This window comes from Setaria italica, chromosome VIII (genome assembly GCF_000263155.2).
Source record: "Setaria italica strain Yugu1 chromosome VIII, Setaria_italica_v2.0, whole genome shotgun sequence".
Lineage (NCBI taxonomy): Eukaryota > Viridiplantae > Streptophyta > Magnoliopsida > Poales > Poaceae > Setaria > Setaria italica.
Genome location: NC_028457.1, coordinates 21678442 through 21750530, shown reverse-complemented (window position 1 = coordinate 21750530; position 72089 = coordinate 21678442). Strand labels below are relative to the sequence as shown.

Genomic DNA, 72089 nt, shown 5'->3' with positions numbered 1-72089 from the left:
AGATCTCCCGACTGTTCGTCAATTTTCGCAAAATGCATGGTACGTACTAAACGGGTCACCAGTATTAAAAGGTCGATTCTCCGGCTCTCAAGTCATCAGCCGTGGTGGAGCTACAATGGAATTCACGGCATATCCGGAAAACAATTACTGGCCCCATGCCAAAATGTCAAATCCTACGATAAAAATCAATCGCGGAATCGCAGTGTCAAAAGGATGTGCAGTGGACGCAATCAAAGCCGCCGGGCTGCTGCTGACGGAGAGCAGCAAATGAATCAATGAACGGGAGGCCATCAAGGGTGCCCGCTATAAATGGGCAGCCAGGCAGGCAGGCCAGGCCGGGCCTCGGCGATGGTCCCCTGCATCCATGGATGATTGATGTGCCCAGCCCTGCCCTGCCCTGCGCGAGCAAGCAAGCAAGCAAGGAGCATCAATGGCGTGCTTCAATGCAGTGGGACGCCGCCCACCCCCATCGGATGCAATGCACAACCCCCAACCACCCTCCGCCCTCCCGCTCCCAGGTTTCTGGTTGGCGAGACAACGACGACCCGCCAGAATTATCACCTGAGTGCCTTGGCTCCGCGCTCGGCTGCCTGCCCCCAAACTGCGTTCCCACGTACTAGTAGAAGTAGCACTAGCACGGTCGCGTTTGGTAGGGCTTTAGCCCCTTTGGCTCGCGAGAGCCGGCGAACGAAACCAGTTCTTTTAGCTTTATCGGCTTCTACGGTTCACTTCAGGGATGATCTGAAATCACAAAAATGTCCAACGTTTTATGCTGACGGTCCATTAATTGATCTACAAATTAACTAGGCGTTTTTTTTAAAAAAAAAGCATCCCCTTGCTCGTTGATGGACGAATGACGCCAGGGACATCATTTATAGGCATCGTCTCAGGCCGGCCACGAGTTTTTGGCATGTGGCGGACCTTTGGCGTCTGGACAAAACAACACCAGATGGCCATGGTCTCCACCGAGGAGTCCTACGCCTGCGGGAGCCATGTGGGTGAGCTACTAGCGGCCCTTTCCGCATGCATGCCGAGCTGGTCGTGGCCGTGCAGGAGGACGACGCTGCGCCAAAAGGACAGTGCCATGGCGCTGTTGTTGACCTGGACGGGAATGGCCGATGGTGGATTCAGCTGCAGTCGTCGTGTCGTGTATCAAAAGATTGCCACTCGGATCGTCGTGTAAGATCAACGGCATTGGCTGATTGGCATGCCATTTGTACGTAAAAAGGAAAAAAAAAGTGAAAGAGATCAACATGCCGTGTACATAAGCAGGGCTGGCCGGTTTTCCTTCGTTTCCATCCAACACAATTTCCTTTGGTGACGGTGAACTTTCCTAGCTAGGTCCAAACTCGAAAGTGGTTGTGGTCCTAAGGCTAGTCCTAGTGCAAGGTTTCATTACACTGTTTCCAAGGATGCCACATCATCTCATGAGGTATATTCTCATGAATGAAACAGGGAATCCCAATGCACAGTTTCATTTCACGATTTCATAGGATGCCCATGACATTTAAGTGTGAGGCATGTGATTGGATATGGTTAGATGAAATGAAACTCTATAGCCCCCAATGCAAGTTTCAATAGGTTTCATAGTCTTGGAAACAGTGTATGCACAGTTTCATCCTGATGAAACTCCTTCCCTCTCTCACTTCATAATTACCATGCCATGTCATCACATATGCTGATGTGTCACCGTATTTAATGTGCATAAAACCTTTATGAAACTCCCACTGGGATTAGTCTAATAACGTGCATTCGGTAAAAAAGCCTTGAATCTTTGACCAATAATGATTCACGTGAGCGTGATGTAATTCGTCACATGAATGGTGGTTCTTAATTAGTTTATCATCCAAGTGAAAATGAGAAAAAACAATCCCTCTTAAAAGTGTCAATCACCCATGCTTCTCAACTGAAGTTAAAGATATGTTTGCCGGAGCCGTTCGAAAGCTGCTCATAGGTTGACTAGTGGGGGATCTCTGGCAAATGATATTCTACAAATAACCACTCCTAACCGATTCTATAAAGTTATTTTCTAAAATGAACAACCAAGATAGAGCTGAAATGACTATCTACTAATTTAATTCCAAGAACAAGATCGCTTTTTTTTATAGAGTTTATCCATAAGATCACTTTCAGCCAATAATCACCAAGTCACTTTTTGCTAATAATGAAAAAGCAAACATGCCAACTGTAGCCATGAAACCGCTATATGGAGAGGTGTGAGGTGAAAATTACTTCTCGATTTTTTAATATGTCATATTAGGTTTGTCTTAAGCCATGCATGTTCAATTTTAACCAAGTTTATAGAAAAATACAATAACATCTACAATACCTAATTTGTTTCGTTGAAGGCACCAAGGAATATATTTTGACAGTGTATATGTTTGGTAGTAAAATTGTTGTTATATTTTTCTATAAATCTGGTTAAGGTTGGATAGGTTTGACTTAGGACAAACCTAATGTGACATGTAAAAAGAACCGGAGCGAGTACATGGTTGTAGAGAGTAGTTCCCTCTGTCTAAAACAAATGCATTCAGGTCTAACCTAAGTAAAACATTGTAAATGTTAACAATTAATAATTTAAAAATATATCAATGTAAGGCGGATGTATCTGGATTCACTCTAAAAAAATGTTCACAATGCAATTCTCTATAAGATAATACAATTTAAATATTATTTTATTACAATAAAATTGGAGACCATCTCAATGTCCTAATAAACTTATATTTGGGATTAGAAGGGGTAGGCATGTAGCGAACGATGCAATGAAAAGACTACGAATCTGCGATTTGAAGGAGTAACATGGAGAGAAAAATGCTTTGGAAAGACATTGACTGATATGTACCTCCATCCTTCAATCAAGGCACACACATGCAGCAACTGGCAAGCGAAAATGGAAGAGACGAATAGGACAGAAACCGAGTTTAGGACGTGTGTCAACTGTCAACGACAATGCCATGAAAGCATGAACGTATCGTCAACAGAGACAAGGGCTTGGGACGGAAACAGGAGTGTAAAACAGACAGTGCGCAACCACACCATTGACTTCCGCTGAAGAAGAGATCCGGCTTATAGGTACAGGAATTTAAGGACAACAGGAACAGAGGCATGTTATGCCATTTCTATGCAACATGGCAGTCAGGCCAAACTTTCTTTTCTATGATATATCAGGTCTCAAGTTCAAAATAAAGGCAACGAAAAGGATCTAAAAATGCAAGTAGTGCTCTTCAACATTCATTTGTTATTGGTTATTAAAACTGGTGAGATAAAATTCAGGAAATTCTCATTATAACTGTGATAATGAAAATTAATGGCCATCACTAAAACAAGAAACTGCAACTGCACAACAACTACATGATACTGCCTGCTGCTCCTCTGCATCAGTAACGTTCAATTCCAAACAATTAAAACCATGGCCAGAGGAAAGAGCGTAACAATTGGTAATTCATGATGCGAAACAATTATCGAATCTACCATATCATCATCTAGATACCAGAAGAAATCATTTTATAAACTCTAATAACCCACAGATGCCACAAGATTTCTTACTTTAATAAGTTATATAGTAAGTACTTAGTTCCTCCTAATATTAATTCACTCGAAATTGGCACCACAAATGTAGTCCTACATCTACTAGTTCCGACAAATTCCAAAAACAAAGGTCATCACTACCTAGAGGCAAAACATTCAATAAAAGTTACTGCAAAGAAAGATACTACTGACTTGATTTATATCCACAGTTCAATTCAAGAGGACGAACAAATCGCACAAAAAAGCTGAATTAATCCAACCATCGCCATACCGCTACTTTACGAGTCATGGCTACTACAATGTAGGAGTATATATACTACTGGTACTGCTACCACTATATGAGTTCTTCCAACCTGAGACCCCAAACAAACAAATCCCTCACCATGAATCGATCGATCTCTTCGTCGCCAGGAACCGAGCAAGGAGGAGATCCTGCCTAGAGGTGGCAGTTGAGGCAGTTGCAGGTGCGCGGGGTGAAGGAGCAGACGCCGAAGGGGCGGTTGGGGATGTTGCAGTTGATGGCGTAGCAGCAGGGCGCCGGGATGCACATCCCGTGCGGGCCCCCGCAGCAGGTGCACACCGCGCACACCTGGAACCGCCCCACCAGCCGCCGCCCGCGCCACCGCTCCACGCCGCCGTCCAGGAAAGTCTTCCGCAGCCGCGGCGTCCACGCCGCCGTCTCCGTTCCCTGCGCCGCCGTTGCCGTCGCATTGCCGCCGCTCTCAGCCTGCAGGTCGCACGCAGAGCAAGAAAATGATGGTGCTGCCAACCAACCACACGGAGCAAGAAAGGGAGGGAGACGTCATGTACCTGTCGGGAGGAGGCTTGTGCTGCTGATGCGGTGAGGACGGAGAAGGAGAAGAAGGAGGAGAGGAGGAAGAAGAGCAGGAGGAGGAGAGGGATGGGTGGCCATGGTGGTGAGGAGCAGGAAGCCATCTTGTGGCAGGGTGTGCAGGCAGAGGAAGGAGGGGTTTTGTGTGGGGTGTGGTGAGGCGTGGCATTTATTCTCGCAGGGCGGAGCAGAGCAGAGGCAGAGGAGGGGAAGCCACGCGATGCGGTGCAGTGCAGTGCAGTGCAGTGCAGTGAGGCGGCAGTACAAGGTGCGTTCTTTGATGCTTTATTCATTTTATCTAGGGAGATATAGTAGTACTAGGTTATGAAATTAAGTTTCATAAAGTTTTGATTTGAGGCATATACTATATGTTTTTCTTAAAAAATTATTTTCTATTCAATGAAATAGGTACCCTACCTCTTCTATTTGTTCGGTAATTAAAGGAATCAAGGTTTCAGTGTAAGAGACAGTGTAGGTTCTTCTCTGTTTTTTTCCTCCAATGGTGGTAGATTTTGGCCAGGGGTGAAAATTGTGTGAGGTTATTACGATATTACGAAAAGATGGCCATCGTTCTCTGTACCGATTGCTAGAAATGATGTGCAGTTGTGAAAGAAATTGTCTTCAAGTGGTATTATTTAGTATTATCATGTATAATCTATCCAGTGAATGAAAAGGAAGCAAAAACGCAGCATATGCAAAACATTCTAGAATTGAGGCAATGCTTGCAACCGCATTGACCTAGTGGCACCAGGCAACTTATGCTAGCTCCTTGTACCACATGTTAACAAATGCTAAAAATAAAAGCCAGGCAATGAATTGGATCACCATTCTTTGCATGCTTATTAATTGTGTACTTATTTTTGATAGTGCTAGTATAGTACTAACATCAGGAAATAAAATGTCCACACGGCAAAAAAATAATTACCTTACATATGTCTAATATATATGTGTTTGGAAGATTAAGGGACTTTGCAAATCAACAATTATTTAGATAATCAAACACTGTATATATGTATTACATTGCTTATGACCCAGATAACTTCTGATGCAGGGCATATTTGAGCTCACAATCATTTAGGTTGTGTCCATTAGTTACAAGACACCACATGATAGAGATATCTATCGGAATGAACATATTTGTTTGGGGCAGAAAACAATTTCTGAAAAGACATCATAATTTTCAGACATTGTCTCTTTACCCTGTATAAATATCTATCGTTCGAACCAAAACGAGAAGTCATCTTTATCGAGTTCAATATCTACGCTACTGTTTACTTGCAATAAGTACCATTATGGGCCACTAAGATGTAACAAAATACTAGTAGCAGCTTTGGTCTCTATTTCGTAAAATTACACTACCGTGGAATCAATCCTCGAGCAATTTGTTAACCTGAATACCTGATACATCCTGTTCATCGTCCAAGCAATCCGAAAAACCATTATCCAGCGAATCCGAAAAACTGGAGTTTTGAAGGACATATGCCAGAAGGCGCTTCGTTTTTACACTAGACAAGATGGGTCCGGGCACCCTGCTGTGTAAATGTAGTACGGCACGTCCCGGCCAGCGCAGCTTCATTACAGAAGATCTCCACGCTTCCGTCCGTGTACCGTGTAGATGGGGATGACGGGCGGACGGTTGGCGCGCCGGCGTTGGCCATTAACTCCGGCCACGTTTGCAATTGCATTATGCAGCGGCCGGCCGTGTGCGTGATGGCTGGCTGCTGGCTGCTGTGCATCGTGGGTGGCGAGTTGGGTGCGCGCAATTAAGTGCCGTCCACCCCCCTCATCAACCCCACGAGTGATGTGCGAAGCCGAAAAGTAAATAGGAAGCTTGATGATGTCTCCGGTTAATCCTTCTCTCTAGGAGGTAACAAGATCCTAATCCCCTTCAATCCATTTTAATACGGGATTCAACTGAACAAGGCCTGAATTGCCTAATTTTTGCACGTGGCAATGGAACTCGACACGGGCGACGTGCGGTCACTGCTTGTGGAATAGGGTAAAAGTTGTAGGAAATGTCCTTAACCACTCCGACATTCATAGTCTGCCTCCAAATTTGAATTGGAAATGATGCGTGTAGAAAACAAATATGAAGCTGAAACTAGTAAACATACCGGAAAAGAAGCCACTGCAACAGGAAAGAAGCCATTGCAATGGAAACATGTTGGTGCAATACCTTCAAGCATTCGTGTGCAGTATGACTAGACAATATGAGTTTGTAGGTGGTAGTTTGAGCGGATGTCAAAAGATTACTGATGAAACTACCATTGAAATGCAAGGCACGATCTAGTCCAGTGTATTATACAAAGCTGTATATTAATCGTCAATGTGATTTATATTACATTCCTCATGAGTAAAATAGTAGTGGGTTTATAGTAATTCCTTATAATATAGTAATACAGGTCTTTCAGATACGAATTTCATGGTACTAAATTTATGTTTAGCGATTCCTTACATTTGGGTCCCATGGTTCGTAAATTCAGAGCATCCACACTTCACGACCCCACATTGCTTTTTTTCCCTGGGTCCTCATCCTTTCTATGAAAATCTTTTACTCACCACTTCCACAAATATTAAACTAAGACGGTTTGAGATATATGCTCAATGGGAAAAGAAAAAAAAGAAGTGGCCTAAGATGTGCGTTGGCAAAATAGGAAAAAAAACGTTAAGATGTTGTGTACATGAAAGATTTGAAAAGTATAATCTTTGAGAGCTCCTCATTCAATGCACTCAATTCCAAATAAAATAAAATACACAATCTCATACAAAAGATAAGCTGAACTTGTTCTAAAACTAATAATTTGTGAATCACATGTCAAATTCCTTGCTAATTACATTCAAATTCCTTGAGTTGTTTACCACTCTGCGTAGAGTGGTAGGAGTGCTTCGAAGACAGAAAGTTGAAACATGCTAATATCATCAGGATATCCATAATTTGGATATGAATTAGGAAAACCTTATTTAGTAGACACAACTACGAGCACGGCTAGACAGTTAGAATTTGTGGATGCCTTTGTTAAGAAAAAACATTTTTCAAACTGAAATAAGAAAAGAAAACAAAAAGCATAGGGAATGGCAAAAAAAAAAAACCCATGTCTAACCCCCGTGTTCCCGGCCCATGTGATGATCTTAGATTTATTTGCAGTAGGGTTTGGTTTTTTTACTCTACCAGCCACAAACACTTGTGGTGGGGTGCTTCTGGCCTCGCGGCTTGACAAATGGTCGGTTTCAAACCCTCTTGTTCGTGATTTTTCAAGACAAAGTGAGATTCCTGGAGAACGGTGAATGATGTGTGTGTATGGCCCTCAATCTGATGAAGACAAAGTGAGATTTCTGGAGGAGCTGCGTGAGGTACGTGCAGGATGCTCAGGACAATGGCTTGTGTGCGGAGATTTTAATCTCATATACAAAGCTGAAGATAAGAATAATTCCTGTCTCAACCACGGCATGATGAACTGCTTTAGGCGTTTTCTTGATGACACTGAGTCTGCTCGAACTCTATCTTCACGATCGCTTGTACACTTGGAGCAATGAGCGGGCTGACCCCACCCTTGAGCGCATTGACGCGTCTTCGTCACAGAAGAATGGACCGAATCCTTTTCTGACCACAACCTCACTGCACTCTCTTCGGAAGGATCAAACCACGCGCCGCTGCTCCTCCAAACAAGCTGTGCACTTCGGTCGTTCAGGCGTTTCAGGTTCGAGAATATCTGGCCAAAGTACGATGGGTACTTGAAGACGGTGGCACAAGCATGGCACTGCCCGTGGCTGGAGGCAGATGCGTTCCGGGTGCTAGACTACAAGCTGCGCAACATGGCCGTTGCACTCAAGAGGTGGAGTGCAAAACATGTAGGAAGCGTTCGCCTTCAGCTTGCGATCGCCAAGGAGCTGGTATACAGGTTCAATTCTGCTCAAGACCACAGGCAGCTAGCGGATCACAAGCGTGCACTGAGGAATAAGATGAAGCTCAGATGTCTAGGTTTGTCATTGTTGCTACGAACGATAATACGGCAACGGTCTCGTGAACACAAAATTTTTCCACCTACAAGCTTGCCATCGTAGTCGGAAAAACAACATTGCATCCTTGCGGGTTGATGACATGGTGGTTGTCCAAGACGAAAGAAACGAATCGGGTTTTCATTCCCGAAAACTCGACTCCCTGTATCCTCATGATAGTTCCTGGATCAGTAGCTATCACATACATAACTCATTTCAACATAAATATCAAATCCATACCACGATAATAGTACATATTTAATTATTACATCCCAGAATATGAGAGTACGGTCTGGTACAAGCCCCTTGAGCTAAACGACATAAAGAAAACCAATGCAGTGGAAACTAGCTTTCGGTGATGCCTCCATCTTCACGGTCATCTCCAAAGGCTTCCTTGAGTGTAGCACTCAGCCCTCAATCGTACCATCCATCGAAGTTGTTGTCGAAGTCGGACTCGCGTAACTTGCAAACTCACGAGCTGTCTCCAGGGAATGGGATAGGTCCACGTCACCATCCGTATGCAAGCTTTAAGTGCCCTATTGCTAAGGGTCAAGAAATAGACAAGGGAAAGGCTCATGTTTCCTATGTAGCAGCAAGCATAAAGATAACATCAAAACCACCATCCCAATCTCTCAACACATCAGGCCCACCTATCTCGACAGGGTCCCTATCACCAACACCTCAACTCCAAACTAGGGTCGAGGTGAAGACTCCCTCTCTTCGCCTCTTAACAACCATAGCCGGATCCTAAAGGCAGAAGGGAGCAACTTCTCCTCTTCCCGACTGCAGTTGTGGCTCACATCTCACACAAGTAGGTAAAAGGAGAGGTAGAGAATCCCAAAACAATGGATAGTCGTGATGTCATAGGGTTGTCCTTGACCGAGGACGCGGCTATACGTATAGTTTTAACTCTGCAGAGCATGTACACCAGGACCCATCTCGGGGTGAGCGCAGCCGGTAGCTAGTCGACTGAACCACACCCTACCAAGTGAAGAACCTAGGAGTTACGATACCATCCCACAACTAGGCTAGGATGCGATCCCCGTAGTGGAACACCCCGGTATTGTGAAGCACTCCCACTAGGGCCAATCAGGGGCAAAAGCAAATCAGGGGGCTATAGGTCAACACCTCTCCCTCCTACACTGATACTCTATCCTACAGCAGGCATGGTACCGCACTTGCCAGTCTCAACCCAGGCCTAAACCCCATAATTCAGCGAGTGGCGTGCACATTTAACATATTCCTGTGAAGCATGACCACCCACTCCATTTCAGACTGAGGCGAGCTCCTAATCTCCCACAAAGCAACTCCACCACATGGATCGCAACGGTACCCATAATAGGCATCACCACCAACTCCTATGCTCCTCAACCATGTACTCACAACAAGTACCAAATAGGGAATATCCAAGAATGAACCCCAAGCCCCCAATCTAATGATTGGGTTGTGTAAAGCTCACCCCTGTCAAGTATCCCCCAAAAACACCTTCTCCTGCTAATTTTAACCCCACTCACGCCAAGAATCCTATTCATGATATCCCATACACATGCAAGCATCGCACATAGCATATATAAGCAATATGGTAATAGATCACACAAGGATTCAAGGCATAAAAATAGGCTATGCAGGCTTCATCATCATAATACGAGAAAATAATGCACTAGCTTTCTAATAGTAATGCCTAATGGGTATTCAAATCGAATGGGTGTGAACCTAAGTAGTCTTCCTCCTTGTAGTGGTCCTCGTACGGCTCCAGCTCCAGGTTCAGCTCCGTGTCTTTGGCAGCTCCTAATTGTGCAATTAACATAATTACTAGGGGTCTATTTGCAAAGAAGAAACAAAATAGATACAAAGAAGACCCAAACAAGAGCAAGGACTATTCTATCATGTTATTCATGATTTTAGAAAAACTATGAAACTAGTTTCATAATTTTTGGAGTTAAAATGAATTAGTTATGAATTTTTGAAGTTTAGATCAATTTCTGGATTTTTAAATAATTTGCGAAAATAAGAAAAATCACGGGCATGACACGTGGCAGCACCAGAGCGTGCCACACATCTTGCTGACATCATCAATGGGGCCTCATGATGTTAGCGTTAACCCGGTCAACGGGTCAGCGTTCAGTGAGCCTCACGTGTTGACGTGGCACCCTGCTAGCTATAGGGTAGCTATATGTTAACTTTAGGCCTGCTATAGGCTAGCTGTTAGTCCTAGGTGGCAATTAAGGCTAGCTATACAGATGCCTGAGTCAGCATCCTTATGGAGGCTATAAGCCGGCTTTAAGTGACTACAGGCTGGCGTTAACGGTTATGTGGCAAGCCAGGTGGTGTGTGATGTGGCCGGCTATACTCCTCCGGCTCGCAGGATCATTTGTGGCCCGTGCGGCTTCACCTTCGTGTGGCCCCTGGTGCGGCTCTTCTCCTATTGGCTGGAACGCGTCCCTCACTAGGTGCTCAATGAATTGCCTCAGTGGCAGTTCGCGGTGACGGCGCACGCCCGGGCGGTGCTCTCTCCGGCGGCCGGCGGCGAAGGGCGGCGGCACTGCTCGGGTGGCACGGTGGCGACTACTAGCAACCTAAAGGTCCGGCCTTTTGGGCCCTAAAGGTAGTGAAGCTTTCCCACGGGCCAAGGCTGAGCCTTGATCGTGGCAGCGATGGCGGCGGCGCGGCAGTGTGTGGTGACAAGACGGCAGTGGCACCTGTGGAAGAAGGAGAACGGCTCGAAGGCCGACGCATAGACAACGCGTAGCAGCAGCAAGCAGTGGCACGCAGACTCGGGGTCTTGCCCCAACCGCGGCTTGGCGTGCGCGTGTGCGGTGACTACGTCCGTGGTGCGTGTCTCCCCGGTGGCGGCGGCGTCTAGGCTACGGTGTAGGACTTCAAGGGTGAGGAGAAGGGCAGGGGCGGCTCACCAGCGTGGCGTGGTGAGGCGAAGCGGTCCGGAGCGTGGCATCCTCCTCCTTCCCGAGGCCTCCTCCTTCCTCTTTATCCCTCCTTTTCTCCTGCTCCGGCACCCTTCCTCCCTCTCTTCCCTTCCAAGACCGACGGCAGGGGAAAACCCGAATTTGTGGTGGCTTGGACAGGGAGGTGGCTGGGGCGGGGGGCAGGGGGGTTTGGTTTATAGGCGGCTGCTAGGGCACGGGTGCGGAATGGACGGCGGCGGATGTGGAGGTGGCATGGGGTTGATCCGGGCGAGCTGGCGCAAAAGGGGGCGGTGGCGAGGCTCATGCGTCACTATCCCAGCTCACGCGTGGCATGCATGCGGCGCTCGGGGAAGAAGCACAGTGCCCTCCGGGGCAGCTGACGTGCGGGCTGAGCATGGCAGTGGCAGCAGCGGCAGCGTGGTGGACGAGTGAAGTGAGCTGGTGCGCGATGTCCTGGGCTGTCGCTTGGGCTGGCCTGGTGCGGGGTGGAGCGAAGTCGGCAGAGTAGGTCGGCGGGCTGGGCCAGTGTGGAGGTGGGCCGACGGCCTGGTGGCTTTGGCGGTTGGGATGGGCCGACAGTGAGGTTTCGGCCCAAGGCCTGTTGGGGTAGTTAGAATTGTTAGTTTTAATTCAAATTTGAATTTGGAGTTCAAATTTGAATCCACTCAAATTAAAATCCTAATGGCATACTATCATTTAATCATTCTAGGTTTTCAAATTTAATTCAAATTATTCTAGGAATTTAGGAAAGGTTTAAATGAAGACACTCTTAGGATTTGGAAATTTCACACCACCACTATAAAGAATAATTTTTTTTAAATTCACATTTGTGCAACACTAACATCTCGTAAAAGTATGGTATGTTACAATGAAGCCAAGCCGGAGGCAGTGTTCAACCACTTTAATGAGGTCTTGGGCAATAGGACTGTAAGCACGGTATCACTGGACTTTCACTGCCTGGGCATCCCAATTGCTGACCTAGGGGGCACAGATTTCTGTTTCACTGAGGAGGAATTTTGGCAAACCATTCAGGACATGCCACTAGACAAAGCGCCGGGACCGGACAGTTTCATAGGCCTATTCTACCGCACGGCATGGCCTATCATCAAAACATAACATCATGAGGACCTTTCATGCTCTTTGGTCACTCAATAGTAGAAGCCTGCATTTGGTCAATCAAGCTTACATGATCTTGTTGTGCAAGAAACCAGACGCCTTGAGCATTGCTGACTATTGCCCTATTAGCCTTATCCATAGCTTCTCCAAGCTGTTTGCAAAGGTTTTGGAAACAAGGCTTGCACCTAAGCTGCATCATTTAATGAGATATAACCAGAGCGCCTTCGTCAAAGGCCAGCTAATTCATGGCAATTTCAAGGCTGTGCAGCTATCAGTCAAACTGCTTCACCACTCCAAGACACCATGTGCACTAATTTAGGTCGACATTGCAAAGACGTTTGACTCAGTGAATTAGGTGTTCCTCCTTGCCATCCTGAAGCACATGGGTTTCTCCTGGTGTTGGCTTAATTGGATCAGCTTCCTGCTCTTCACCGCTAGCACCAAGGTCATTGTCAATGGCTCCCCAGGAAGGAGAATTTGTCATCCAAGAGGCCTTCGGCAGGGTGATCCTCTCTCTTCGATGCTATTTGTGCTGGTTATGGAGGCCCTAAATGCCATGCTCCAGATTGCTGATAGGGAAGGGCTGTTCCGAAGCCTAGGATAGAGCCGAATCAGGGAGCGTGCTTTCTTCTACGCGGATGATGTTGTACTCTTTTTGTCTCCATCACAACAAGACTTGGTCCTCGCCATATGATTCTGGACATCTTTGGTAGCGTCACCGGATTGTGCACTAACCTAGGAAAATGCAGCATCTCACCTATACAATGTGGGCTTGAGGAATCGGTAACACTACTGCGTTTTTTCCTGGGCACCCTCACATCCTTCCCATGCAAGTACCTTGGCATTCCCTTGTCCATCCAAACATTAAGAAAGGACGAACTTCAACCTTTGGTGGATCGGGTCTCACAGGGGTGGCCAACTTGGAAGGCAGGCTTGATGAGCCGGGCCGGACGTGCAGTGTTAGTAAAGGTGAAAATGTTTGCAGTCCCAATCCACATGGCTATTGCTGCAGCTATCTCCCCATGGGCAATTAGTTGCATTAACAAGGGTAGGCGAGCTTTCCTATGGCGTGGAACAGAGATGGTGTCCGGCGTCCGTTGCATGCTTGCATGGCCCAAGGTTTGCTAGCCACTGGAGCTTGGTGGACTTAGAGTGACAAACCTGCAGATCATGGGTTATGCCCTACGCATGCGCTGGCTATGGATCAAGAAGACAGAAGCTGACATACCATGGACGCTACCCCTCGATGATGTGGAACATCCAGTCGCTTCGATGTTTCACTATTGTACCTTGATGATCATAGGGGATGGCAAGAGAACCTTGTTCTGGATAGATAGGTGGATAAATGGACACTAAGTTGCTGAATTAGCCCCCTACCTAATTCAGGCAGTTGGCACGAGAATCCAGAAGAAGAGTTTAGTTTTTGAGGGGCTCCAGGACCGACGTTGGGTGAAGGACATTACTGGAGCACTCACGGTGCAGGTCATCCTGAACTACCTTAATATTTGGGAAGCAATTGCCGAAATCACTCTTGATCCCTTGGTAGAGGATACTATCCGATGGCATTGGACTTCAGACCACAAATTCTCAACAGCATCGGTATACCAGGCATTCTTCATTGGTGAGACTGCGGTACAAGGAGCTAAGGTTGTGCACAAGACAAGAGCTCCTAGGAAATGTAAGTTCTTTGTCTGGCTCTCCTTCCATGGTCGTTGCTAGGAGGAAATGACACAACCTACAAAATGATGATAGTTGTATTCTCTGCAGCCAAGAACCTAAAACAATCTCGCACCTCCTGGTTGGATGATCTTATAGTTGATCGGTTTGGCACTCCTTGTTGGTCAAAATTGGCTGGCAACATTTGACACCAAACTCTTTAGAATACTCCCTCACAAATTGGTGGACAAGGGAAAGGAAGAGGCTGGACAAAATAGCAAGAAAAATCTTTGATTCACTTGTGGTCCTGGTGGTGTGGTCCTTTTGGCTTGAACGTAACACTCAGACTTTCAATCAGTGCCAAAGGACTGATGATTCATTGGTAAGGGACATAATGGAGGAGGCCTCGGGTTGGGCTCAAGCGCGTTTCTCCCCAATGGCAACGATTGCCCTAGCTTTAGATCTTCCGTCAGCTCGCGACCATGTTGTTGTGTAATTAAACCAAGATTTTTAAACTTCTCGAGTGAGTCATCACTTCTGATGACTATACTCTCTAGAATGTAACAACTCTTCTCTTCCCCTTAATGAAATACGTGCTAAGGCACGGTCACTAATAAAAAAAAGTTAGTGAAGGCGATGGCAATGGAGCTACTGTGATGCACAAAGTTGGGTGTGAAAGCAATGAGATTGCGTGGAATAGTAGATTGGATTGATACAGGGATAGGTGTACATATATATAGGGGAGAGGAGATCTCGAGGTTTATAGAAACAACACCAATCAAGATCTCCTCATGTCCCTCTAACCAACTAGGGAAAGCCGGCGCTAGACGCCTGGGCTTAGGCCCAATACACACATGCATACACAACATATATATCTATCTAACACGCCCCCACAGTCGAATCGTTGATGGGTCAAACATTAAGACTGGACCTGAACTTCATGAGCACTGAAGATGGCACTCCTTTGGTGAAGACATTGGCAAACTGCGAAGTTGTGGGAACATGAAGGACAGGGATGTCACCAAGACCGACATGCTCCCAGACGAAGTGAAGATCGATCTCCACATGCTTGGTGCGCTGATGTTGGATGGGATTCGAAGACATGTAGATAGCACTAATGTTATTGCAATACACCAGGGTGGCACACCGTAGTGGTGAGTGCAGCTCAAACAGAAGCTGGCGCAGCCAGGTAGCCTCAGCAATGGCATTAGCAACCGCGTGGTGCTTGGCCTCACCACTTGATATGGAGATTGTGTTCTGGCACTTGGATGACCAAGAGATAAGATTGTCCCCAAGGAACACTGCATAGCCCGAAGTGGACTTGTGTGTATCAGGACAACCACTCCAGTCAGCGTTGGAATAAACCACCAATTCAGACTGCGAGGAAGGGTGCACCATCAAACTGAGATCCAAAGTGCCTTGAACATACCAAAGAATATGATTTAGAGCTGCAAGGTGAGGCTCTCTAGGATCATGCATATGAAGACACACCTACTGAACAACGTAAGTGATATCTGGCCTTGTGAAAGTGAGATACTGCAAGGCTCCGGCAAGGCTGTGGTAGTTTGTAGGACCATTCAACGGAGGACCATCGGCGGAGAGCTTAGGATTTAGATCGACAGGTGTGGTGCATGGCTTGCAATCAGTCATCCTGTTGTAGTCAAGGATATCAAGCATAAACTACTGCTGAGAGAGAAGAAGACCAGAACCATGTCGCTCAACATGCATACCCAAAAAATGATGGAGCTCGCCAAGATCCTTCATAGAGAACTCCTGATAGAGAGCACTAATGGTGCGACGCAAGAGGGCCGTAGAGGAAGCAGTAAGCACGATGTCGTCCACATAAAGGAGGAGGTAGGCCATATTAGATCCATGGTGGTAGATAAACAGTGAGGTGTCAGACTTAGCTTCCAGAAAACCTAGCTGGAGCAAATGGGAGGCAAACTTACTGTACCAAGCACGCGGCACCTGCTTTAGTCCATACAAGTACTTGTTGAGGTGACAGACATAATCTGGATGAGCAAGGTCCTCAAAACTAGTAGGTTGAACACAGTATACCGTCTCTCACAGAGTGCTATGAAGAAAAGTGTTCTTCGCATCGAGCGGTGAACACACCAATGGCGAGGAAGAGCGAGCGACAGAGCTGTCCGAACGGTAGCTGGCTTCACAACTGGGGTAAAAGTTTGTGCAAAATCAACACCAAGCCACTGTGTAAAACCATGGTGTACCCAACGAGCCTTGTAGCGCTCGAGAGAGCCATCAACCTTGTACTTATGCTTGAAAACCCACTTTCCAGTCACCATGGTTGATCGAGGTGGATGAGGAATCAAATCCCATGTGTTATTGGCTAATAGAGTCGAGTGCTCCTCCTTCATTGTGGCTCACCAATTGGGATCAACCAAGGCAGCACAGTATGTTCGAGGAACAAGAGACAACTGGGAGGCCTAAAACAGTGCTGGTAGGAGAAAACCAACCTTACCACGAGTGGTCATGGCGTGGCGATTAGCCACTGGGCAAACAGGGATAGACCTAGTAGGGAGGCGGGCAGGCGGCAAGGGGGATGCCTGTGCAAGAGCAAGCATTGCCCATCGGGGGTAGACATAGCTGCGGAACTGCTGCTGCAGGGCAAAAGGGGTAGCCTCGGTCGGAGGCGTCGTGGAGGAACCTAGCGGGACGCTGAGATCCTCGGGGCTGATCGCGTAGCAGCTGGAGAGTGTTGCGGTCGGGGCAGAGGTGGTGGTGTGGAGGCCGCGGGCAGCTGCATCAGTTGCAGGCTGGCCGTTGGTAGCTATAGCGGCCGGTGGATGGCCACGAGCGGCTATAGGACAGGTGGAGCAGCGTCAAGCACTACTGAAGCAGCAGCCGGGGCAACAGCCAGTGGTGGCAGCCCGGAAGAGGCAGCACCAGGAAAAACTGCATGTGGCTATGTAGGCACCATCGGGGAAGTACCTGCAGGCACAGAAGGCAGTGACGATGCTAGAGGCATCGGCACAATGTTAGGACAATCCACCAAAAACTCGAAGTCCTCCTGGATAGGAGAAGAGGTGCCTTCATAGAAGGGAAAAGAAATCTCCTCGAAGATGACATGGCATGAGATGATGATGAAGTTTGAGTGGCGGTCAAGATAGCGGTATTCCTTGTGGTTAGGGGAATAGCCAAAAAAAGTGCACAAGGTCAATCGAGGATCAAGTTTTGAGGGGTAGTGGCTGAGAGGTTGAGATAGCACTTGCAACCAAATAGCAACCAAAGACCCGAAGATGCTCATACGAAGGCAGGGACCCAAAAAGGGCGAAGTGCGGCATGGCAAAGTTGAGCGTCTTGGTGGGAAGGATGTTCAGCAAATAGGTAGCTATGCCGAGGGCCTAAACCCAATGAGGGTGGGACACTAGCTTGAAACAATAGGGAGCGAATGACATTGTTAGTGGAACGAATGATGCGTTCAGCTTTTCTGTTCTGCGGTGAGGTGTATGGGCATGACATGCAGAGATGAATGCCATAGGACAGGAGAACGTGTAGGCGCTGAAGTTATTGAACTTGCGGCTATTGTCGCACTAGACTCCCTTCATAGTTACGCCAAACTGTGTACCAACGTAAGCAAAAAAGTTGGAGAGGGTGGTGAAGGTGTTAGATTTAAGCTGTAGAGGAAACATCCAAAGGTAATGTGAGAAGTTATCCAAAATAACCAGATAATATTTATGACCAGAAACACTGACGATAGGTGATGTCCAAAGATCATAATGAATTAAATGAAAAATACGAGTAAATCTAGATGACGACACATGAAAAGGCAAACGAATGTGGCGACCTAGATGGCAAGCATGACAAAGAGTATCGCTAGCACTTTTATTACAAGAGATTGCAACCGATTGTGCTAACTTAGACAAAACTTCATGACCCAGATGATGATGGTGACAGTGCCAGAGCGAGGATGAGGTAGCAGCATGGAAGGAGGATGCCGGAAGATGCAGCGAGTAGAGTGGACTGGAGCTATCACATCTGATTATCTCTTTCTGAGTGGGAAAATCCTTCGCAAAATAGCTAAGAGGGTGAAACACCACAGAACAATTATTGTTGGAAGTAAACTGGGGAACATAAATAAGGTTCTTAATGAGGTTTGGAGAAACCAGAACATTATTAAGATAAAGCTTATGTGAAAGAGAATCAAAGCCAGTAGGTGATGGGCAAAAGATAGCCGTCCCCAACAACAATGGATGATGGAGATGATGAATGTGAGATGAAGGATCGGGAAAGAGTACCAGCATCAGATGTCATGTTGTTAGTAGCACCGTAGTTGAAGTACCACTCGTGCTGCTGCGGCTGCTGTAGAGACATGGTGCTGAAGTTCGCCACGAGGGTGTGCTAATCGCATCCGGGCAGACCGACCATAGGGTTATAGTAACCAGGCGGTGGGACGGCCCATTGGCCTTGGGACCTAGCCAGCAGGGCGTGAGGCTGCTGATTGGTGAGTAGAGCCTGCTACTGGGCCGCCAGGACCTGCTGTTACTGCTGGAATGCCAAGGCCTGCTACTGTTGCTGAACGAGCAGGTCCTGGTGCTGAGCTAGAGGTGGAGGCTTGTGGGCGGAGCCTGGGGAACCCCTGGGTCCAGGCCACATCTGGATGGCCCCGGACTAGGGGTGGTAGTAGCTGGGGAAGGGGCCGTTCTAGGCTGCCCGAGAAGTGGGAGCACCCATGGAGTTGGTGCCGCCATCGCCACCAGCGCTGCCTTGGCCGCCGTTGCCGCCTGGCTTGCCTCCGTGCTTGCTACGCATGCCGCCCCTCAGAGCCAGAGGAAGGCTGCTACAGCTTGGGGGCTGTTGTAGGCCGGGAGAAGCCCCGGACCTAGAGTCGTCACCAGCGGAGGACGTGGTGAAGGTGCCAGCGAGCACTGTCTTGGCCATGTGAAGCTCCTCCAGCTGCAGTTCGCTACGCACTTGGAGGAAGGTGGAGAAGGGGCAACTGCGATGGAGGTTGGTGCCGATGTCCTTGAAGTGTCCGTTGAGGTCGCGGATCATGTTTAGGACTAGTGTCCGGTCGGTGATGTGTTCGCCGAGGTCAAGGAGGGAGTCTGCCATAGACTTGAAGCTGCAATAGTAGTCGGTGATGGAGAGGTCCCCTTGGGAGAAGTTGTGAAATTCCATGTTGAGGAAGAGGGCGCGCATCTCCCAGTTCCCAAGGAACTGGGACTCCAGAGCGATCAACATGGAACGGGCGGTGGCATCACGCTCCATGACGACATCGGCCATTTCGGGGGAGAGAGTGCCCATGATCCAGGAGCGCACAATGCAGTCCATGTGCACCCAATCAGAGGACCCAAATGCGGCAGTGTTGGAGAGGACATGACTCTGCAAGGAATACTTGCCAAGAGTCAGGAGGAAGGGAAGAAGGTGGAGGTGGTGTCGAGGACGAGCAGCACGAGGGCGAGGATGTTTTGGACTGCCACGGCCTGCGCATGAAGGTTGATTAGTGCAGCGGCCTTGTGGTGGAGGACATCATGGGGGATGTCATCGATGGTGGAGGCAGCGTCAATGTTAGGCACCTCAGGTTGAGGAGTGTTCGCCGTGGCGCGCTCCTGGGCGGCACGCGCGTGGGCCTCGGCCGTGTCGTGTTTCTTGAGGGTGGTAGCTGCCTCGCGTGATATAAACCCACTAGAGTTTGTTCCTGATCTTTTGTTGAGTGGGTAATAACTCGATTTGGGGTGGATCCGATGTTGTGCTACCCAACTACAATGACCAACAGGGGTGCTGCACCTTAGCGACAGTTACACCGGCTCCAATTTGTTGCTGCTCTTGCCGTGTCAAAAACAACCTTGAACCTGCAAGCAAATCGAAGAACAAGAAAGAACAAGTGGATAAGCAAATAGTGCATAGACTTTGCCCAAGAGATGAATGTGATACTCTCAAATTTGGGGTTCTGAATCAAGCAAATTGGGTGGTCTAATTGACAAACATGTTTACAAGGAAGTAGCAGTAGCTAAATTTTCATCTAAACAAAAGCCAACTATTCTTGGTGGTGGCTAAGGGATATATGAATGTTGGAGGATGACCACCAGGGTGTTGGGGTCGTGCTCCAACTCTAGGGCGCGTCCCTAATAGACCCAACTTGATACACGATCCATTGGACCATAATAAGGTGACATAGCACTATAGACAGAAAAAGGCCTATGTAGTAAAACGACGATTGTGGCAGCCTTAGAAAAGATTTGGACATGAGTCTGGATCCATATGAAAATAGACTTATCCCATGATGTACTTGAATGTTCCAATCCGAGTCCGTATGTGACTGTGGTGACCGTCATAATTTGGTGTTGTTCTGCAGTCCGAATCCAACTTCGAAACATGTTAGATTTGATCTCTTTCATTCGTTGGGCCAAAAGTGACGTGGTGGCTTGGTGGGAAATGTTGGGAATTCTTGGACTTGGTCCCCAATCAACTTCTTTGGACCTCTATGCTTTCCATGTGTGTTTAACACTGTTTTTATCCATGCATGTATTTCTGAAGATGACAATAAGCATACATCATGGTGTAGCATCAATTCATCAAATGTATCAAATACAATCATGACAAAGAATTATTTCACCTTTGAATCAAAAGTTGCTAATGTGGTTGTATCCGAGCAGGTGATGTCCTCATCATTGTGCTCTGTAGCATTGCGGGCGGCTTGAGCCTCCCGTGTGCGTGTAGCGTGGGCGGCATGTTCCTCCTCAGTGCACTGATTGGCGGCGACATCGAGGAGGTCCTAGTCGGCAGATGAGGGGGTGGCGCCAGCGGCGCCAAGGCTAGGATGGGTGGAGCAGGGCCCGTCATCGCGGTGTGGGCGCACAGAGGGAGGCGCGTACATGGTAGGAAGAGGACGGCGCACCAAGAGGGCTTGCGCGTCGGGAAGGAAGCGGCGCCGAAAGGGGCGGCTTCCTAGGGTGCGGAAGAAGATGGATTGGGGGTAACCCGGACTCATGATACCATGAAAGCAATAAGATTGTGTGGAATAGTTGATTAGATTGATGGAGGGATAGGTGTACATTTACAGGGGTGAGGAGATCTCTTGAGGTTTATAGAAACACCACCAATCAAGATCTCCTCATATCCCTCTAACCAACTAGAGCTGGCGCTAGACGCCTGAGCTCAAGCCCAATACACACACGCATACACAACATATATATCTGTCCAACAGGGTGGACCTAAAATGCTGCTATTTATACCTCGGTTGCAGACATTGCAACTCATGGAATCCGAAGCTAAGAGCCCTCCCATAGAAACTTGCACATGCCACCAACCTCAACCTGAAAGAGATGTTTATCAGAGGAGCTAGATCGTTAAAGGTGGTGGAGGACCTCCCTTACATTCCAGGTGTCCTTAAAGTCATTCTAACTTTCTTGGAGAATCAAACATCTTAAGTTTGACCAAATTTATACAATAAAGTACTAACATTATACCAAATAAGTACTATTAGTTTTTTTATTAAATATATTTTCATAGTATATTATTCGGTGCCATATAATTTTATGATCTTTTATAATTTTGATCAAATATAAAATAGTTTGAGAACCGAGAGAGCACCTACCAGCGGGAAACCGACCTCATCCCATCGGCCTGTCGCATACTGAACCACCGCCATCGGAGCCACGCACTCGATCGGAAAAGCGCCGTTGGTACATATCGGGTGGACACTGACGGACGGCGTCCTTTAATAACAAAGTAATGCTACCGAAATGATGAGCAAATGTACATGCTGCCTGTATTGCTGAGTTGCAATTGCAATCCAATCCACCGATCGGCAGACCTGCATAAGTAACCGGCATCTATGCTTTCACCTTGATTTGACCTTTGATTTCAACTATTCTTCGGTCCTGTGTGTTCTAAGGCTGTGCAATCATTCATGGTTCAATAATGTAAGCATTTCATTCATGGATCCTTGTGATACTGTTTATATCTTGGTCAAGGAACCTATGTGAAAAAATAAAGTTGAAATGTGCCTTGTTCCATCCCTATCCCTAGGTGTGATAAGTGATTGACTACATGATTTAAGGATTTTTATTAAGTTCATAATTTATATGTGCTTGATTATTCTAATAGCTAACCATATGAGTTATGTTAAATATATCATGAGTGTTGTGTCTCTGGACTATGTGCAAGAGAGATGCGGCTACGATAGTCGGTGACAAATGGATGAAGGACTGATAAGGTGGCTTGGGTCCAATCGACTAAGAAGTCCATGCGGACAATGGATGATCTACAATGTATATGGGAACGGATAAGAATACATGTTGATGAAGACATCATCAATCAAGTTATGAACAGATGTCAATGACAAATAATTTGAGTAGGATTTTCATGGTGTGAGACCGTGGATGGCTCAATGATGCAGGGGGTTTTGGTGGAGGCCGGTCACGCATCAGGTTTGTGCATGTGCTACACATCTTGAACCCGATGGTTGACTGGTTTGGACCTTAAATCCAGTGATGAGTCGTGCCTTGTGTGTGGGTTTACTGCTTTCGACCTCAAAACCGTCGATAGGTTGGTTGACCACAAAACTGGGAGCACATCTAGAGCTAGGCAAAATGCTCGTGGCTGGTTAACTCGCTCTTATCGTGAGCCAGTGACTGGCTCAGCTCGGTTCGGTTCGTTACATTTTTTGACCGAGCTGAGCTGATACTTTAGCTCATTTATGTAACGAGCTAGCTCGAGGTGGCTCGCGAGCAGCTCGTGAGCTCAACGAGCCGAGGCCAAAAGGCAGACCAAGCGACAAGAACTAGCAGCGCCGAGTCCAATCTCTCTAGAGCATCTCCAGCATCCTTCCAATAAATATTTTCCAATAACTAGTTAATAGGGATATATACTAATATCACTTTCATCGTTATTAGGAAAGTTGCTTTTGCAGTCTCCCATTAATCTCATCCCAATCTAACTATCGTATTGGGAGAGTCACAACTCCTCCTTTATTTGGGGAGAGTTCGGATTAATTACTGGGTTGTCCTTGTTTGAAACCGGTAAAATTAATGCTTTCTTTTTTGGCCGTTTTGAACTTCCCTATTTGACATTAAACATCATTCCCTGTTCGATACTTCCGTTCAATCCATTACGTGCTTCCGTTAACTTCTCAATTGGACTTTATTGAATGGACCAAAATGCCCTTAACTGAAGCCGCTTGGCCCCCAGCCCCTACCTCTAGATCGAACGGCGGCGGCAGCTCAATGGACAGCGAGGATGGTGCGGAGGCGACCGAGCCTGCAGCTCCAAGCGTGTGCTCGGAGGGCGCGGCCCAAGGGTGATGATGGCCGCTCCTCGCCTGGGATGCTGGGCTCTGCGCAGGGATGAGGACGGGTTAGGTGACCGCGGGCGGTGGGCGTGGTCGACTTCCATGAGGATCTCGCCGTGGGCGCCGGCAGCCACCTTGTCGACGCGCTTTGCCGTCGACCAGGGATGGCCTCTGCTGCAGTAGTTGAGGCGATGCTAGCCGCTCTCAAAGAAGACTGGGTCGACGACTCAGAAATAGGATGGGCTGCGCGATCGCGTCCCTACCTCCTCCAACCCCGCTAGGGCCGGCCTCTGCTGTGGCAGGAGCGCTCATCAGAAGCCACCATCAGAAGCCCGTCACGAGCACTTGCCAGGCATTGTCACGTGATCCAAATACAGATTTTTTTCTCTCTTGGCAAATGTAAAAGGGACGTGAGATGTTTTTGCTTTGAGGTGTCAAATTTAGTTTCAAATTACTGGTAATGCTGCAATATGGACGGCCTTAATGCTTGCATGTATCAAATTGATGGTGACCTTGTAAAAGAAAATTATACCGAATGAATGCACTGAATGAGATGAACACATAGATATTTTACTGAAATATGGACATCAAAACTAACTTGGTCCTTTTGGTCATGCTGAGGGGCAAAATGGTCTTTTCACCCTCCACTTACCACCGTTACGAAAAAAAGAGAAGATAGTGTCAGATTAGAAATGAAAGTAAACCTAGTGTCGGGCGGATCCACCACTATGGCGAGTCTGGCGGTGTGCACCGTGGCTACCGCCCGTGGCATCGCGTCGACGCAAAGCCTTGGGGTGGCAGATGCATCGCAGACGAAGCTGTTACAGCGCCGTATCCGCGTCAGATAGTTGTGCTCTGAATTGGGTTCGGCCACCCACCGGTGGTTTGGCCGGCTGCATCTTGAAGCGTATTGGCCCATTTACTCTCCTGTCCCCACAGCGTTCTAGACTGGCACAGCAACCATGGGCATAGGATTCGTCGAGAAGGGATCATGGAGGGGTAGGGAGCACCACCGTCAAGGCAAACTGATGAGGCGAGCTATATGGTGGCAGAAAGAGAAAGGTTAGCAGATTGGATTCATTGGAAATGGATAATTGTTGTAGAATAGAATGTTTTGCATGGTTTGTGACTACAAGTCGTATGCACGTGTACTCATGTTTTGTTTAGATGCACTCATGTTTTATTTGATTGATTGATAGTTGTGGTGGGCTTGAAGGACTTGGTTAAGAGAATTATGAAGCGTGCTCTTTCAGACCATCAAAAATAGGAGAATGAATTTGATTTGGTCCCCTCGTTGCAATTAGCTTTAGTAGTACGCTCAAATACTATTCCATATTCAGAATTATTTTTTAGGATCATGTGCGGAATTGTTTGTCAATTTATGATCACTTAATTATGATCTTCGGAATTCCATGCTACTTTTCTATTTGGAGTTGCTCCGCTTCAAGTTTTGCAACTCCGCTCCAGATCCATCTTGCCAAACACCTCTAGCTCCAACTATACCAACTCCAGGAAAAAGGTGGATCTAGGGGGCAACTCCAAGGTTTTTCTGGAGCTCCTCAAGGGGTGCTTCCAAAAAACTACTTTCATACCTCCTCTTGGAGTTGGGTGGAAATTATCCACCAATCATTAATGCCACTCTTTACACGTACCATTTCAAGGAAAAAAAAGACTCGCGACTATTTCTGTTCCACTACCGCCCTCGCGAGTCCGCCGCCACCCCCTAACCCGCGAGTTCGCTGCCACCCCCACGAGTCCACCACCACCTGACCCGCCACCGCGAGGCGCGACTCCTATTCCTCCTCCTCCACCACCGCCATCTCCCCTCCGGCCGATCCACCCACGGGCGCCCATGGCCGGGCGCGGCCTGACCGATGGCACGCACCCCTTGGCCGCTGCTGAGTGCCCATGGAGGAATTCATGGTAGGGGCAGATGCAGCTGACGCTGACGAGGACGCAGATCCTGTCGGCTTTGCAGGTGCCCGGGATGGTGTAGGGCTCCTGCACGAGCTGCCACACCACGTTCCACTGTCGGGTCTTGGGTAGCAGGCCGTAGAGCCATAGGTTGCTGTCATCGTCGAGCGTGAGCTACCGCACCCGGTTGATGGTGCCTTGGTTGGCTCAGAGAAGCTTGACCAGGCTGTGCCATAGATGAGGCTCCCCGTGTCGTTGAGCTGCAGAACCACCGTGCCTGTGGAGGAATTCATGGCAGAGGTTGACCAGATGGCGGTGTTGTTCCCGCCGGCAGTCCAGGCGAGCCGACCCGAAGCGTTGATGGTGAAGCGGTACTTGGGCAGATCAGAGCTCGCCGCCACGAACCTAGCGGTGAAGTCCCCTTGCGGCGAGAGGAGGGTGCGGTTGATGTCGGTGGGGTGCCAGGCCGTGTCATTGATGGAGAAAGAGGGCATCTGCTACGCGGCGGTGAGGAGCGGACAAGCAGGATGAGGCAGAGGAAGGGGAGGGACGCCATGGCCGTTGCCTGCACAGGACCCACTGGGCTGGGCTAGTCGGAGGAGAGGAGATGGGATGCTCACTCTCCCTCTAGTCCAATGTACACTGACATGTGGGTCCCACAATACAGGGGTATAATAGACAATGCACGTAAAAACATCATGTTCCTACAGCAGGAGTCATCCCATTTGCCAAACAGGTGCAACAGCTTCATGTTTTTGTGGATTTAGTGGAGTGGAGCTGAAGGAAGGTGGAGTTGGTGGAGTAGAGCTCTATTTTTTTTTGGAGTGGAGCAGTCCCAAACAGGCCCTTATACACCACTGTAGTGATAGAATTCGCCATAGGTGGATTTTAGTTCTGGATCTGCCACTATTGTCAAATAGGGAGGTTCAAAATTTTCAGGACCAAGAAAGGAACAATAGAGAATTTTCTCAATAATTATTAGGAAAAAAAGGCAAAAAGAGACTGCTGGTGTACTATTTTCTTAATAATTCTTCCAATACGTAGTTGTATTGGGGAAGGAGAGACCGCTGGAGATGCTCAAAGCCGCTTACCTTATCCATCCCAAGGACCCCAACCAGCCAAGCCTGCGGCTCCTTCTCGGCCTCTCCCCTTCTCACGCAACATGCAGCCGTGGAGGCGGCGTAGGCGCATGAATCTTGCCGGACTGGCCGAGGCGCCCGTCCCTTCCCCTTTCCCTCTCCTGCCCTACCCTCTGCCACTGTAGCCAGTCGAAAACCGGCCGCAAGTTTTCTCTGCTCTCTCCATGCTCGCATGCCGCATGAGGACCTCAGATCTCCAAGGATGAGGTGGCCATGCCTTGGCTCACGGCTGAGGCTTTTGGGGTCCGTGTCTATCGGCAGATGCACAGTTTAATTCTAGGAGTTCGTGATCTATTTATCAAAATGCAAGATTGAGTTCAAACAATTTTACCAATTTCTTTTCTTTACCTTTCCTTGGGCTAGGATCGGAATTCCTTTGGCTAGTGCTGCTCGTGCTGGATTCATGCATGCGTGCTAAAAGCTTATGCACCATAGCTCGCTGCCCGGCCGGCGGCATGCAGGCTTGCGCCCTCGCGTCGTCGCTTGTAGCGTGGCCCGCCGCAGCCTGCGCCCTCTCCCTCTTCAGCTCGGGAGCTAAATCAAGCTGGCTCGAGCTTGTCACGAGCTGAGCTGAGCTTCACTTTCTACTCATTTAGATAACCAGCCGCGCTGAGCCAGCTCGTTATCTAAACGAGCTGAAGCGAGCCTAGCTGAGCCAGCTTGACATCTAATGTGCTGGATGTACGGGATCAGAAGACATGATGCTTCATTATGATATTCGCACTGAGATGAAGCAAAGTTATTAATGGTTTGCAAGAACAAAAAATGAAACAGTAACTAGAGTGCTAAGCACAGTTCCCTGAACGTGTCCTTCAGATGTGCACTGATAGGGGAAAGATTAAGAAAATGGATCCTTTTAGTAGCAGAAGTGGTGACATACAATCTCACTTATCAGGAAGATGCCATGATTTGGTTACTGAATAAGAATAAAAAGTTCACAATGAGATCAATATATAATGATATAATGCAAAATGAAGGCATACGATCAATGTGTAATTCCTAGAAAATTAAAGTACCACTCAAAATTAAAGTGTTCATGTGGTACTTGAAAAAAGGGTTATATTGACAAAGGATAATCTAGCTAAGAGATGATGGCAATAGTGCTAAGTGCTGTTTTTTAGCTCTAATGAAATGATACAACACTTATTTTTTTATTGCCCTATGGCAAGGTTTGTTTGGAATGTTGTTCATATCTCTTTCGGTATTCAACCACCTGTTAGTGTTGATAATTTGTTGGGATCTTGGTTTAGAGGTTTCTCCGAAAGATTAGAAAATACATTCTTGTGGGCGCTTCTGCGCTTTGTTGGGCTATTTGGTTGAATAGAAATGAGGTGGTATTCGAAAGAACCAATCCTAACTCCTTTATGCAGGTCATCTTCAGAGCGACATACTAGACAAGATGTTGGTCGCTGCTATCTAAAGAGGAAGAGAAAAATACTTTGAAGGACAATTGCTGCAAGTTGGAGAGCACGGTTATGGAGATCTTCAACAACTTTGGATGGAAATTCAGCAACAAACTTCAGTTTTAGTGTTTTCAATCCTTATGGTCTGATGAAGTGAAATGTCTTGTAATTTCAAACCATTAGATGGGAAGTGCGTGTCCGCTATACTGATCTGAAGGGTGATGGAGAGCGCTCTAAGGCGGTGACCCTTGAGTCCCTCCCCCGCCGGTGAGCACCCGGTCCTGGCGTCCACATCTCACCTCCTCTTCGTCTTCCTCTTCTCATGGCCATGGATCCCTCAAGCATTGACCTACGCCCAGGGCTCAATTTCTCCTCCAAGGTACGATCCTTGCTTGGAGTTCGGGTTTCACCATCTGGTTCCTCTTCCTGCTTTTGGCTCCTGGCTTCGTTTCCACGATCTCATTTCAAACTGTCAGTGGAAAATGTTGGTTTCATCCTTCAGTCGGTTCTTGGAGGTTCAACTCCTTCTTTTGCTGTGGAAGAATTGGAAGACTGGATTTTCAAATTTTGCGGTTTCGACCAAGCAAGTTGGCCTGCTTGTGTATAATATGGATTCTTTCCAGTGCGATGCCTTTCGGGTGGTTTTTCATCTCTGGAATGACAGAGGCATGCATTTTGCACGATCTGTTCTTGATAAAGCTAAAGGCGTACACTTTCCTTGGATTCATGTGGCCTCTAAGAGATCTAAACAAGCTTCTTATTCAAGATTTACACCATTGACTGGTGCCAACACAGTGCCAATCAGGGGATCAAGTTCTGGTCAGTCTGCTACTGCAGCTAATCATCCAAAGATTCGTTCTTCAGTTTTCCAACAGTTGAGTAATCATTGGGTTCCCAGAGCACAGAATTCAGCGAAAAAAGCGGCTAATCAGAGGGTCTATGATTTGAATCATTTACCGCCGGATATTAATTTGGACCTTAATTTGGGCTCTCTTTCTCAGTCAATCCCCTTGGATGAAGGTGCAAGTAAAGGACATTTTCAAACCTCGCCTGCTGTAATCTCGCCGAAGATGCAAACATTGGGCTCAGCTCATTGCACAAGGTGTTTTTCCTCAGCTCATTCCCGAGCCACATGTCTCAAACCAATCCATTGTGGGCAATGTTTCCGATTGGGTCATGTTGCATCATTTTGCTGATTCCCGCCTCGGTTCCCGGGTCTCTCCGATTGCAGACAGTTCTCTTCAGCCATGCAACAAATATATTAGGAGAACTTTCAAGTCCACTCTTGGTTCTCTAGCACACCATCTATGACAAGTGGACCAAGCAGCAGTGGGCCTCCTGTGTTTGCTACTTGCAAGAAATGGGTCAGTCGGTCTTGTGTCTCCCCCTCCTTCCCAGTAGTAACGATTCCTTGGCAATGTATCTCCCCAACTGCAACAACCGACACCGGCCATTCCCCTTCCTTGGGTGCTCCGGCATCCCCGCCTAGGCCGTTGCCACTGCCTCCCCACTCTCCACACTTTCCCTTTTGCCAATCGCAGCCGACAAGCCTCCTTTCCCCCACCCCCCTACCGCTGCACCTCCTGACTCACATTGCCCGCAACAAAACCCTAGTGCTACAGGGACTCCGTTCGAGGACCCCATCACCTTCCCTGCTTCGCTCATGGCTTACAAGTTTGTCGACCCAGTTCCTTTCATGACGAGGGGTTGTCAACGCCAGGTGGTGGTCCTTGGGTGGCGCGGAGGAACCAAAGCGATGTCACTATCGCTTCTATCGAGCCACTCCCAAATTAGCAGGTATCTTTCCAATCTGTAAGGGACTTACTGGATGATTTTCTGAGAAATCAACATCGTGCTGGATATCACTCCATTCAATCGTGTCCCTATGGACAGGCCTATGTTTGCTTTCACTTTGTTCACGAGAAAGATTTCTTGGTTGGAGGAGGTCCACACAAGTATGGCAATTATAGGATTTCTTTTTCTGATCATAATAGAGGCTGGAATAATAGCATGATTACAATGAACTGCGAAGCCTGGATCATGCTTTTGGGGTACAATATAGATTATTGGACAAAAAACAACATTGAAAAAACTATCTCTGAGTTTGGCAGATTGCTAGTCTAGGAAGAAGACCCTAATAACCTATCCAGGGTCCTTATTAAAGTAAGAGTTGTGGATCTTTCAGAAATCCCTTGGTTTATTGTTTGTTCAGAAGGGGAAGACTTTGAAGGGAGTTCCTGGACAGTGCAAGTTGAGATTCTTCAGTATAAATTGTTGGGTGCTGGGCCGGTTGATGGAGGACACCCTTCTGATGAGGTGCACCCTAACATGTTTGATTTTTTTGGTTTTGGGCAACCAATTAATGCAGGTCCTGCTGCTGGAGCTAATCACAATCAAAATGCTAATGTTGGCCTTGATCAACAATGAGGCCTATGGCCAGATGCACCTAAAGCCCAGGAGGATGCCTCCTTTATTGGGCCTCAAATGGATCCTCAAGCCCAAGCAATAGCAGATGAGGAAGATCCAATCCCTCAGGCTCAAGGCAATGCTGTGCCAGTGGGCAATGATTTCTTTGAAGTTGTTGATTTAGTGAATAATGGCAATCCTCTGAATATAGATTTGAATATGGCACTGGAAGAGGATCTGGGGGAATTGAAAATCTCATCCAAGCTGCAGATGACTTAGAAGAGGAAATGCCTCAGGATCAGATGCAAGTTATTGAGGCTACTGACTCTTCAGACAGCTCAATGAATAATGTTCCAATTCCAACAATACAGGAACAACAGCCACAAGTTGAAGTTTTTATCCTTCAAAACAATGGACAGCCTTTACACATGATCCAAGATGATATCCAGGAAGCTGAACTTATGGAAGGTATTTAGGAGGAACAGCAAGGAACTCCAAATAATGAACAAGAAAATATGCATCTGCAAGATATGCAAAACAAGGAGCAAGAAAACATGCAGTTGGGTTTTGTGGATTTCATTGAGTCAAGCCAAGATCCTGTATTTGCACAGATGTATGCTCTAAGGTAGTCTTTCCCTATCAGCCCCACTATAGAAGTATTTAGGTATTGGTTTGCTCATTTTACATCAGAAATGGACACACAGAAAGTTGAAGTACCCTTTCCTTGGGCACACTTCTTTACTGCACAACTTCTGAATCCTCTGAACTTTTTGTGGGCTAAGAATTTTCTGTCTTCTTCAGCTCTACAGTTCCTACCAACAGATTTTGAGGTTTAGCTTGCCTAACAAATACCCCTACAAATAAGCTCCAACTTGTTTAGGTTCTCAGGATCCAATGGCTAAATGCAAGAATACCATCTTTGAGGGTTTGCATTAGGAAGATATTGCCAGCTCATCCAAATCCACTCCTGTAGCTGCTGACACAAAAGGTAAAGAAGCACCTAGCTCTAAGTTTACAGAGAATGAGACTTCCCCTGGTACACCCCTGAATGCTATGCTCCAGAAGGTAGCTGAATCCCCTGGTCCATGGTCAAAGGCCTTATTAGATAAAGCTTCCCAGAAGCAAAAGTCACCAATTGCTATGGCATCCAAACTTATTTCTAATGAAGACCTGAGAAGAAGAAAGAGAAAATCAAAGCTTAATCATGGCTTCAAGGCTGCAGGGTGTAGTGATAAAAATTGCATTGGCTGCTCAATTGAACCACTTTCCATCACTCAGTCGGTTATCAAGAATCTTGGAGAAGTCTTCTGCAAAGTAGATGCCTCTAAGCTCACATTGGTGGCTCTTAGTAAAAAGAAGTCAGTGGCTCCTCCTGGAAAGAAGCCACCCAAAAAGAAACAAGAAAGCAATCCTGATGATGATGAAGGTCCCAAGATCAACAAGAAGAGGTCGAAGAAGCAGTAGTGGTTGTCCTAGTCACTGGACTTTTGGTTTACAGAGATTTATAAAGACTTTCATATTTATGTCTTTTGCTTATGCTGGTTATGTAAAAACAATTAGCTACTACTTTGTGATGACTTATTCTGTTTCTATGGGTTGTGGCATGGACGATGTGCATCTTATGCCCTGGTTATTTGAAGACTTTGTTTTTTACCCAATATGAACAATCAGCAACATATAAGATTATGAAAAGTGATGTGGTGGAATGTGAGGGGTATCAACTCAGAAAAAAGTGGGATTCTGTTATAAATAAAATTGTTGAGAGTCAGTGTGGTATTCTCTATCTACAGGAAACTAAAAAGGAATCCTTTGACTCAACGTTTGTTAAAAAATTCTATCCTCCATCTTTTGATAAGATTGAATATCAACCATCACAGGGTGCATCAGGAGGAATGGCTATAATCTGGAAATCGGCTCTTTTTGATGGAGAACTGGTGTTTAGTAATGAATTTGCTATCTCTGTCAAATTTACCTCAACTATTAATAGTAATGAGTGGGTTCTTACAAATGCTTATGGACCATGTACTGCTGAGGGAAAAAGGGCTTTCATGCACTGGTTTAAATATATCCAGATGCTTGAACATATTGATTGGCTAATTGTGGGCGATTTCAACTTGATTTGGTCTCCAGATAATAGAAACAAGCCTGGAGATAACTATAATGACATGTTCATGTTCAATGATGCTATTAGTACTCTTGCGCTAGTGGAAATACCTTTACTCACAAAGCAATTCACTTGGTCAAATAAGCAACAGTCCCCCTCTTGGAGTGTTTGGACTGGTTTTTTACATCAAATGCCTCGACTCTATCATATCCTGACACCACAGCCTATCCCATGATCATGGAAACCTCTTGTCATTCCCCACGTATCATCAACATTGGAACTGATATACTAAAAGGAAAAGTATTCAAATTTGAGAACTATTGGATGGAACATGATAACTTCATGGGTATTGTTAATCATGGGTGGTCCATACCTGTTCTTGCATCAGATGAGGCCAAAATAATAACCGAGAAATTTAAAAACTTGAGTAGAGTGCTCAGAGCATGGCAGGCTCAAGTTTCAAATCTAAACACACTCATGTCAAATGTAAAATTGGTGATCTCACTACTGGAGTTGGTGGAGGAGTATAGGGATCTCTCTTTGATGGAGTGGAATTTCATAGACACTTTGGTAGAGAAATTGCAATCACTCCTGCGCCAACAAAAAAATTATTGGAAACAAAGAGGGGCAATTAAATGTGTAAAGTTTGGGGATGAGTCTACAAAGTTTTTCTATGCAAATGCTACCATCAAGCATAGAAAGAACTTCATTAGACATTTAGAAGATGCACAACCCCGGCCTCAAACTAGTCATCATATCAAGGAATCTATTCTTTGGGAATCTTACAAGGAAAGGTTGGGTACTTCTGAGCAACACCCAATGGCTTTTGATCTGCAGCAATTACTACAACTATCTGACAAATTGCAGTGTTTTGAAGAACCATTCTCCCACCAGAAAATTGACTCTGTAATACAATCTATGCCAAATGACAAAGCACCAGGACCTGATGGGTTTAACACTGATTTCATCAAAAGATGTTGGCCAATCATTAAGCATGATTTCTACAATATATGTAATGCATTTCACTCAGGAAATATATGCCTCCAAAGTATAAATGGTTCATACATCACATCAATAGCAAAAGTGGAAGGTGCAGTGAAAGTCTCAGATTTCATACCCATTTCACTTCTCAACACCTCAATTAAACTCCTCACAAAGCTTTTAGCCAATAGACTTCAGGTAGTCATTATGAGATTGGTGCACAATAATCAATATGGCTTCATTAAATCAAGGATAATACAAGATTGTTTGGTATGGGCATTTGAGTACTTACATCTGTGTCACAAATCAAGAAGAAATTGTTCTCATCAAATTAGATTTTGAGAAAGCTTTTGATAGAATAGAGCACTCTGCAGTGATGGATATCATGAAGCACAAAGGTTTTGGGACCAGATGGTTGCAATGGATGAAAGCAATTTTCTCTTCAGGAACCTCATTCATTTTACTTAATGGAGTACCTGGTAAAAGATTTGATTGTAGAAGAGGAGTCAGGCAGGGAGACCCTTTATCCCCTCCCCTCTTTGTATTGGCAGTCGATTTGCTACAATCTCTTCTGAATCAAGCTAAACTACAAAACCTACTGTAGCTGCCGATTCCTCTGTCTTATAATCAAGACTTCCCTATTCTTCAATATGCTGATGATACTCTCATCATTATGGAAGGCTACCCCTCACAACTTCTACACTTAAAGGAAATATTGCAATCATTTGCTCTTTCCACAGGCCTCAAAGTAAATTATAACAAGTCTTTAGTGGTCCCTATAAATATCACTGAGGTTAGGCTTCAAACACTCTCACAGTTATTTGGATGTGCAATTGGCAAGTTGCATTTCACCTATTTAGGCTTGCCTCTTGGCCTCACTAAGCCTAAAATTGATGAGTTTCTCCCAATGATTTCCAGATGTGAGAGGAGATTAATTAGCACTTCAAGCTTCTTGTCTCAAGCAGGTCGTTTACAACTGACCAACTCAATTTTCACTGCTCTTCCCATGTTTCATATGTGCACTTTCATGCTTCCAAAGATTGCCTATAAATAGATCGATAAGTTCAAAAAAAACTGTCTCTAGAGGGGGTCAGATATCAATAATAAGCAACCCCCTAAAGCTGCATGGGAAATGGTATGCCTACCCAAGAAAGAGGGAGGTCTTGGAGTTCTCAATATTCAGACACAAAATGAGGTATTGATACTAAAATATCTCCATAAATCTTCAATAAGGTGGACATACCTTGGGTCCATCTTGTTTGGAAAAAATACTACCTGATAGTAAGCTACCAAGTTATGTTAAGAAAGGCTCTTTCTGGTGGAGGGGTGTCCTCAAACTATTAGATAAATACAAAGGCTTATCAATGGTTTCAGTTAATGCTGGCAACATATGCTCACTATGGTATGATCTTTGGGGTAATTATGTTCCTGCTCAAGAATATCCTCAGCTTTTATCCTTCACAAAAAAGAAGGACATCTCTATTCAGCAAGCTCAAGCAATACATAATGTTGATCAATTATTTCATTTGCCTCTAACACCTCAAGCACTGGAGCAACTGATAAACCTGGCTACGGATTTGGAAGCTCTAAATCTCAATAATGACCAAGATATCTGAACATACATATGGGGTAACCCCTTCTTTTCATCCTCTAAAGCCTACCGTCATCTCATTGGTCACAGATAGACACACAACATTTTTAAATGGCTATGAAAATCTAGATGCCAAAACAAACATAAAGTCTTCTTTTGGCTTGTGCTTAAGGACAGATTAAGTACAACAAATGTACTTCAGAGAAAGCACATGTCTCTTCCCTCATATGCATGTGTATTGTGTCAAAATGATATGGAGGAAACCCTGTTTCATCTCCTTCTTGAGTGTCTCTTTGCACAAGAATGCTGGATTCACATTGGAGTCTTTCCAAACACGACAGACCAGCCTTATGAGATCTTAAATAGTTTCAGGCTACAATTACAAGTACATTTCTTCATGGAGATCATCATCATCATGTGCTAGAGCATTTGGATGGCTAGAAATGATTGGATTTTTCAAGGAATTACACCCTCAGTTCAGTTGGCTCTATTTCGTTTCCGACAGATTTTTTCTCAAGTTACATATAGAGTCAAAGAAGATTGAAAACCTCTCATGGTTGCATGGCTAGAGCAGACATTATAATCTTTCTAATTTTCTTTTTTTCCTTTTTTGTTTCCTGAAACTCTATTGTATTTACCATCTATTTAATTTTTTTAATATATAACCAGAAGGGGCTCCTCCCCTCCTGTCAAAAAAAAGTGAAATGTCTTGTCTTTGCTTTAGGATGTAAGGTGGTCTGAGTACCCTGTTAAACGTTGTTTGTGGCTGTAATCATTCATTTGTGAATGAGAAAGGCTGGATGTTTTAATCCGTAATCTAAAAAAATCCATTTGATTCATCCATGAAAAGCTGGACGATTTTACCCTGATAGGTATTTGGGTTCTGTGCTTGATGTAATGCTGTTTTTGTCTTTGTATGGAGTCTATATGTTTGTGGAGTGGATGATTGGGCAGCCATCTCCTTGTGTGCCTATCATTTGTGTAGTTGTCAAATTTTATTAGGGTTACAGACTACGGAGAGAGGGGGAGATAAGTGGGTCTTTGACTAAGTCTTTGCCATCTAATGCTTCGATCAGGCTGGGAGTAGCTTGTAGTCCTAGATATTGAGCTAATCCGAGGATCGATTTCATGCCCAATTGTTTCTCTCTATATCTGAAATTTAATTATTTCAAGAATTTCGGAGCTATTTCTTAGGGTTTTTTGCTCTTAGCTTTTGGTTCCTATTTTTTTTTTTTGCAATTTCTTGTGCACACAGGTGCAAGGACATGTGTGAGACTTGAATTTCCGTTAATAAATGCCTCACCTGATCACCTTGAATTTCAAGTTTTCTCCAAATTTCCCCCTTTTCCAAGGTATTCTGAAATTTCTGAAATTAAAGGCTAAATCTTTTTGGGTGTTTTGGTTGGAATTGATCCGATGTCTATGATAAAATGAGCCCGTGGTTCAAATTTTGTGTGCATTGGACTAGATTTGGTAAGCTTTTCAAGATTTCTCGTGTTGCTCGGCCTGCAGTGTTTGGGTTTTGCTTGCATTGGACGGTCGGTATTTCTCTGGTTCTCGATCGGTGCAGCTATTTCTCTCGTATTCCTGTTTGTCACCCACTGGTTTCGGATTTCTTTGCGCTGATTTTTTCCTGCAGTTTCTCTGATCTGTTCTTCAGTTGACCTCTGCTTCTGCGATCCTTTTCTGTTCTGTACTTTCTCTTTACTACAGCAGCAAGCCGAGAGGTTTCAGATCGGAGTAGTTTCTGCGACAGCCGCAGCAGGTAACAATTCTCTTGCAAATCCATTTTACCTCGGTCAGTGTAGGAATCTCTGCTCTGCTTCAGCAGCTTAGATCGGTCGGTGGCAGCATTTTATTTTCCATTCGTTGAGCAACAGCAGCACAGCCTTCTCGTTTTTGCACGGTGCAGTTCAGATTAGTGTAGGCTGGCAGCCTGGCAGGTGGCAGCTTAAATCTGTTTTGTTCTTGTGTTGTGTCCCTTTCTAGCTACACTATTGCAATTGCTTGGATTTTTAGCCCCTGTTTCATACTTGGATGATCCCTTCGTGTGGTACATGGCATCAGCTTGTGTGCTTGAGCATTTTTTTTTTCTGAATCAAGTCCTTGGAGCAGACCTAGTAGCAGAGCTAAAGCAGCACCTGAGTTCAGAAGTTTTTGCATGGTTTGTCAAGTAAGCTTGCATTTTCTTTTGACATGAATTTCCACGTGCACGGACCACAGGTGAACAAATGGCTGGATTTCACAACCTGACAATCGAATGGGTGATCCGCATCGTGATCGCTGTCAGGCTCGGAGCTCACATCTCCCTCGCCCTCTTGGCCGGGATCCGCCGGCATAAAGCGACCGGCTTCCTGACGATCGTCCTCTGGCTGGCGTACCAGGTGGCCAACTGGGCCGCGCCGTTCGTCCTCAGCAACCTGTCCCTCGGCAGCACGCCGCGGGAGCAGCAGCTGGTCGCGTTCTGGCTGCCGTGCCTCGTGGCGCATCTCGGCGGCCCCGACAACATCACCGCCTACTCCTTGGAGGATAATAAGACCTTCTTGCGCCAGTTCGTAAGCACCGCGTCGTAACTCCTGGCAATCTCGTTTGCGGTATACAGGGAGGTAAAGATCCTCGGCGGGGAAGGGACCCTGTTCTGGGCGTCTTTGGTGATGGTTGGTGTTGGTGTTTGCAAGTATCTCGAGAGATTTTGGGCGCTTTCGAAAGCCGACTTTGGCAACATCCGCAGCTCAAGCAAGAACAGGTCAGAGACTTTGAAGATCAATGGCCAGCGGCGTGGACGCAGGAAGCTGCTGGAGAATGAGCAGGCTCTGCTTGTCGCTCATGAACTGCTTGATATCACCAAGGGGGCGTTTGCTGATTATTCGGTCAAGGAGGACCAACTCAAGAATGATGCCAATCTGAAAGAGATATTCTCTGTCTATTGGGGGAATAATGGATGGAACAACATGTGCAAGGTGGTCGAGATGGAACTCTCGCTCATGTACGACATCCTCTACACCAAGGCAGCCGTGATCCACACCTGGTTTGGCTACTCTATCCGTGTCATCTCTCCGATGGTCACGGCCATGGTGATCGTTCTGTTTTGGCTCTACAGCAAAGAAGGCCAGAGGACAGCAGATGTCTTCATCACGTACATCTTGCTGGTCGTCACCCTTCTTCTAGATGTGAGATGGCTCCTCGGAGCTGCAGCGTCGACCTGGACGTACGCGTTCTTCAACGCGAGTCCAGAGCGTTGGCTGCACCATGAAGTTTGCTGCACCGTATGGTGGCACCGGCTCCGTCGTTTCGTGGTTTCTCTTGATCCGTGGCAGCTGCCTCTCCGGGAGCACGGTGGTGGATACCGACTGTGGTCAGGCACCATTGGGCAATACAATCTGTTCCGTGAGTGCACCTCATGGCACTACTAGTAGTCTAAGCAGCTGGATGGCCAAGAAGCTTTCATTGGAGGACGATTGGATGGAATACAAATACTCCAGCCGCCTTCAGCTCGGTAGTGCCAAAAATGTCAAGGAATTGCTCTTCAAACAGATACAAGAGGCGTTGAACATGGTAGCTGCCCTTGGTGGAAAAGAAAGAAAAAAGCCAGAAGAAATGCGACCCGTTCCCCCTCCCCGTCTCCCTGATGCAGCACCAGCACATCAGAGACGTCGGGATTTAGACGAGGAACTGGGCTTCCTCCCTGAATTCCAAGAGCTCATCCTTATTTGGCACGTTGCCACGGACGTTTTCCTCTTGTGCAGCCATGAACAAGGCACTACGCGGCACCACCAGGAGAGGTACGTGAAGGCGATCAAGGCCGTGTCAGATTACATGGCATTCCTAGCCGCCGAACGCCCTGAGATGCTGCCAGGACTGAAACTCCGCAGCCTGCACCAGGCAACCCGTCAAGCTCTGGACATTTTATGGAAATCCGAAAGGAGGTTGACAAGTACAACAGGAGACGAGAAGGTGCTTGTTGACATCCTGAAAGAAAAGAATGAAACGGATGTACTGTTACTTGTTCACTCCGTTGTTTTACTAATGTGCTGGCTGTCCCTGTCAAGCTAGAAGTGATCGTGCCATTGTGTAATCGATGAAAACTAGCTTGTTCGTTTGTTGGTCGTAACCATCCTCATAGAAGTGAGATGGCTGCCCAGAGCGACAGCTTCGACCTGAACATCTGCATTCTTCAACGCTCGGCGAGAGTCTTGGTTTCACCATGGAGCTTTCTGCAGTGGAAGGTGGCACTGGGCCACTGGCTCCGGAGTGTAATCAATTAATCATGTCTCTGGATCCACGACAGCTGCGCTTTATGAGCCCAGGGGCAGCTACAGATTGTGGTATTGTAGCCTTTTTTACGAGTGCACGCACGACACAGTGAATCTACCCAGAAGACTTGTGATGATGTTAGGATTGCGCTACTTGATGACTTTACATAGGCTTATGTTACACAGAACACAGGAATACCAATCAAGAGTGCCGACCCTACAACAAACGCTACAATATCTAAACAACGGAACATGCAATCCTCGGCTGATACGTCTTTGGTTGTTACACAAGAAAAATAATTAAAGTTCTACTCCTAAGTCTGATAATATATGCCAAATATCGTGTTGCATCTTATGCACACGCCCCCTTAATCACAACCAACTTAGGTTGAGATTATGCCGGAAAGCATCAAGTCTCCTTTTAGTCAGCGGCTTAGTAAAATCATCCGCAAAGTTGATCATGGGTTAATATGAAATTATGAACCGAATTTCTGGTAACTTTTGTAGGCTACTCGTTTGCGAAAACAAATTATAGTCAATATCAAACCATGACTCCCACTCAAGAAGAAATAATAATACAAACTTCTGATTTGGAATCCAGTTTTTAATATAAAAAGCTTATAATGAAGTAGAAAGGCGGCATATATACTGCCTAGTGATGGATAATTGACTAAACAATGACGGCGCCCAAGCTGGAGCCGGAGACTGAACCCGAGGAGGCGACGCGCCCCTCACCGCCGGTCCCCGAGGAGCAGGTGGCAACCGGGGCCGTCGGGGAGACGGCGCACCCCTCGTCCCCGCCGGCTCCCGAGGAGCAAGCGACTGCCGCGGCTGGCAGGGAGGCGCCGAGGATGGAGGAAGGGGAGGAGGAGGATGACTTCGAGGACATGCCCACCGACAAGCACAGCTGCGGGAGCAGGAGCGTACCTCCGCTACGGGTCATCAGCTTCCGGTAAGCCACCTCCATTCCTTGCCCTGTACTTGCACCTGTACTCCTTCTACTGGGTCATGCACGCAAGGTGTTCAACGCATTGCCCGTGTGTCTGTCCCCGAGATGGGAGGGCAACATGAATGGCGACAGGACCTCACTGCTGGATTATGTCACCGGTGACTGATGCTTGCGTTGAGACCTTTGTCTCCAGGACGGCTAACCGGGATACCTAAGAAGACTGGCTGTGGTGGAAGGCGAAGCAGTGCTGAGCCGTTCTCCTACCGTTCATCAGACCCGCTATCTGGGGCTCGGAAGATGGGGAATGGTTCCTGTTTCTGGCCACTAGCAGATGAGGAAAACTCCGATGAGGAGGAGATCGTTGAAGCTGAGAGTGCGGCTAGTGCGCCAAGTCTTTCTGTTGCTGGGGTTACGCTGCGGGAAACCACCGTAGAAGACCACGCATCAGATAGGCAAAGAGGTGCTATGTCACCCCGTGTTGTGTCGAATCCATCGTGCGCGAGTGGGATGGAGAGTAGGCCACTGGTTGGAATAGGAAGGAAGATCAAACCATGGTGAGGACCCCTTCCCAAAAGGAGATCATCACCAAAAATGTCACTAGGGGACATTTTGGTGAATGATGTTCGCCTTGCTAGGGATAGAGGAGAAAGATGATGGTTGGTATAGTTTGTAGACGACGATGAGGCCGGTGACATGAACGCCAACAAGGCTCCGGCGACAGAAACAGCAGTAGGGCTCCCAGATACAGGGAAAGAAGGAAATATTCAATTTCAAACAGCATAAATGCCTCAGCTTCATGGGCCAATAGTATGGGTAGGATACTCAGGATTTATTTGTGTTGGGGCCCACTCCATTTTCTAATGTCTCGCTGGTCTAGGAGACCTATTCAAGTGCGGGGGAAAACATAAAGGTCAGGTAAACCCTTGGCCTTCTGCCACCCAGAACAATAACTCAGGGAAGCATAAAGGTCTTGAAAACCCTCACCTTTCCACTGCCTAGAACAACAACTCGTATGTCACATATCAAGTGACGAAAGATCAGGGAGAGGGGGCAAGTGGGGAGGAGAGGGAAGAGATGAGGCGTGGAGCTGATGGTCAGGTTGTGGAAGCTCGCGAAGGACGGGATGGGTGTACTGCCTTCTACAACCATGCTAGGGAGGGAGGTGTCCATGGTGGTGCTGGAGGTGGTTGAAACCAAGACACCGGCCAAATTTTTCAAGAAGAAGAAGGAAGGTTCAGAAGAGATGGATATGATGGAGGAGAAAGATTTTAGATGAGAGGACAGGTTACAGAGCCGAATCATGGAGGATACACCGGTGGTGGTTGAGGCCAGAACTGGCCAAGACCTGGGTATGGTGCAAGGAGGGGAGCACAAGGAGCTGGTGGTTCACGTGAGGGCTTTCGTGGCAAGGTGGGTTACTGGCATAGACGCCATGATCAGAGACACCCACAAGGTGAAAATCTAGAAGATGATATGAGGAAAGGGCCAATAAGCAATGAGAATGGGGCTATAGACAGGGAGAAGGAACCAAGGATGGACGGTGAACAGAAAAGGATAGGGGAGAAGAAAGAAGCATATGTATTGATGGAGGAAGCAGTGGCAGAAGAGGTAGGGGAGGGAGATGATCCAAAATCAGAGATAAAATACTCGAGATGTACAAAAAAGGGGCATGTGGCTGCAAGGTGTACAACTAAATATATATTGTGTGATTTGTGACAGTAATGAGCATATGAATCATAGATGCCCGGTGCTCAAATAACCACGACCAGTAGCACATGCTGTGGGATATGCGGTTCATAGACTGGGATTTTACCACATTCCACATCCCCCATTACCTAGAGCCAGGAATGACTCAAAGACGGCGTTGATCAGAATTGTGGGAGGATTGTTCAGCTCCAAAGGATTTATCCTGAAAAATAGAGATGGGAATTAGTTGATCATGAAGATAATTCTTTCATCACCAAATTTCCCTCAAAATCTGAATTGCAAAGAGCAGTTGCATTCGGAGGGGCTGATGTTAAGGAAGTAGGAGTACCTTCAGGTCTGAGATTGCATTTTGAGGTGTGGCATGAGAAAGAAGAAGGATATCTTTTTCCTAAGGTTTGGGTGAGGGTGTTTGGCATAAGGAAATCCTTGAGAATTCCAGAACCTTTGGGCAGTAGGATCAATGTTGGGTTCTACTTAGACAGTGGATATGGAAATGACTAGGAAAATAATTTTGGAAGAATATGTGTAGCAGTCCTAAACCCACGCATTATTCCCCAACATCTAGATGTGGTGATTGGGGATCACTACTTCAAGTTAGAATTTGAAGTAGAGAGACTGGGAGTGGATGAGAATGGTGAAGAAGTGGTGATTGATTGGAAGGGAGACACAGATCGAGAAGGAGATAGGGAGGAAAAAGAAGAGAAATATATGCAAGAAGATCAAGATATGAATAGAGAATAAAAAAGAATGAAAAGCAGCAAGGAGAATGGTGAAGGAAAAGGAATACATGAACAAGGGGAGCATACTGGGCATACACTGAACAATGTGGACACTCTCAAAGAAAAGGTGCAGAACATGAGTGGAAAGTTCTTAGATTTCCTGGATATTGTAGTAGACAAAACTCTTGATGTTTTGGTGGAAAGGGTGATGGCTGAGAACAATGAAGGCATTGGATCATATGCAACTAGAGAGTTGGAAAATGATGTGATAGAAGAAGATGATTCTATCCCTGCTATTGATAACCAGGAACTTCAAGTTGGTAAGCAGCAGCCAAAATTGCAGGTTGGTAATCTGATCCAAATGCAGGAGGTGGAGAAGGAAGTTGTAGGGGCTGTGGAAGACAAATCGCTAGCAAAACCACATGATTTGGACGGTGGTGAAAAGATTTAGATGGCAGCTGCAATTCTAGAAGCTCTACTTACACCTACACGGTCCAGTCCAAGATTGGCAAACACAGTTGATGAGCACATCTTGGCAAAAACAGAAAGGAGGGTGGCTGAGAAGAATCTTGAGAACGGTAATACTTTTAATAACTCTCTCTTTTCTTTACATACTAGTGATGCTATCTTGAATATTAAACAACTAGGTTTACATTGTGGATCTGATAATAGCGAAATGGTTAGGGCGGTGAATGAACTTTTTACAACAAATTTCTCTAGGCTAAAATCAGATTTTTGTTCAGATAGAAATAGTGAATTACCTCAAGATAATGACAGTGAAGAGGAAAATATAGAAGAAATAGAGAAACTGCCAGTTAAACATCTATGTGGAGAACTAGTAGAAGAACTGTTTGATGATGACAGTTATCACCTAATGAGTGATTGTAAGGCTTTCTCAAATAGAAACAAGTCTAGTGCCAAGTCGCAGGAAAGAAAGACTTGTAAGGTGTTCTGTTCAAATATTTTGAAAAAGGTTTCCAAATGAAGGGAACCTTTTGGAATAACGGAGGTCTTAGTGACTTGTCTAAAACAAAATTTCTCACTAATACGGTTAAAGTGCAAAACTTAGATTTTATTACTCCTTTAGAAACTGGCAAAAAGGATTTCTCCCAGTTGACGCTTAATAGCTTTTGTGGGGGGAAGAATTTCATTTGGCATTGGACAGAACCACATGGGAGGTTTGGTGGTATTTTGCTAGGAGTAAATCTAGATGTCCTAGATATTGGTAGCATAGATGAAGGTGACTTTTATGTTAAATTTTAAGTTAGAAACAAAAAAGATAACTTTAAGTGGGTGCTAGTGGCTGCTTATGGAGCAGCCCAAGCTGAATTTAAAGAGATCTTTCTTACAGAATTTGTCCATGCTTGTAGCAAAGAGAACCTGCTTATTATGCTTGGAGGGGATTTTAATATCATTAGGAATCCAAGTGAAAAGAACAATGAAAGGTATGATAGTAAATGGCCTTTTCTCTTTAATGCTATCGCAGATAGCTTAAATTTAAGGGAGATTGAGATGTCAGAACGTAAATATACGTGGGCTAACTCATTAGAAAACCCGACATACGAAAGACTAGACATAGTTCTTGTAAGCACGGAATGGGAGCAAAAATTTCCTGTGGCCACAGTTGATGCCTTGAGCAGGGAGATTTCATACCACACTCCCTTATTATTAAATACGAGAGAAGGAGATCAGCCCAAGAAACAACCTTTGTTCAAGTTTGAACTGGGATAGCTTCTAAGGGATGATTTTTTTTGACATTGTGTCAAGAGTTTGGGTTAGTGAAAAGAAAGGCACACATCATTGCAAATATGGTAGAATAAAATTTGGAGGCTGAGATAATTTCTAAGGGAATGGGCAAAAAAATATGAATGATACATATAAAAAAGAAAAAAAAAGGAGCTTCTTAGAAAGGCATTAGAACTGACATAAAAGTAGAAACACAGTTGCTAAATCAGCAGGAAATTGATTTAAAACAAAACATCAAAAATAGGTTCACACACCTTAGAGAAGAAGAAATCAAGTGGTTCCAAAGAGCTAAAACTACTAAGATGTTGCAAGGGGACAGTAATACCAAGTATTTTCAGCTAGTAGAAAATGGCAAGTGAAGGAAAACTAAAATTTTCTAGCTTGAATAGGAGGAGGGGATAATCGAAGGTGAAGAGAATCTTAAGAAGTTTATCACAAAATATTACAAAGAGTTATTTGGACCTCAAAAGAGGAACAATTTCTCTATGATTGAATCCATGACTGAGGATATCCCTCAAGTGTCGAATGCAAAAAATGAGATCTTAACTGAAAGTTTTACAGAAAAAGAAGTCAGGGATGCCATTTTCCAGATGAAACATAATAAAGCTCTGGGTCTTGATGGATTCCTAGCGGAGTTTTATCATGTTTTCTGGAGTCTTGTTAAGGATGATCTAATGGCCATGTTTAATGACTTTCATAAAGATAAGCTCCCTCTTTTCAGTCTGAACTTTAGGATCTTAACGTTGATACCAAAACTGAAAGAGGTTAAAATGATCCAGTAGTATAGACCGATATGTATGCTGAACATGAGCTTCAAAATCTTCACAAAAGTGTTGGCTAACAAAGTAACAATGGTGGCAAATAAAATCATAAAGCCAACACAGACAACCTTCTTGCTACGCAGATACATAATGGAAGGGCTATCATATTACATGAAACAATCCACGAGATACATAGGAAAAAACAGAGTGGGCTGATCCTCAAACTAGACTTTGAGAAGGCCTACGACAAAGTGAACTGTTCATTTTTACAACAAGCGTTAAGAATGAAGGGTTTTTTCTGTTTGTGGTGCAAGTGGATTGAGAACACTGTTAGCAGAGTCAGAGTGGGGGTTAAGGTAAATGATGATATAGGGTATTTTTTCCAAACCAAAAAAGGACTGAGGCAAGGGGATCCTTTATCACCAATACTCTTTAACATAGTGGCAGATTTGTTAGCAACTCTAATCACAAGGGCTAGAGATAATGAGCAGTTTAGGGGTCAAGTACCTCATTTTCGGCCAGACGCTGCCTTTGCCAGCTCGTCAGTTGCCTCGTTGAAGCGTCTTGCGACGTGGTTGAGTTCCAGACCGTCGAACTTGTCCTCGAGCTTGCGGACTTCGTTACAATACGCCGCCATCTTGGGATCGTGGCAGCTCCACTCCTTTATGACTTGCTCAACGACTAGCTGATAGTCGCCTTGGATGTCCAGCCGCCAGATGCCCAGCTCGATGGCGATAAGAAGCCCATTGAGGAGAGCCTCATACTCGGCGACATTGTTAGATGCGGGAAAATGGAGGCGGATCATGTACCTCATGCGCACACCGAGGGGAGAGATGAAAAGCAAACCTGCTCTGGTGCGAGCTTTCATCAGCGACCCATTGAAATACATCGTCCAGTACTCCTGCTTCTCTAACGCTGATGGTGTCTGGATCTCCGTCCACTTTGCGACAAAGTCGGCGAGTACATGGGACTTGATGGCTGTCCGGGGGACGTAGGTGATGCCCTAGTCCATAAGCTCGAGCGCCCACTTTCGTGATCCGCCCTGTGGTGTCCTGATTCTGGATCACTTCGCTGAGGGGGAACGATGACACGACCGTCACCGGGTGGGAGGTGAAGTAGTGGCGCAGCTTCCTCTTTGTAGTGAGGACTGCATATATGAGCTTTTGGATTTGAGGGTAGCGGGCCTTGGATTTGGACAAGACCTCACTAACGAAGTACACCAGGCGCTGCACCTTGAGGGCGTGTCCCTCCTCCTCTCGCTCCACCACTAGAGCTGCGCTAACCACTTGGGTGGTTGCCGCGATGTAGAGCAGGAGTGGCTCCCCGTCGGACGGTGGGACCAGGATCGGGGCCTTCGTTAGGATGTGCTTGAGACGGTCAAGCGCTTCCTGGGCCTCGACGGTCCACACAAAGCGGTCAGTCTTCTTCAGGAGTCGGTAGAGAGGGAGTCCTCGTTTTCCGAGGCGTGAGATGAAGCGGCTTAGGGCCGCAAGGCATCCCGTGACGCGCTGTACTCCCTTCAGGTTTTGGATCAGCCCCATATTGCTGATGGCCGATATCTTCTTCGGGTTGTCTTCGATGCCGCGCACGGAGATGATGAAGCCGAGCAGCATGCCCCTCGGGACCCCGAAAATGTACTTTTCGGAGTTGAGCTTGATGCGCTTGTCTCTCAGTCTTTCAAAGGCCAGTTCAAGGTCAGGGATGAGCTGGTCGCCCTTCTTGGACTTGACCACGATGTCATCCATGTAGGCCTCAACAGTTCGCCCGATGAGGTTCCCAAAACACTTGAGCAAACATCGCTGGAACGTAGCCCCCGCATTTTTGAGTCCGAACGGCATCGTGATGTAGCAGTAGGGCCCGAAAGGGGTGATGAAAGAGGTCGCGAGCTGGTCGGACTCTTTCATCGTGATTTGATGGTAACCGGAATACACGTCAAGGAAGCTAAGGGTTTCGCACCCTGCGGTGGAGTTGACTATCTGATCTATGCGCGGCAAAGGAAACGGATCCTTTGGGCATGCTTTCTTGAGACCCATATAGTCAACACACATTCTTCGTTTCCCATTCTTTTTTCGTACAAGAACAGGATTGGCTAACCACTCGAGGTGGTGCACTTCCTTGATGAACCCGGTCACCAAAAGGTTCTGGAGCTCCTCACCGATGGCCTTGCGCCTCTCCTCGTCGAAGCGACACAAGCCATGTCTCACCAGTTTGGATCCGGCCTTGATGTTCAAGGAATGCTTGGCGACTATCCTCGGGATGCCTACCATGTCCAAGGGTTTTCACGCAAAAACATCGTTGTTTGTGCGGAGGAAGTAGACAAGCGCGCTTTCCTTTTGGGGGGATAGGGTAGCGCCTATCCGCACTGTCCTGCCGTCGGTGCAGCTGGGGTCGAGGGGGACCTCCTTTACACCTTCCATGGCTTCGAAGGAGGTGGTGGACTGCTTGGAGTCGGGCGGATCCTCAGCGCCCTCCGCAAGCTGGACCGTGTGGTCCTTCGAACAAGTGATGGCCGTGGCATACTCGCAGCCCTCGACATCACACTCATACGCCTTCTGGAAAGACTTGCTGATGGTGATGACCCCGTTGGGCCCTGGCAGCTTGATCTTGAGGTAGGTGTAGTTAGGGATGGCCATGAACTTGGCATAGCATGGCCGCCCCAAGATGGCGTGGTAGGTCCCGCGGAAGCCCACCACCTCAAAAGTGAGGGTCTCCTTCTTGAAGTTGGAAGGAGTCCCAAAAGTGACAGGTAGGTCGATCTGCCCGAGGGACATTGCCCGTTTTCCCAGCATGATGCCGTGGAATGGCGCCTCGCTGGGATGGAGACGGGATTGGTCGATCCCCATGGCATCAAGAGTTTCAGCGTAGAGGATGTTGAGGCTGCTGCCTCCATCCATGAGCACCTTGGTGAGGCACTTTGTGCCGACGATGGGGTCAACGACGAGGGGGTAGCATCCTGGCTGCAGGACACGCTCCGGGTGGTCGAACTAGTCAAAGGTTATGGTGGACCTTGACCAGTCGAGGAAGGTCGGGGTAGCGGGTTCGGCCGCGTAAACCTCACGACGTTCCAGCTTTCGGCGGCGCTTGGAGTCGTAGGCCGCTGGCCCGCCGAAGATCATGAAGCAGCCATCTACGTTGGGGAAGTCGTCTTCCTTCTCCCCGCTATCCTTCTTTTCTTCTTCGGGCTTCCATCTCCGATCGCCCTTCACTGGATTGCCCACAAAGTACCTCTTCATGAGGTTGCAGTCCTTGTAGGCGTGCTTGGCGGGGAACTCGTGGTTCGGGCACGATCCCTCGAGCAGCTTGTTGAAGAAGCTGGGGGTGCCCTCGAGAGGTGGCTGTCCCCGTTTGCGCTCGGGGACGGCCACGAGGGGAGCTTCACGCCGTTGCTTGTTCTTCTTCTTCTGCTGGCGGTTGGAGGTGCCCTCATCGGCATCCTCTTCCCGCTTCGCCTTGCCTTTGGAGCGATCAAAGATCACCCTGACGGCGCCCGAGGCGGAGCTGGTGGCGATGTTGAGGAGCTCCTCAGTGGTCCGTGTGCCCCTGCATCCCAGCTTGTGGACTAGGGGCCTGCAGGAGGTTCCCGAGGCTCCGATGATGTCAGTGTCGGTGACGTTGGAGAGCTCAGTGCGCTTCCTAGAGAAGCGCCAGATGTAGTCTCGGAGGGACTCATCCGTCCTCTGACGGCAGCTCCAGAGATCCCAGGAGTGTCCGAGGCGCATGTACGTGCCCTGGAAATTCCCTACAAAGATTTCCTTCAGGTCGTTCCAGTTGCAGATTCGACCCGACGGAATGTGTTCCAGCCAAGCTTGCGCCGAGCCGGCCAAGAATAGCGGGAGGTTGCGAATGATGAATAGGTCACCATCCGCCCCACCGGCCTGACAAGCAAGCCAGTAGTCGCTGAGCCAAAGCCCGAGGTTCGTCTCCCTGGAGTATTTGGCCATGTTGGTGGGCTGCCTAAAGCACGCTGGGAACGGCGCGTTCAGGATGCGTGCGGAGAAGGCCCTAGGCCCCGCTGGGTTGGGGCTCGGGCTCCGGCTCCGGTGTTCTTTGCTATCATAGCGGCCACCACGGTGGACGTGGTAGCCGCGGTCCGCTCCATCCTCCTTGTCCGCACTAGAATGCCTCCACGCATCCAGGGTATCACGGGCATCGCAGACGGGACCAACGCGCCAGTGGACGGATGGTGCTGCACCGCCTGCAGGCGGTGGGGTCCGTCGAGCAAGCGCGGCTCAGTTCCGTCCGGGGGGAGGTTGGTGGACAGACTCCCCACGCCTTTCGGGAGGCGTGGTAGGCGCGGCCCTGCTGGCGTTGTGCCCGCGTCGTCGGGACGCGGAACTCTCCGCCTGCTGGACTGCGACGCACTCGAGCAGGTTGCGCACCTCTTGGTGGGCCAGACGCTCCTCAGGCGTTGCTGGCTCGGGGAGTCGTCGGAGTAGGACCGCTGCGGCGGCGATGTTCTGGCTGGCGCGTGCGAAGAGTTGAGGACGATCCTCATCCTCGCAGATGCACCGTTGGACGTCGCGTGCTTGTTGACGCGCCCCGCCTTCGTTGTGGGGGTGCTCAACCTCCTGATTGGGCACCGCGCGTGCCTCCAGCAGACGTGGCCACTCCGAAACCCTGGCGAGGGCTCCAGTTGTAGTTGCGGCGCACGGTGGGGGAGTGCGCTGCTTCCCTTTGGCGTCATTATCGTTGGACCCCTTGGAGTGCACGTCAGCCATGAAGCACTCACGCGAGGGGTGGTGGCTCCTGTTGTCGGAGCCAGCATCAGAGGTTGTCCCCGTTACGCCCACGAACTTATTGTTCGCGGGTGGCGCAATCATAGATCATGCCAGGAGACGATCGTAAGTCGTCACGGCGTTGCACGGGCCAAAGGGCCACTCCTGTGGTGTGGGTCCGGCCACCCTCCACCATTCCGGTGGTGGAGCCGGAGGTAACAGGGTGAGCGGGCAGGACAAGGAGAGGAATCAGCTAGATTCCCTCTCCCGTGGTGAGGAAGTCTAGGCTCCCGAGGTGGATGTGGGAGCCGGGAGCGAAGCTGATGTCGCGGTTGGCCATCCGAAGCCAGTGATGATCGTCGTACGTGCAAAGGTCCCCTACCTCGCGCGCCAACTGTCGTTGTCAAGAATCTCGGGTCAAGACTACGGCAAGTGAATTTGTTTTCTATGCGCGTAAGGCTCGGATGGTTGTACGAGAGGACACAGGGTTATACTAGTTCGGGCAGGAATAGCCCTACGTCTAGTGTGGGGAGCTGCTCGTGTTACTCGTGCAGAGTTTGCAGTAGGGGTTACAAACAGGTGAGAGAGGGAAGCTAGTCCCAAGTCTCTGTGGGTGTACACTGATGCTCATGTGGAAGGGTTGTGAGTTGGGGGTGTTTGGTTTGCTTTTTAGCTGTCCCTGTCTCGAGCCTCCTGGTCCTCCTTTTATAGCGTAAGGAGGGCACAGGAGTTACAATGGAGCCAGGAGTCGAAGGGGAGCGAAAGAGGTGAGCAGGGAAGTAACAGCGCAGGGAGAAGGACCGAGCCCCCAGGGTCGCCGCCTTCCCTTCCGGTCTTTGTCTCCTGTCAGCATGACCACCGGACGGGGAAGGTTGTTGTTGGGCCCCACCGACGACCCTCCGGTCGACCGTTGTAGCCAGGCATGCGAGACATGCGTGCGACTGACTGCTATAGCCATGCATGATGATGATGACGACTGGCCGCCGCAGTTGTGCACGTCATGGAGGATGGCCGACCTCTGTAGCCTTGCATGCTGACCGGGAGGCGCGGCTAACATGCCTCTGCCGCTAGGCCGAGTGGGAGACCGGGCAGCGCATCCTCTTTTGTTGGGCGGCGTGGGCAATGAGTGCCCTACGATGAATGTCTCAGGGGAGGATTAGGACGGTGCCGCTGTAGCCCTATGCGGTCGTGGCTACAGTGCGCTGCCCGAAAACTTTGGCCGATCACGTCGAGGAGCGCGGGCGCCTTTCTGCGTGCCAGAACTGTATCGCATTTATGGCGAGATCGGTGGGGGCCCACGAGATCTGCGCCCTCATCTGCTGGTCCGCACCGGCCCTCGGGCGAGGCGAAGCTCTGTCTTGTGGGCTCGGATCCATCCGACCCCTAGCGCCCGGGGTCGGGCGAGGTGGAACCTTGCGTCGAGGGGTTGGGCGAGTCCGACCCCTTGCGCCCGGGGTCGGGCGAGTCGGAGACCCGCCGCGAGGGGTCGGGTGAGGCGGAACTCTCTCGGCTGGGATGAGGAGCGGCCTCGGGGGGCCGGGCGTGTTCGACCCCTTGACCTGGGGGTCGGGCCAAGTTGGCGGTGGTTACTATTGCTGGAAGTGGGCCTGAGCTCTTATGACCGTCGTTTAAGGAATACATGGAGGTCGTTAATATTTCCCCCCAACACAATCCTACACTCTTCACTCACAAAAGGGATAATGATCTATTTGTATGCCAAATATATGTCGATGACATAATATTTGGTTCTACTAACCCAGTGTGGTGTGATGAGTTTAGTAGGATCATGACTAAGAGATTTGAGATGTCCATGATAGGAGAGTTGAAATTCTTTCTTAGTTTTCAAATCAAGCAACTCAAGGATGGCATGTTCATTAGTCAAACCAAGTACACTCAAGATATGCTCAAGAAGTTTGACATGGAGAATGCCAAGCCCATCAAGACTCAAATGCCATCAAATGGACATCTTGATCTAAATGAGGATGGTAAGAGTGTGGACCAAAAGGTATATTAGTCTATGATTGGTTCCTTGCTTTATCTTTGTGTATCTAGACCCGATATTATGCTTAGTGTGTGCATGTGTGCAAGGTTTCAAGCTAATCCTAAGGAATGTGATTTAATGGTTGTTAAGAGAATCTTGAGATATCTAGTACATACTCCTAACCTTGGCTTGTGGTATCCCAAAGGCTCCACTTCCAATCTACTTGGCTATTCCGATTTTGATTATGCTGGTTGGAAAGTAGATAGAAAGAGTACATCCGGGACTTGTCAATTTCTTGGTAGCTCCTTGGTGTCTTGGAGTTCCAAGAAACAAAATTTTGTTGCCCTATCCACCGCCAAGGCCGAGTATGTTGCAGCCGGTGCTTATTGTGCTCAACTACTATGGATGACTCTCACATTGAGACACTTTGGTTGTGAGTTTAGCAAGATACCTCCCTTGTGTGACAATGAGAGTTCTATTAAGCTAGCAAACAACCCCATGAACCACTCGAGGACAAAGCACATAGACATAAGACACCATTTCCTAAGAGACCATGAAGCCAAAGGAGATATCACTCTTAGCCATGTGAGCACCAAAATGCAACTAGCTGATATCTTCACAAAGCCCCTTGATGAGCAAAGGTTTTGTGCTTTGAGGAGTGAACTAAATATCTTGGATTCTCGTAACATAGCTTGAAATCATGTGCATGTTTTGGTGACTTAGGATAGATTGATTTCAAAAGAAAATTCTTTTTCAAAACTAAATTGTAATATTTGGAGTTAAATTATCTCTATCACTTGGATCATTGTTCTCATTGATTGTGTGTTGGCTGATTTCAAATGATAGAACTACTCATGCTCATATATATATATATTGCTGTCATATTCCTTCAAATCTATCCCAAATCAAATTCCACTCAAATCTATTGGCTGTTAGCCAGGCGGAGCGGAATTTTTAGAACTTTTTCCAAAAATTCCGGAAGTTGCGGAATCTTCGGAACTTCTTTCAAAAAATTCCAGAAGTTGCGGAATGTCCGTAACTTTTTTTGGAAAATTCTGTAACTTAACAGGTATTTACTTTTTACCCCGAGAAGTTACCAATTCATTCACTGTCATTGTTACCGCTGGCTTCTCTCTCCTTCCTCTCCTCTCTCCTTCGTCCCCCCTGGCGATTTGGAGTTTCGACCACCAAAAACCCATGAAATCATCAAGGAAGGCTCAACTCAAGAAGGGGAATCATGTGGTGGTGTTGGAATCAAAGTTTGAAGGCTCTCTTCTTTTCTCTCCAAAGGTATCCAAAGTTCATCTCGCCCGACCTATCAATGTAGGTTGTTCCTTAGGGTTTCCTTTGGATAGAAGTCTTCTCTAGCATATGTAGGCCTAGGATCTTTAATTTCATATCAATCCCATGACGAATTCATTGTGTATGAGATGTTAGGGTTTTGGAATGCGAGTTCCGAAATATTTCGGAAAAGAGTGTCGGAATCTCCGCAACTTAAGGAAACTCCGGACATTTTTCTGGAATCTTCGCAACTTGTGGAAAACTCCATACATTTTTCCAAAATCGACGTAACTCGCAACCAAAGCCTATTATATTGATTACTCTCTAAATTTTTCATGACTCTTTTCTTATCTTGGTCGTGTTCTCTGCTTTATCCAGATGGGAAGGCAAAGGGACACTCGTGCTAGTCCAACTCAAAGGAGGACTAAGGCAAGGCATGATCCGAATCCTCCTAGAGTTGAGAGTGAAGAAGAAGAAGAAGAGGTATATGAGCAAGAGGAATCTAAAGAGGAAAGATTTGTTGTTGCTTAGAGGAGGAAGGGGAAGGAAAAGGTGGCTGAAACATCCCATAGATCCTCCCGTGGCCATGCTCCTAGTGTCATGCCATCCTTTGCAGCTCCGCAGCCTACACCAATCAAAAGAAATTGGGGCTTAGCATATCATATTTGTCCTCAAACTTCAGAGCATCTCACTCCCACTTTTGATCAAGATCAAAGGACACACTCCCTTTGCCCAACTCTTCGCCGTCCTTCATGCCCTATGGGATACACTCCTAGGTTGGCAAGGACTGTTACAAGATGTTCTTGGCACTCAAAGAAGAAAGGGGGCATGACCCTTTTAGGAGGGACAAGATGGAGGGGATTGACGCACAGTTTTGGAATGAGTTCCACATGGATTTTATAGTTTCATGGTGCTGCGCACGAAGAACAAGCCCCCCATTGTTGATATGTGGTATGTGAATTGGCCCTACTACATGAAAGATGATGATGCCACATTTAAGAGGGTGATTGCAAAGTGCAAGGAGTTTAGCTTTATGAGCTTATGGACTTTAGATATAATTGGAATGATAAAATTCTTGGTCAATTTCATAGCTCATACTACTTCCAAGCAAGCACCAATTCTATTCGTTGGACCACCGTGGGCGAGCACTATTGCATTGATTATATGACTTTCTCTCATCTTTTGGGGCTTAGATCAAGCGATGAGAGGCGTGATCCTATACATGTTGAGTTCAAAGTCACATCCAAGGATGTCCCTTTCATGTTCTATAATCCAATGGTGGCTCTTGAAGGGAAGACAAATAATTTGGTGCCTTACTACTATGTGTTCAATCAACTCTTCATGAACATAGTTGATCCTAAGGGAGGAGATGCAACAGCTCTTCACTTCTATGCGAGAAACCTCCTGAACCGTGTGGCTCCAAAGGAAGGCCCTTTTGTATCTTCGACTATATATGGAATGAGCTTTGGTGTGCTATGACAGATTCCAGGAAGAATCTTCCTTATGCTCCATACATTATGTATATGATTGAGAGGGTCACCAAGATCACCTTTCCAAAGGATTGTGCTCATGAGCCCCTTCATATCCGTCCTTGTGATAGTGATGGTCCCCATCCTACAGTCACTTCTCGTTGCTTTGCCAAATCATCTAGCCAAGCTCCACGCCATGATGATGAGCCTTATGCTTCCTCTCCTCCTAGGCAGTCCCACAGGCCAAGAGGTTCTATGATCAAGAGGGTGCTTAGGAGCATTTTCTCCATGTGCAAGCATATGTCCTGTGAAGTAAATGAAAATAGGCGTGACATCATTGAGCTCAAGTCCTCCGAAGGACTTCTTGTTGATCCTTATCATGAGCTACCCGACTTTGATGATCATTTTGCCAAGTGGGACGCCATGGATGCTACTGCTGCTACTCCTTCTCCTACCCCGCGTGCACCTGTTGGCTCTTCTCACCCTCGCCACTCCACACACGATGCACCTGTTGAGGAAGAAGCAGAGGACAATGAGGAAGAGGATGATGACGATGAGGAGGAGGACGACGATGACTATGATGACGAGGAATAGATGTTGCTGTTGTGCTGGAGTTCATTTCCTTTTTGTAGCTTGATGCCAAAAGGGGAGTGAATATTTGGACGGGATGGATTTATGTATCAAACTATGTCTTTTATGGTGTTTAAGACTATGTGAGCATAAGAACTTGTAATAGGTGTGCTTTGAATGCTTAAAACTATTTTATTTATCTAAGGATGATTGTGTGCTTGTGCGAAAAATTTCTATGATGGATGTTATTTGAGTATGGCAGAATGTACGGAGATTCCAGACAATTTTCTCGAAATTCCAAAAGTTGTGGAAAATTCCGAAGATTTCTACGGATTCTCTGGGCATTCTATTATCTTTCTTTTTATTGCTTCTGTTGCAGTTTATATTCTGTCATATGCATCACAAGAATATGTTTCACACACTCTTTGCATCCCACTACTGCCAGGAACATGTGCATCTCTCATGTTTTCTCTTATAACATGCCAAGTGATATTTAAAGATTATTTTGGAATACAAAATCCTTATGGCACACATTAAGGGGGAGTTGCACATGCTCTTGCTTTATTTTTTATGTTTTTGATACATTATACTCTCATTTGTAAGACTTAAGCATGCTGTCATCAATCATCAAAAAGGGGGAGATTGAAGAGTACCTTGGCCCCCTAAGTGGGTTTTGGTAGACTAATGATCAAGCTTAAATGTCTAATGAACTTTCAAGCGCATAAAATGGTTTAAAAGGAATAATGGACATGGAGCACTTGTGGATGAACCTAAAAAAGGAAATGAACGAATATGAGGCATACCTTGAAGGCTAAATTTATTTTTAATTTGAATTTGAATATAAGAATGCTGCACTATTAAGAGGGATGAGTAATCTTTGGTCTTTACGTTGAAAAAGGTGCTCAAGATGATCTAACCAACCTAGGAGAGACACCTTTGCACCTGCACATCACATGGGGATATTTAGAATGGTGCCAACTTGAGAGCTCCAAATTTTTCAGGATATTGTTCTGGAATTTTCTAGAGTTTACAAATTTTTTGAAAAATATTCTAGAAAATTTTGGAGGTCCAGAGATTTCCGGAAATTGTTCCAGAAGTATCCGGGGGTTCCAAAGTTTCCGGAGAACTCCGTAACTTAACCCCCAATAGCTAGTTTCGGGGTGAAGGGGTATAAATACCCCTCACCCCCTCCCACAATCACTCTCTTGACCTAATTTCGTGTTGAGCTTCTGAATAGCATTCAAGCCCCCCTCTTTACTCCCCTTGGCATTCTTGGTGAGATTTAGTAAGGATTTAAGGAGGGATTCAAGGGAAGGGTAAGAGACAGTGCTAGTAAGCTGTTTTTCCATCTCTTGAGCATCTTGTTCTTCGTCAAGCCGATAATTTCACATTTGTTACTCTTGGAGCTTCAAGCTCCTAGCCGGCTAGGCGTTGCTCGTGGAGCATCCAAGGTTATGGCTGCCTGCAAGAAGTTTGTATTACCCCGACGATTGAGTAAGTGACTCTAACTTGATGTTTGTGGTTGCTAGAATGAGGAAAGTGGTTTAGGTGTGAAAAGCGCACCCTTTGTGGGTCCTCAATGGAGACGTAGGCTTCAAGGTGTGAAGCTGAACTCCGGTAAACAAATCCTTGTGTCTCTTGTGCTTATTCTTCTTAATTTTATTCATATTCAGGCATAGAACATATTTCTAGGGTTTGTGCTCGATCTACTTTTCTAGAAGGTTTCCAACTGTTCTATCTTGCGTCAAAGGCCTAGAATATCCTGTTGCTTAACCTATATTCGGCATTTACATTTGAGAAAGTCTTACATAAGGTCGTAGTTGCGGAATTTCTAGAACACTCTCTGAAAACTCCAGAAGTTGCTGATAAACTTGTTCGAAGTTATGAAAAATTTTCAGGTTCGACTATTCTCCCCACCTCTATTCGACATACTAGATCCTTTCAGCATCCCTAATGCACCCAAATTGATACGCGGCCCATTGGGCCAAAATAAGGCGATGCAGCACCTTGGATAGAAAAACCTCTTGGAAATAATTGGATCATTGAGGCTGCCTCATAATAGATATGGATATGAGTCTAGATCCATATGAAAATAGACTTTATAAGGATTCCATGAAGTACTTGAATGCCCCAACCCGAGTCCGTATTATCCGAATCCAGCCTGCGTTAATCCTTTTCCCTTTAGGTCTTCTCCTGGTTTCTAAGCAAAATACGAGTGCATGTGCCTCCATGGTCCAAATATGATGGACATGAACTCAAGAGTGTACTCACCTGATGGTTGAATTAACGAGCACGAGCGCGAGTAATAGGACTAGAAATTAGTACTTGTGTTAGCGTGGATGTATCGTTGGTGTTGATGTCCTCATCATCCTCCCCTTCTTGCATTTAAGTTGTCCTCGACCCAAGCTTAGCTTCCTCTCCCAAATACAGATTTAAATCTGTAATGTTAAAGGTGGGACTAAACCCAAAGGCTGCAAGTAGATCTAGCCTATATGCATTGTCATTAATTTTCTCTAGCACTTTAAACGGTCCATCAGCCTAAGGCAGCAATTTAGATTTTCGCAATTCAGGAAACCTTTCATTTCTCAAATGCAACCAAACTAAATCTCTAGGTTGAAACTTTAGTTCCTTTCTACCTTTATCACCAACAATCTTATATTTAGCATGCATACGCTCTATGTTTTCTTTAGATGTTTCATGAGTTTTAACATCAATTCAGCACGCTTAGTAGCATCGAAATTTAGTTTTTTAGAAGATGGCAAAGGCATTAAACCAATAGGAGTATGAGGCAACAAACCATAAACAATCTGAAATGGGCACATCTTTCTAGTAGAATGCAATGAGCGATTATAAGCAAATTCAATATGAGGCAAACAATCTTCCCACATCTTAATGTTCTTCTTTAAAATAGCCCTTAATATAGTAGACAAAGTTCTATTCATAACTTCAGTTTGGGGATGACATGTTGTAGAAAACAAAAGCTTAGTCCCCAATTTTTCCCATAAAGTCTTCTAGAAATGACTAAGAACTTTAGCATCACGATCAGAAACAATTGTGTTGGGCACACCATGCAAATGAACAATTTCAAAAAAGAACAAATCAGCAATATGAGTAACATCATCAGTTTTATGACATGGCATGAAATGTGCCATCTTAGAAAATCTATCAGCAACCACAAACAAACTATCACGTCCCTTCCTAGTCCTTGGCAATCCTAACACAAAAGCCATAGAAATATCTTCCCAAGGAGCTAGGAACAGGTAGAGGCAAATACAAAATGTGTGAATTTAACTGTGACTTAGCCTTTTGACATGTTGTGCAACGAGCAACAAATCTCTTCACATCTCTTCTCATCTTTGGCTAAAAAAATGACTAGCAAGTATGTCCTCCATTTTCTTTGCTCCAAAATGCCCCATCAAGCCATCTCCGTGTGCTTCCTACAGCAACAACAAGCGAACGGAGCTAGCTGAAATGCATAACTTGTTAGCTCTAAACACAAACCCAACACTAACAATGAATTTGTTCTATCCTTTTCCCATCTTTACAATGCAGCAACACATCTTTAAAATCAGCATCATGAACATATTGGTCATTAATTTTTTCTATTCCAAAGATTTTGTAATCAAGTTGATTCAGCAAGGTATATCCTAGACAAAGCATCAGCAATCATATTCTCTTCCCTTTCTTGTGCTTAATAACATAAGGAAAAGATTCAATAAATTCAACCCACTTGGCATGTCTATGGTTCAATTTTCCTTGACTACGAAGATCCTTCAAAGATTCATGATCAGAATGGAAACAAACTCTTTGGGCCACAAGTAATGCTGCCATGTTTTTAATGTGCGAACAAGAGTATACAATTCCTTATCATAAGTAGAATAATTCAGAACAGGCCCGCTCAATTTTTCACTAAAATATGCAACAGCTTTGCCTTCTTGTAACAAAACACCACCCAATCCAATTCCACTAGCATCACATTCAAGCTCAAAAGTCTTATTAAAATTAGGAAGTTGAAGGAGGGGTGCTTGTGTCAACTTATCTTTCAGCATGTTGCAGGAGTTCTCTTGTACTTTGCCCCAACTAAAAGGCACTCCCTTCTTTGTAAGCTCATTCAAAGGTGCAGCAATGGTGCTGAAGTCCTATACAAAATGATGATAGAAACCAGCAAGTCATAGAAAACTCCGCACCTGTGTGATAGTCTTTGGTACAGGCCATCCCTGTATAGCTTCTACCTTGGCTTGATCAACTTTAATTCCCTGTGGAGTCACAACATAGCCAAGAAAAGACACTCAATTGGTGCAAAATGTGCACTTCTCAAGGTTACAAAATAAACATGCATCTCGTAAAGTATTAAAAACAGCACGTAAGTAATCAAGATATTCATCCATAGATTTGTTGTAAATCAATATATCATCAAAGTAGACTACAACAATTTTTTTAATGAAAGCACGCAAAACCTCGTTCATTAATCTCATGAAAGTACTAGGTGCATTAGTTAACCCAAAAGGCATGACTAACCACTCATATAAACCGAACTTACTTTTGAAAGTTGTTTTCCATTCATCTGCAAATTTCATTCGAATCTGGTGGTACCCACTATGCAAAACAACCTTGGAAAACACAACAGCACCATTCAATTCATCAAGCATATCATCTAAACGTGGAATAGGGTGTCAATATCGAATGGTGATATTATTAATAGCTTTACAATCAACACATATATGCCATGTTCCATCTTTCTTAGGCACTAAAATAACTAGAACAGCACAAGGACTAAGAGACTCACGTATATAACCTTTGTCGAGTAGTTCTTGCACTTGTCGCTGAATTTCTTTTGTTTCCTCTGGATTTGTTCTGTATGGCACATGGTTTGGCAAAGATGCGCCAGGAATAAGATCAATTTAGTACTCAATCCCTCGTATCAGTGGCAGCCCCATTGGTATCTCACTTGGAAAAATATCGGAATACTCCTGCAAAATGTTAGCAACAGCAAGAGGCAAAGAATGCCGCATATCGTGAATTGAAATCAAAGCATCTTTGCATACCAAAGCATAAGCAATAGAACTGGAAGCAACCAATTCATTAATATCAGATTTAGTAGGAAGCAAGCAATGTCCTTTCAATCTTATCTCATCTTTCTTACTACCAACAGATTTGGCATTTTTATTGCTCTCAGTTTTGGCATCATCATGCACAATAGCTTCAGAAGACATATGAAGAAAAAAATTCTTATCATGGTGTATGAGAGAATACTGATTTGATCTACCATGATGCATACAATCCGTATCAAATTGCCATGGTCTACCTAGTAGAATATTACAAGCTTCCATAGGCACAACGTCACATTCAACAACATCACGATACGAGCCAATAGCAAAATTAACTTGTACCAGCTTGATTACCTTTACCTTATCACTGTTGTTCAACCATCGAATGTGATATGGATGTGGGTGCGGTTTCGTTATAAGTGCAAGCTTCTCCACCATATCACTGCTAGCTAAGTTGTTGCAGCTACCTCCATCAATGATCTAATGACACGAGAGCTCTTTAATGACACACTTTGTTTGAAACACTGTACGCCGCTGATTCTGCCCCACCTTCTCCATTTGTGCACTAAGCACATGCTGCACAATGAAGCTCTCATAATGCTCTGCATCCTCTACACCAAACTGCTCTACTAGTTGTTCCTCACTACATCCATGGTCAGCAGCAAGCAAAACAAGTGTATCCTGATCAAAATCACTAGTAGAGGAATATCCACCATCCTCTTTGACTACAAAAATACACTTGCTAGGACAATCACGCTGCTCATGTCCATAGCCCTTGCAATGATGGTACTGAACATCTCTTGTTCTACCCGTGGATGCAACTGAAGAGGCGCTAGTGGCTGGTTTCTGGACAGACTTGGTTGCTGAATTTCTGGAAGAATCATGTGGTTTGTCGCTGGAGGGAGGCATTGGTGCTGGTCAACTTAGCGGGGGAGTGGGTGGAAGTGCACGTCCGGTTAGGGAAGTAGTCATGCGTGGCTGCCATGATGTAGATTTTCCTGCAGAAATGTTAGACTTTGTGCTAGCACATCGTCCCTGCACTTCCCTTTCATCTTTACAAGCAAGATGAAATAAATAAGTTACGTTATTATAATCATTATAAGCAAGGATGTCATAAATTTCTCTATTTAACCTGCCCAAAAATCTGGCCATAGCAAGTTCGTCACCCTCCTCTAAATTACAACGTAACATACCCATTTGTAATTCCTAATGATACTCCTCTACACTTTTAGTACCCTGTCTCAATTGTTGCAACTTATTTAACAGATCACATGCATAGTAAGAAGGAACAAATCTAGCCTGCATAACCTGTTTCAAAGCATCCTAAGTTTGTGGCATGTTATTAGGATTTTTCTTGCCATGTTCTATCCACCAAACAGAAACAAAATCAATGAACTCACTAGTAGCAGCCCTAACACGTGTATTCTCAAGAAATTCATGACATGCAAACTTTTGATCAACAGCAATCTCCCAAGTAATGTATGCATCAATATCATATTTACCATGAAAAGAAGGTATCTTAAATTTTATCTTACTGAAAGCATCATCATTATTATGTACCTCACGTCGCCGGTAACCACCCATACCTCTACAGTTAGTACGTAGCCGTCGACAATCATGAGCATCTTGGTCATCTTTTTCTGTATTAGCAACATAGTCGTCCCAATTTTCCTCGATGTGCTCATCCTTCTTGTTATCTTGATCACACCCATCAATTATTTTAGCATGCATCTCATCAAAACGCCTCAAAAGAGCAGCAAGACTCTTGTCAATTTGAGCAACTGACACCTCCACCCATTTAAGCATGGTGTTGGTGCCGATCTGTGTGGCCTCCAATTGCCCAATCTTGTCATTCGTCACCTGCAAGTCATTATCAAGTCCTTCTATGTGCCCCTTCACTAGCTTTTCAAAATGTTGTATGATGCCCTTGGTGCGGGGAGAACGTGACATATTGTCACCATCCTCTGATCCTGTCATGGTTAGACGAACAAAGGCAATAAGAAAACAGGTGAAAAAATAAAAACCCTACAGCTATTAGGATGTAGCTACAGCAAGACGCTCACTCCCAACCTGTTACACAAGCTCTTACCAATTCTTACCTTACTCAACAGGATGGGACAACAACCAACAAATCTGCAACTGTGGAATGAAGTTATCGTTGCCACAATAATAAGACCAATAAAGCTATAGTCGAATATGTGGAGCTGTAGGTGGGCTGAAACAAGCAAGTACTAGCACCACGTTAGTCACAAAAATAAGTTGAGTAAATGTTCAACGGCGGTACTATGCTGGTCCTAGGCTAAACCATGCTAGAGACGTGAGGCTAGGCACAAAGGTAGTCACTAAAAAAAGATCAACTAGCACAGCATGAAGAAAAACAACAGATTCACAAATTCAGCCCCTTCTTTCTTCTCCTTCTCTTGTCTTTTTTTTTGCTTTTTTTCTTCTTTTTCTTTCTTTTTGTTTTGTTTTGCAGGGGCCTAAATCTTTTGTTTGGTACTATGATAACCCAAACAATAAGGCTATTGCACATAGCCCCTTCAAATTCAGATTTAACAACTCTTGTTAATACAACACATGCAGAAATGTCTAGGAAGATGTGGAGCGCTCGGAACAAATTTTGCTGCAAAGTTAGATCCGTTGGAAAGAAGACAACTTCAACTTTTCAGATTGTATTTACTCTCCCAAATCGGATATCATAAGGATCCGTGGTGGCAAAAATACAGCAAAGATGTATATGGTGATGGTGGATCTCGTGGGACCAAAACGTGATAGAACTAAAACTCTAAAGGAATAGACACTAATACCAGCAGTTCAACTCAACTGATGCAGCCGAAGACTCAACAAGCCCTAACTAAGCAGTATTTCTCAAATGGTCTTAAGAATAAGGGAAACTAATCTATTAATTTTTTAGGCTTTTTCTAGACTATAGGAAATTAAAAATAGCAAAGAACTGGAAGTCTCTCACCGATCAACCTTGCTCTGATTACCAACTGATGTGAATCCGTTGGGTTGAATCCTAATCTTTAGATGAGAGAGGAGGGGATAACTCGATTGGTGGATGGAGATGATGTTCATGACTCAAAGACTAAAAATAACATTGCGATGAAGCTGCTTCTCGAAGCACATCTGTATAGCCCTTTGGTAAGTTGCTCCTGCGTTCTTGAGTTCGAAGGACATTGTTTTGTAGCAGAAAGCTCCAAAGGGCATGATGAATGCTGTTTTGGCTTGATCTTCCTCTTTGAGGCTTATCTGATGATAGCCGGAGTAACAATCGAGGAAGCAGAGCAAAGCGCACCCAGTGGTGGAGTCGACCACTTGATCGATCCTGGGCAACCCAAAAGGATCTTTTGGGCAATGTTTGTTGAGGTCGGTGTAGTCGACACACATTCTCCATTCATTGTTTTTTCTTGCAAACAAGCACAGGATTGGCGAGCCAGTCAGGATGGAAGACTTCCTTGATGAATCCTGCCACGAGTAGCTTGGCTAACTCTTTTTTGATGGCATCGCGTCTGTCCTGAGCGAAACGGCGTAGTCGCTGCCGCTTTGGAGTAGCTTTGGGGTCGACGTTGAGAGAATGCTCGATCAGGTCCTTGGGCACACCTGGCATGTCGGCCGGCTTCCAAGCAAAGATATCATGGTTAGCCCGAAGGAAACTGATGAGCGCGAGTTCCTATTTAGGATCCAGCCCTGTTCCGATCAGGGCTGTCTTGGAAGGATCTCCAGTCTGGAGGTTGATCGATTTGAAGTCTTGTTCGCTGGTGGGTTTCACTTTTGTGGAGCCCGACTTGTTTTCCGGGATCTCGAGTTCAGTTGGATGGAGTTTCTTTGAAGCGGTGAAGACTTGCTGCATGGGACTAGGAGATTGAGTAGTCGCAGCAATTTCCACGGCTTCGATGTCACACTCGTAGGATCTCCAGAGATCTCCTCGTAGCGTGAGCTCGCCTTTGGGACCTGGCATCTTGAGTACTAGGTACACATAATGTGGTATGGCCATAAATTTGGCTAGTGCCGGCCGTCCGAGTATGGCGTGATAAGAAGTCTCAAAGTCAGCGACCTCGAATCTGATGTACTCAGTGCGGTAATGTTCTTTAGTTCCGAAGGTGACTGGGAGGACAACTTGCCCCAATGGTATGGCCACGTTTCCAGGCACAATGCCGTAGAAAGGGGAATCTGTTGGAGTAAGCATGTCCGTGACGTCGAGGCACATTTTCCTTAATGTTTTGGCGAAGATAACGTTGAGACGGCTCCCGCCATCGATGAGTACTTTGGTTAACTTTGAACCTGCCACAACTGGATCCAAGACTAGTGGGAAACGGCCGGGTTCTGAAAATTTTGTCCATTGATCCTTTCTGCTGAAAGAAATTGGAACTTCCGACCACTTTAGCGGTGTGGGGTCCGTCGGCTCGATGGCCATGATCTCCCTGAGTACGAGTTTGTTGGCTCGCTTGGATGCTGTGCCAGGGATGCCACCAAAAATGACGTTGACGGTTTTTGAGGCTGGTTGGAAATCGCCGTCTTCATCTTCGTCGTTGCGGGCTTTGTTTTTGCCCTTGTGTCTGTTTTTGGCGTACTCTTCAGGAGTTGGTGGTGCTGGTAAATCTTGCATGACTCGGCGCATGCTGTAACAGTCCAAAGCGGAGTGCTTGCTGGTTGGGTGCCATGGGCACTGCTTCTTGAGTAGCTCCGTGAAGGTTGGTCCATCGTCGTTTCGGCGCTGTCCTTTTTTCCCGGAGCTGGTCATTGCTGCAACAGTGTTGTCGGTCTTCCTTTTGCGATTATGATTACCTGGATAGGAATTCCGAGCATCGTTATGACGAGTTTTATCTGTGTCATTCTTGTGGGTGTTGTCGCGTCCGCGGTTACGGTGGGAACCGAACCGTTCGCATTCTTTGTCTTCTTCATCGGCCCACTGTTGCACCATGAGCTTGAGTTCTTTGACATCGGCTGGCCGTCGGCGACCGAAGTCTTGGTATGTTCGTCGATCGTAGAGTCCGTTTTGGAAACACTCGATGATGTCTGCTTCGGAGATGTCTACTATGGTAGCCTTTTTTTCGAAGAATCGTTGTAGATAGTCGCGCAGAGTTTCACCCTCTCTCTGCTTGATTTGTTGTAAGTCAATCTTGTTGCCTGGTCTAGCCATGGAGCCGACGAAGTTGTTGATAAAAGCTTTTGTCAAGTCTGCCCAAGAGTCGATGGACTTGGGTTTGAGTGACTCGAGCCAGGTCAGTGGTGCGGGTTCCATGCATATGGGGAAATGAATGACTTTGGTGTCGTTGTTACCCCCGGCTGCTTGGATGGCTAGCGAGTAACAGCGTAGCCATTGAATTGGATCTTGCTTGCCATCGTACTTGGTAATGCCGGTCGGCTTGAACTTTTCGGGTAATTTTGTTTTCATTACCCAGTTTGTGAAAGCGGGAAAGTGGTTGTAGCTGTCGACTTCTCATTCACGCCGACTGTTGAGGATTTCTCGTAGATCGCTGATGTTGGACATCTCGCGATTCTTCCGAGTAGGGTGAATACTTTTAACCGAGTTGGTGCAGCTGGCTTCACCTACATCCTTCTGTTGAGTAGGAGTTTTATGCTTGCTTGGACCTTGGTTGTGTTGCCGAGGCTGGTTGACTACATCGTTGTTTCGCGGAGCGACATTTTTATCTGCAGCCCCCTGCTTCCTTCTGTAATGCGAGGAACGGACAGGATTGGTGATTCTTTGTCAAGCAGCTTGTAAGCTTGCTCCGCGAGTTGTGCGATTAGTCCATTGCCACGCTGCAAGAGTTGAGCTGTGGCGGCGTTATCCTTGTCTTGAGGCATCAGTGTCATCAAAAGGTTGATTGAAGCGATAGCCGCGAGTGGAGTATTGTGCTCCTGAGCCTGAACTGCGTTGAAAGCCCGTTCAAGATTTGTAATAGGGATATTTGTAGCCATTGACTGTCGACGCTCAGCTCGAGTAGTATTGCGCGCCCTTCGTTGCTTGCGCTGTTCAGGAGTTTCATTGTCGGTTGTGGATTCATCTTCAGAGATGTTGTCGATTTGTGCTAGTCGCCTGGGGGTTCTGTTCTGGCTAGTACTCGGATTGTTATTCTGAGTAATAACAAGTATCTCCCTGTCCGGGTAGTAGCTTCCTGAACTTGATGTAGCAATCTCTGTATAGCTTCCTTCATGGTTGGATGTAAGTGGAACGCCTTCTTGGTACGGCAGGTTGTCTATATGGGCGATGAGGCGCGAGTCGTAGTCGCGGTTGAGAAAAGATGGTCGCAGTCCCGGCCAGTGGACGAATCTGCCTTGCGGTGTCAAAGTTATTACCAACCCTTGGGCTGGACCGGATAATGGTATTTCTGGTGAGTAGGATGAGTTGGAGTCAACGTCTTCATCATGCCCGAGTTCGACTCGGGTTCGAGCTAGAAAATCTTGATAGGTTTTTGTTGCGTTGCGAAGCCCGTGCGGGAACCGCTTTGAAGTCGAAACTGATTTGGATGTTGACTGGGGCCGCCGAATCCGAAGCGAGTCTGACCCCGAGTCGAGGGGTCGACTAAGCTCGACCCTATGAGGGAGTAGTTCCGCCTCGCCCGACCCCAAGTCCTGGGGTCGGGAGAGCCTGACCCTGTGGGAGGGTAGCTCCGCCTCGCCCGACCCCGAGGGCTGGGGTCGGCGAAGCCCGACCCTGTGAAAGGGTAGCTCCGCCTCGCCCATCCCCGAAGTAGGCTCCGCCTCGCCCGACTCCAGGGCCTGGGGTCGGCGGAGCCCAACCCTTGAGCGAGACGTTGGAGTAGTCCGAGGCGAAGTCGAGTCCGACGCGTAGTCGAACTTGGGCTTGTTGACTTTGAAATCTTGATTTTTCCTGGTTGCTTCTTCTGGTTTCTTCTCCTGAGAGTCGATGATTTGGCGTCGGAACGATCCCGAGCCTTCGGCGACGCAGAACCAGGATCCGAAAACGAAGGTGGCACCGGCTTCGATGAAGAAGACGGGCCTGATGATGACTTTCGCCATTGAGTTCTCGCTGAGAAACTCGACGAGTGCCCCTACCTAGCGCGCCAGCTGTCAGTGTTTTAGACCGGCAACCCGCCTAGAGGGTACCCTAGGTGGTCTTTTATACGGTAAGGGTCGTCGAGAATCAAGGAATCAATGGTGACGCAGGGAACACGATTTAGACAGGTTCGGGCCGCTAGATCGCGTAATACCCTACGTCCTGTGTGTTGGTTTGTATTGATGTATGTTCTGGTCCTGAGGGATCTGTTTTGAGGGGGGTCCCTGCCTAGCCTTATATACCCGGGAGGGCAGGGTTACAAGTCTGAGTCCTAGTCGGGTACTATTACAGAGTTCTACTTGGTATCGTGCCGAGTAGTTTTCCATAAATACACAAGACTAGTCCGAGTAGGATACGCCCATCCTTGTTCTGATCATGTCCGAGTACGTCCCATAGTGGGCCACCCAAGGCCTACTCGTGGGTCCAGGGAGTAGTCCCGACAACTACAGCCTTCCAAGGACGCTGCGCCTTAGCAACCGATACACCACCTCCAATGGCTGTCGCGATCTTGTGGAGCGTGACACCATGACCACTAGGGCACTCGTCCTGCAAGCAATCGAAGAACTAGCAAGAACAAGTAGAACAAGTACTAAATTACTAAATGTAAAGGAAGGTTTTAACTCAATCTCCAATATGGTGGGGTTCCGAAGATAAGAAGATGGGCGGCTGATCCAGTACACGTGCTTATAAGCAACTAGCAAAAGCTAAACTTAATCTAAACAAAACCCGAGTGTTCCTGGTGGCGGCTAAGGGGTATAAGAACGTGGGAGGATGACCATAAGTGTGTTGGGGTTGTTCTCTAACCCTAATGGACCCAACTTGATACACAGCCCTATAATTGGGTCAAAATAAAGCGACGCAACACCTTGGACAGAAAAACCTCTCGGTAGTAATTTGACCATTTCGGCTGCCTCAGAATAGATATGGATATGAGTCTAGATTCATATAAAAATAGAGTTCATAAAGATTCCATGACGTACTTGAACGCCCCAATCCGAGTCCATATGCAACCGTGGTGACCGTCACAAGTTGGTGTTGTTCTGCAGTCTCAATCTAGCCTGCACGAATTCTTTTCCCTTTTGGTCTTCTCCCTAGTTCCTAAGCAAAATAAGAGTGCACATGCCTCCATGGTCTAAATATGATGGACATGAACTAAAGAGTGTACTCACCTGATGGTTGAGTTGACGAGCACGAGCGCGAGTAATAGGACCAGAAATTGGTACTTGTGTCGGCGTGGATGTATCATTGGTGTTGATGTCCTCATCATTCTCCCCTTCTTGCATTTGAGTCATCCTCGACTCAAGCTTAGCTTTCTCTCCCAAATACAGCTTTAAATCTGCAATGTTAAAGGTGAGACTAACCACAAAGTCTGCAGGCAGATCTAGCCTATATGCATTGTCATTAATTTACATAACCCTCCAATGTATCAATGTATTAAGGATCAATTACATCACCCCTCAAGTATAAAATTAGGTTTTTAACTCCTTAACTTTGCAAAACCATTTAAATGGCCCACTAAGGTGGTTTTGCATCACTGGCATTTTTAGAGGTGGTTTTGCTACCATGGCGGTTAACTGGTCCACAACATGGTAATGGCCCACATGTCAAGCTGTGTACACATTCTTTCTTCTCTTTCTCTCTCTATTACAGCCTGGAACCATGTGTCATGCCTTTCCCCAACCTCTTCCTCTCCTCTCCACCCCTGTGTACCTCGCCGTTGTTGGTATATTTAATGATCACGAATAAATCCGCAAGCGCATGGATATATCATTGTAGCATTTCACCCAAGAGTATTCCCAAGGGTATCATATTTCCCAATGGAAAGCAGGGAGGTCAAAAGAGTTTACTATGTATATGAGTATATCATAAGATGGATAGAGACACTACTCAAAGCAGGGGTAAGATAATGACAGAAGAGTAGTGTCAAAGCAGGGGTAAGATAATGACAGAAGAGTAGTGTGACACACGCAAAAATCATCTCAAGATAACTAATTTAGGGAGAAGGACTAAGAGTTAGCTCTAGGTTCATATGTACTTTCTATATACTGCATAGATCAAACATAACATATACACATGGTATAGGACTTCGGTCTATGCACCCAGGCACACACAGGGAAACAGTACCTAGTCTTAAGAAAATCCAAGGTGATCCTCTCATTCTCATCCATATGAGCACCCAGGCCGGATGCATTTTTCACGACCCATCTGACAAGATGTACAAAGGAATTAAGATGGATCTAAGAGATGGTACACATGAATCAAAACAGAAACTTTAGAAACTCATCGGAACTTCCGACTAAGGTGTCGGGGATAGATCCCCAGTACCCGCAAGGAAGGAAGAAGACGGACTCCTACTAGGATTCCCCTATAATCCTACTAGGACTCAAACCATGTAATCCTACTAGGACTCCTCCTTGTAACCGACTAGTTATCCCACCCCCTGGAGTATATAAAGGAGGACAAGGGTACCTAGATCGGCTGTTTTAGACAATAGAGAACCCCTCAGAACCACCAAGAGGTTCAACACCAAACAACACCCACGTGTAGAGCGTAATATACAACACCCCAAAAAGGACGTAGGGTATTATGCTACTTTGGCGGCCTGAACCTGTATAAATCTGTGTCTTGTGTCCTCGCTTTTACCTTCGAGTTCCAGGTCCAGCGATTCCCCACCAACCAATCTACTACCTCGGGTACCCTCTCGGTAGGTTGCCGGGTATAAAACACCGATATCTGGCACGCCAGGTAGGGGTGATCGTTGAGATCATCGGGCAAGCTTGAAGGACCTCATCGTTAAAATCAATCTACTCATCGTGTTCGTGCATAAGTCCAAGACAGAGCTGCCTATGGAAATGTTGTCTTTTCGCATGATGACATGCAAAAGCTCGAAGACTTTGATTGCAGTGGGATTTTGAGTGTGTTCACGACAGCGCCACCGATACCAATTTTCAACTTGGTGAATTCCATAGCCAAGTCGTTCTCCAGCGATCTGCAACATGCGAACTCAAGTTTGGTGCGGAGATCGAAGCCGAGTCAACTACTCCATCCCTGCATCCGAAAAAGAAAACCGCAGCTCAATCCAAGTCCGATTAGAGAGAGAGAACAAAAAGTCTCAATCTCCAGTCCGTAGGACCAGAGGGCAAGTTAGATTCGCTTCATCTCACAAGAAATAATTATTAAGGTGTTGTGTTGCGCGCACACGTGAAGACCATTAAGATCCCAATAATCTCTTTGCTACATGCACACCAAACCAAAGAAGGCACCAAAAGACTTTAAGTGCTCTGCGGCAACACCAACGATCGGCTGCATCAAGTCGCCGACTGAAAGCAATAGAGATTGCATGGAATAATAGATTGATTAGGGTATACAACATGTACAAATATATAGGCAGCCCTTGGTGAGGTTTATAGAAACACAACCGACCAATGGATAAGACTGCCCATCCTAATCCATCTAGGGCACGGTAGGGAGCTGGCCTAGGCCTAGCGCACAACCAGGGCCCATGTATACGCACAGCACATATAGCACATACACATCTTCTAACACCGACGACTACTTAAACTACTCCTCTCGACTAGAAACTAGTCGGGATAGACCTTGCACCATCACTAACTAGTCAAAATCGACTTCGACTAGCCGGCTTCACCGACAACCATCGCGGATTCATCAACGACAACCTCAACTACTCATCTCGACTAGAATTTAGTCGAGGGCGGGTTTCACATAATCAACAACTAGTTGGAATCGACTCCGACTAGTTGGCTTCATCAACAATTGACACGGCTTCATCGACAATCATCCACGAATCAAGCTAAGTCACTTCTCTAATTATTTTCTGGCTCGCTTTCCACATGCAAGGCAATGCGCTGACTACGTATTTGTGTACGCATCTCAATAGGAATCACCCTACAGAGCTACACTTTGCCAACTATTCCTGGGGCATGTTGACTGACAGTCACAAGCTTGGTACACAAAATTACGGAGGCTACGGCCACAGGTTTGGTGCACTAAGTTTTGGAGGCACCGTCATGGGTTTGGTACATTGAATTTTGGAGGCAATAGCCATAGGTTTGATGAACTAAACATTGGAGGCTCACAATGGCTACACCCTAAGGAGGCACAAATCTTATGCGCACAGCACGCGCTCTACTTGCTGGAGGGCAGCAAACTCTTGTGCGCAATCACGCTCTCTTTTTGCCGCAACGACGACTACTTATTTTCAATGTCTTCTCTTAAGGTCACTAATCTTCTCGAGTAGAACATGCCTTAATTCGTGAAAACCTCGGATCATCTGTCATGCCTAAATGGTAGCACACATACACGAGACAAAGATCTCAGCTGTGCAAACGGCGGTGCCCGTACGCGTACAAGAGACAAAGATCTCGCCACGCAGTGGCTACGATGAAATAGAGACTGAGAGCCTAAACATAACAAGCTAACTACTCGGGAGAAATATGACCGAAACAAGAGCATGACACATAACATTTATACTATATTGATCACTGAATAAATTTTAGTAGTTTCAATATTTTACAAATATGCTACATAATGTATGCATCTCTTTTTACAGGTCAAGCTTCGGCGACAATACTTTAGGACGTTAAGCATACCTCCAAAGGCACAGCTAGTTCCCAACTGAAGTCACTCGGTAGGTTGCCAAGTATAAAACACCGACATAAGGGTCAGAACTTCCGATCGTCAGACGTTCCGATCCAGTGTCGGAAGTTATGGCACAACCCGAGTTCATCTAAAATCCTTGGAATTTGAGATCTAGCTGACCAATTCAAAAGATATCACAAGTATGAGTTCTAAGACATATCTAGAGTCTATCCCCCAAAGAAATCGATTAACTCCAACGGAATTGAGAGATTGGGCGACAAGATTTTTAAATAGATTACCTCGAAGATTTCCCGTGCGGATCGAATGATTCCCAAGATGGATCGGAGGTTTCAAGGCGTGGGGAATCCAAAGATAGCAAAGCCTTCAAATTTTCACAGCTAAAACTCGAGATCTCCTTGAGGGA

At 46.3% G+C, this 72089-nt stretch overlaps 2 protein-coding genes across 2 annotated transcripts; one reads left to right on the top strand and one right to left on the bottom strand.

Annotated features, from left to right (window-relative positions):
- Positions 1 to 3688: 3688 nt before the first annotated feature.
- Positions 3689 to 4518, bottom strand: LOC101767015. The gene is made up of 2 exons (XM_004979192.4): positions 4339 to 4518; positions 3689 to 4255 (listed from the first exon to the last, which is right to left on the bottom strand). The coding sequence occupies exons 1-2, from the start codon at positions 4462 to 4464 to the stop codon at positions 3965 to 3967; spliced, it is 417 nt and encodes a 138-aa protein (XP_004979249.1). The 5' UTR covers positions 4465 to 4518; the 3' UTR covers positions 3689 to 3964.
- Positions 4519 to 36169: 31651 nt separating this feature from the next.
- Positions 36170 to 37594, top strand: LOC101784419. The gene is made up of 2 exons (XM_022829440.1): positions 36170 to 36608; positions 37067 to 37594. The coding sequence occupies exon 2, from the start codon at positions 37075 to 37077 to the stop codon at positions 37414 to 37416; it is 342 nt and encodes a 113-aa protein (XP_022685175.1). The 5' UTR covers positions 36170 to 36608; positions 37067 to 37074; the 3' UTR covers positions 37417 to 37594.
- Positions 37595 to 72089: the final 34495 nt, after the last annotated feature.

Coding starts and splice junctions, on each gene's coding strand:
- LOC101767015 (XM_004979192.4), bottom strand. CDS start 4,464: ATGGCTTCCTGCTCCTCACCACCATGGCCACCCATCCCTCTCCTCCTC. Junction 4,256..4,338: donor CACAAGCCTCCTCCCGACAG/GTACATGACGTC, acceptor TGCGACCTGCAG/GCTGAGAGCGGCGGCAATGC.
- LOC101784419 (XM_022829440.1), top strand. CDS start 37,075: ATGGCTGGATTTCACAACCTGACAATCGAATGGGTGATCCGCATCGTG.